The sequence below is a fragment of the Channa argus genome, chromosome 1, assembly GCF_033026475.1.
Source record: "Channa argus isolate prfri chromosome 1, Channa argus male v1.0, whole genome shotgun sequence".
Classification (NCBI taxonomy): domain Eukaryota; kingdom Metazoa; phylum Chordata; class Actinopteri; order Anabantiformes; family Channidae; genus Channa; species Channa argus.
In genome coordinates this window covers 1036959-1104994 of record NC_090197.1, presented here as the reverse complement: position 1 = coordinate 1104994, position 68036 = coordinate 1036959, and the positions used below count along the sequence as shown (strand labels likewise).

The 68036-nt window shown below is 41.3% G+C and overlaps 3 protein-coding genes and 2 pseudogenes across 5 annotated transcripts in view; all 5 read right to left on the bottom strand.

Moving 5' to 3' along the window:
• Nucleotides 1–6336, bottom strand: part of LOC137099397 (semaphorin-6D-like) — a 144368-nt gene extending 138032 nt beyond the window's left edge. For 2 of the 3 annotated variants that reach the window (XM_067476207.1, XM_067476197.1), the window contains exon 1: nt 6003–6336. The gene's annotated coding sequence lies outside the window, so the exon portion shown is untranslated. The remainder of the gene's footprint in view (nt 1–6002) is intronic. The other variant, XM_067476187.1, reaches the window with a different exon arrangement.
• A 5245-nt stretch (nt 6337–11581) lies between these two features.
• On the bottom strand, nt 11582–30497 carry LOC137102088 (uncharacterized; annotated as a pseudogene).
• A 1166-nt stretch (nt 30498–31663) lies between these two features.
• LOC137102083 (toll-like receptor 13) lies at nt 31664–42202 on the bottom strand (annotated as a pseudogene).
• LOC137128016 (toll-like receptor 3) lies at nt 42203–43050 on the bottom strand. Its single transcript, XM_067505707.1, has one exon. It carries the CDS (start codon nt 43048–43050, stop codon nt 42370–42372), a length of 681 nt encoding a protein of 226 aa, XP_067361808.1. The 3' UTR covers nt 42203–42369.
• Nucleotides 43051–43460: 410 nt separating this feature from the next.
• On the bottom strand, nt 43461–49462 carry LOC137127952 (toll-like receptor 13). The gene is made up of 4 exons (XM_067505574.1): nt 49362–49462; nt 46266–48846; nt 45365–45482; nt 43461–45221 (listed from the first exon to the last, which is right to left on the bottom strand). The coding sequence occupies exons 2-4, from the start codon at nt 48754–48756 to the stop codon at nt 44984–44986; spliced, it is 2847 nt and encodes a 948-aa protein (XP_067361675.1). The 5' UTR covers nt 48757–48846; nt 49362–49462; the 3' UTR covers nt 43461–44983.
• Between the last annotated feature and the right edge of the window lie 18574 nt (nt 49463–68036).

Below are 68036 nucleotides of genomic sequence, written 5' to 3'. Positions count from 1 at the left end.
TGTGTGTGTGTGTGTGTGTCTTTATCTTAACCTCCACGTTTAATTTCAGACATCTCTGTCAACCTGAGCTTATTTTATTCAAATAAAGTAAAATAATTACTTTAATTGTGACCCCGAGTGACTCTCATCTTCGGTCTTGTTATCAGAGACGAAGCCAGAATCTTGAAAACATCTTGGCTCTTAATCACCAGAGGAGGTCAATTTTTTTAATGCTGCTTTAGTTTTTCAGTCATAATTTTCTCCTTTCTCTCCCCACGTGATGACCTGCTGCTGCTGGTCCGACCTCTGTCTTGGATCAGCTCATCCAAACACAAGTTCTCACTTTCCTCTGCTCCATGTCGTCTCCCTCTGCTCGGACAACGAGATGAAGCTGATCTCCACGTGAACACGAGACGCTCCCAACCTGAGGGACTGTTGCTTGACTGTAAAATATGCATGTGTGAGTTCCATGTATTATGCAGCGCTTGTTTAGCATTCATGCATGATTCAGACGCTACAAACACACAGTGAGAAAAGCTGAGGGCCAAATAAATTAACACCAAGGAGGAAATCGGTGTAGAAGGAGAGAACGACAGCGTGACTGAGGATGAATAAATAAAAGCGTTCTCCAGACTAACAGTGTTAAACATCACTTCTGAACCTGAAGACCAACACAGGACCACTTTGTCTCGGAGTCCTAATTATTTTGTATCTTGACCCGAATCTAAGAGCCTTCAGTTCGCTCCTTCTGCCTCCGCAGCTTTCATCATGTTGCGTCACCTTCACATCACACTTTGCTGAAAAGTGTCAGGAAGAGTGAGGAAGAGAGGAGTAAAGGAGGAGGGGATTCGAATAGGAAAGGCCCCGTCAGGTGCGTTTGATTCATCACACTGCAGTGCCCCGCAGCCAAAGGGGCGGGTGGAAAAACAGGGAGGAGAGGGAATCAAACTCCAGATTAAAAGCCCTGAGAACTTTCCGTCGCCTCCATTCCCTCGTTTCGTATCGCTGAGCGCTACAAAAACATCACACACAGAGCGAGGGGAGTGTGGATCAGGATGCTCTGGTTTTCCCGACATGAGCTCACCACACTGTGTGTGTTCAGCCTGATGCAACGTACTGGAGTTTATCTCATCAGCAAATACTGAGTCTCCACCAGTGGTAACAGAGCTAAAGGAAGACAGAGAGAGGGGGACAGGTCTACAGCAGGGACGGGGTTCAGGAGCATTTCAGATTTGAAACGTGGGTTCACATTTGGGCCGAGCAGCTTTCACAGTAAGGAACCGACCACAGCAGATACCAGGGGATGTTGTTGGAGTCATCAGCCTCGTCCTGTCCCTGCTGCAGCTGCACAGTAAAAGCAGTGACGGTCAGGCTGATGAATTCCTGACGTTTCACTGCATGATGTCCTTTGTAAAGAGTGAAGACACAGCACAGTGCCTGTCCTTTCCACAGGAAGTTTCCTGTCTCTCCGATGTCTCTGCTTGGCTGAGAGACATCTTCAGCTTTTCACCTCCAAGACCTTCAGTACTATACAGCATCAACTTAGGATCTTCAGTGATTGTTGACAACTGACCTTTACTGACCAGAGAAGAAGGAGAAGGCGGAGGAGGAGATGGAGAAGAAGTAGTAGTAATAATACTAGTAGTAGTAGTATTGATGTATTTATTGTTCACTCAGAGCAGAGGTGAACTAAGCCTGAGGCTTCAACACTATCATCATTAACAACACACTTATCTGTTAGCTCATTACCACCAACGTGTGTGTGATGGAAAGTCAAAACAGCTACACACACACACACACACATACACACACACACACACACACACACACACACACACACACTACTTATTGTCATTATTGGTCTTATTTCCAACTATTTCACTAAAAACGTACTTATTAATTGACTATTCATTTGCACATTTTGGAATAATTTAATGGTTTCTTAATTATTTAGAGGGAATAATTATTATTTTTGGAATAACGCCGTCTTATTTTGCATGTTAAGGTTTGATCATTCACTTTTGGGCTTTTATTTTGTAAACCTGCTGATATGCTTCACTTAAAGACAGAAGGAAGTAATGTGAGGGTGATATGTACAGATTCCACAGACACAATGTGACATGAAGAGGAGGAAAATCCAGACACAAACGGTTTAACAGTGAGAAAACAGAGGCAGCACCTGCAGCGCGGAGACAATCGTCTTCTATAAACGCAGCCACTTTATCCGTCAGAGCCGCTGTCACATACAATTACAGTGTGATACCGCAGCAGGAGGCCGCTCAGGCCTGGTTCCAGCACGAATGCAGCAGCAATTTGTCCTCCGCGCCGGATTCTCAGGACCGGGCCGAGACCAAAACCACGGCTGACCGCACACTGATCCTCGCACCACCACCGGAGCGCGACTAACACACCTGTTACTGAGCCCTGCTGTGCTCACAGTCACACGGGGACCAGTATAGGAGCAGTGGGAAGCTTTTGGTTTTATCTCCTTGGGTTCATTTTGGGTCTTTTTATGGCCATTTCTAAACCTGAGGTCATAATACAGTTACTTTCGTCTCTTTGTGGTCATTTTGAAACACGCTGTGGCGCAGGAGCCTCCTGACTTTTTAGGCTTGTTAAAGCTCTGTGAGCTGACCTTAATTTAGGCCAGAAACGTCTTGAGATTCATATTTCTTGGCAAACAAAGCGGAGAACAACCACAGCCTGAGCTGCACGAAGGTGAAATGGTGACTGATGTCCTAATAGAACCGACTCTCGAAGCAGCGTCTGGATGCTTTGTACGTGGAAGAAGTGTGAAACTGACTGAGACGATTTGAATATTGGTTATTTTGAAGGAAAAAGCCAAATATTTCCTATCTGCAGTCAGTTTAAACAAAGAATTCAAGGAAGCTCTATTTCTTGTTTACTTATCGATCAACTGGTGACCGTAGGTGGACGGCAATATAAGTACTGTAACCCCCCCTCAAAAAAGGGGGGGTTCTAGTCACTGTTAACTTCCCTCCCTTCCTTTCCTCACTTCCTAAAGCTCAGCTTCCTGCTGGGAGACAAGACAAAAAGAAAACAAGAGGGAGGAAGGGGTTATGGGTATTTGCAAATGATGTTGATGAACATCCAGTTTCCTGCAGTCTCACACACACACACACACACACACAGGATTAGAACAAAAGGCGAGTCCCGAAGCACAGATTTGCACACAGAACATAATAGCTGATGACACGCTTTCACAGTGACGCGGCTAATCTTCCTGCACTGAAACAACATTATTCTCTCCGCTTCCTCCTCCTTCTCCTGCTCTCCTGCGTCCACCCACCAGGGACTGGTAGGTCATTATGCCCAAACGCACCCCGAGGTTAACGCGTACAGTGGAGCGGCAGCGAGTCAGTGGGCGGCGTGGTGGCAGATTTGTGAGGCAGGTGCTGGTGCAAACAAAGATGGTCACACCTTCACACAGTCAAACTGTACAATGGATGACTGAGTCTAGACTGGGGAGGGGGGGTAATCTGTGACCTCCAGAGTGGTAAACAGCCTGAGCAGCCACAGGTTCAGTTCCTCCTGTGTTTTCCTGGTCTTTTCTTCACATCACTGCACTCATTCCAAACTTGACCACAGCTGAATCTTTATCTTTTAACAGCGGGTTGTTATTCTGAGGCACAGGGGAGGAAATGCAGTGACCACCGGCGCGACCACTTAATGTGGCGTTTACCAAACCCTGATCCTGAGCTCCTACACCAGCAGGTCTGCAGCCTCTATTATTGTCAAAGAAATGTTTAAAACCCATCAGCCAGACACACTGCTGCACTGGATCACGCGTCTCGTCATCTCCAAACGGCTGGTCGACACATATTTAATAATTCCACTGTATCTGATCATGACTGGCAGATGCACATTTGAACCACTTTTATTAATGTTCCCCTATATTGTAGCAGAGGCAGTTTCTATGGGGACTAATTCAGAACATGAGTCACCGGCTCACAGGCTGCGTTTATCCCAGAGGTGCCACAATATGGCAACATCCCAGCTAAACCCAGTCCTGGTAAATCCTGACTACGAAGGTGTCCACGTGACGGTTTGCAGTGCTAAAAACGAGCAGTTGGTTATTAGGAAAAAAGGACTAATAATTCAGGCTTGAGTAACCCCCCAGCCAAAACACACACACACACACACACACCACATTGTTTTTTGACATTTCACAAAAATAATTGATTTACTGAAAATGACTGGGAAACATTTAATAAAACTTATTGACTAATTCCTATTAATATAAAGAAGCATGTGTTTTAGTCCCTAATATCAGCTAAACGTGAAGCTTTGCAGCCTCCTGGTGCATCCCAGGGTTTAATGAGCCTGTTTTTTTTTCATGCAGAAACTATAATTTTATGTTTTACGCTGGTGGACCCCCCCATCAGCTGGAACTCATCAGCTATGAACCCAGCTCGTAAAGGTTTATGTCAGGCTGTAAAAGCAGATAATACAGACGCTAAAATCTATGTTCCATGTGAAATGCTCGTAACCAGGAGATTAAGCAACACTAAATTCTGTCAAAATCTCATATTTCTCATAAAATCAACTCTCCTGCGAGCAGCCCGGACTCTGCTGCCAAAACGCATCAGTGTTAATAGTTCAACGTCCTGCTCGTGATCGGTGGTTACTGGCAGAACGTGGTGCCGGATTTCAGAGCCACAGCAGCAGGACGCCGTAAATTACCTGTTCAGCCTCATCCAGCCCCCCTTAATGAGAGGCCAATGAAAGCCACTTAAGAACTGTTTACTGGGAGAACTCCCCCTTTAACATCTGATCTACTGTGAGTCTGATGTGGCCTCTCCTGATCCCTGTTTGACGGGCTCCTGCATTCAGGGCCCAAATCCCACCCAACCAGTGTCACATCATAACGAAGGTGATGATGCAGGAGCCAGGATGTGTCTTTAAACTGGAAGTTAGTCTGAAATCATCTAACTGACAAAAAACTGTATCCATTCAAGTTAATCCTTCTGCACACAAACTGATCAGGAATCCAACAAATTAAAACCACTGAAATCAGACAAAAGCAGCAGCTCCTGTAAATCCGCAACTGCTCCAGACTTAAACCAGAATAACAGGACCAATGATCTGCTTCAGCACCAGCTGGCTGAACATCCTGCAGCAGCTGAGCTCAGAACCCCAGCGCGGATTCATCAGGACATCGGGATCCAGAGAATCGGGATTCAGGCTGATCCTGTTTTTATGGTGAATTGATGCATCAGCTAGAAGACCCCATTCCTGCCTCAGCATTTTACTGACAACACCCGACATGGCTTCTGATAAAGATCTGGATCTGGGTCAGTACTGGCTCCGTACTAGCAGCTCCTGCTGCTTAGACTTGGTTCAGGATCCAGAGCGGAAACAATTGATGAGGTAAAGGAAATGAGTAGCATTGATCAGATGTCACCTTGGAGCCATTAGACCAGGGACTGGGACTAATGTTTGACATTTAACAAACGGATTCATTGATTGGAATATTGAGCTGCTCTGAACTGGAACCAGAACATCCAGACTCCCACATCATCAGCCCCTCTGTTAAATGAACCCTTCAAGCACAGCTCAGGCTCAGACGCCCAAACCTCCACCAAAGAGGGGAAAACCTCGTTCCTGTAGCTCCGTGGTAAAACTCGCCATCTCTCTGAGGAACGTGAAGGTTTTTCTCTGTGCACGAGCACAGCGCGATCCCCGGTCCTGATCCCGTGGAGTCCGACAGCACAAAGCCTCGGGACGCAGGGAGGCAGGAAGGTGACTGGAGTTAATGAAGCTTCAGAGGCACAGATGCTGCAGCGCGCGCTGACCGCGGCGTGACTGACAGCCGTCAATCAAAGCTGTCAAACACACATCGCATCCCCAAAATACACCACATCCTGCTCGTGCGTGCACAAACGCACACATGTAATATAACACAAGTACCGGGGGCGCAACCGCGCGCAAACACACACACGCGCTCGCGCAGAGGGGGGGATTCCTGCAGGAAAACGCCAGAAGAAGAAGAACAAACTCACCTTTTTGTGTCCGCATGTCCACAGAGACTGAAGACAGACGGAACCCGGACTCCGCTGCGGTCTCGGTCCGGTGCAAACACAGTCCTATTAATCCACAACAGCTTGGCTTATTTCCTATAAACGGGACCAAACCGGCGGCAAAATCCTGCTCCTGCCCCGCTCCGCCTCAGGTATAAATCCACCGACAGAGATTGGACGGGGGGCAACGGGAGAAACAGCGCGTCCTGTCCGGGTCCAAACCACACAATGAGGCGTCGCTCCGCAGCTCGGCGTCTCCGGCGTCAGACCACGCCTACTATATTATCATAAAACACCCCGGAGCCAATGAGAAGAGGGGCTGCGATAAAACCCCGCCCCGCATGACTTTAAACTTAAATTAAAGGAGCTTCACAAAGAATTAACAAAGAACGAAGAAAAAGATGCAGGATTTAAACACACATACAAAGAAATTCTACTTCTTCAATTTTCAAAACGCATTTAGGATGTGACAACATGTCTGAGTTGTTCTTGTTTCCGGATTCTAAGCAGCAGTGAGTCAGGAAGATGCAGACAAGCAACAAAGCAACAAAGCTGCACAGACACAAATGTGTTACAGCCAAACTGTGGACTGTAGGTTTGGAGCTTGGAGACCTGTTTAATCATTAAATGTCTGTTTCCATGTTAGAAAATACTTATTTACTGGTTTAAACACATAAAAAAAACTTTTTACTTTCAGTTTTCAAAATATTAATAATTACTTATTTTTGTGAGACATGTTTACTCTAATATATGTGTTCATTGATTTAAAATCAAATTTAACTTGGTAATTGATTTTAATTCTTCTATGAGTGCACGGTTTTAAGTCCCCTCCTCCACTTAACACAAAACAAGTGGAGTCTGAGTGTTATGGGAGCTGCTGTCCATGGAGAAGAGGCAAAAAAGATATTTTGAAGGTGAGCATAATTAGCTTTACAAAGAAATTCTATTTTAGAATTGTCTAATTTGGCTTTTATTTCTAGTGGACTGATGGATAAAGGACAACTACCAATAGTGCTGCTTGTGTTTAGGCCATAAACTGAACATCTTTGCTCTTTCTTCTGTGGGAAAACTAATTGGAAAAACAATTTGAAGCAACTTAATATTTATGAGAAGTCAACTTAAAAACATTTGTTTATAATGTCAGTGGTTAAGTGGATGGTTAACAAAAATCATTTATTTCTAACACAAATGTTCATTCCCTCTTCACACTGCACTTGGATTCTTCTACTTAATTTAAACAGTTGTGTTAAGTTTGTTTTGTATCTATGGTTTTTAAAGGGATCAGTTTGTAAAAGGTTTAAACAAGAACAAATTAAAGAGAAAGGTCAATGAAAAGATCGATTTTATCAGGAGATATTAACAACAAAAATAAAAGATCATTAGAAATGGAAGTTAAAAATAACAATGTTATTGTTATTAGGACAACAAATCCTAGAGAATAGATTTGCTTGTTTATTAATCTTAGGGTCAAGGACACAATAATCACAGGGATCAATTCAAATCACTTCATTTCAAATCCAAAATAGATTCAGCAGCACACAGGCAGACGCTGATTTTGTTTTTACCTCTGTCTGTTTCCAAGTGTTGTCAGAAAGGTTGTAGGAATTAAGTCTGGAGGACAAAGTGGAGCATAAATTCAATTCAATCTCCTGCTGAACTGTTGGCTGTCAGGTTGCATTGTGGGTAATAGAGGCACCAGATTCTGATAAGGAAGAACGCTGGAGTCAAAGATGATCGGGGTCTTATTTTTAAAGTCTCAGTGATAAATCAATGGATTCTTCTGAGGATGCTTATTGAATACAAGTTCAAAGCTCTTTACTTAATAATCTGAAGATCATTTTTCAGAAGAACTGGATTCATTATTGTGTCAGAAAATGTTGAAAAATGCTTAAGAAATCACACAATGATTAGTTTAAATCATTGGAGAAACATAAATGTAATAAAACATAATGTTTTTAAATGACTTTTCTGATTAACAAACCAAATTTCATTGGTAACTGTGATTAATTAGTTTGGGTGCTTAGAAACTCCTCTTGTTATGGATCAATACTAAAATGTATTAAATGTACAGTACCATGAAGAGGAAGCAGCACAACTTTGTTTAAACTAACAATAAATGAGAAAAGGTTCAGTTTATTTTTCATGGATTCATCTGAGATATACTAAATATCGCAGCATTTGTTACTTCCTGTTGCTCAAACACAGTCTGTTGCTTCCATTTAACTCCAGAAAAGAAATTTCTATAAAGACAAGTGTGTACAGTGTGCAACACTGGATGTCTGCAGTAATTGCTGAGTGCGTAGCTGCAAAAAGTGCTGCTAATAAAAGGAAGCGGGTCCTCTCCAGTGTGCTCTTTATGGGAGTGGAATCATTTCCACGAGGAAACTTCAATTAAATTTCCAGCTGACAAATGGAGTTTGTTTCTCTGCAGGATAATTAGAGCCGAGCGAGGAAAGGAAAGAGAAGGAGAGGCCTCACGTGCACGGCTGGGATTAGCAGCCTGTCTTCTGTCTTGGTGTGTGTTTGTCCGTCCTCAGCCCGCCTCCTCCGCCTCCTCTGTGTTTATGAAAAACAACACATTACAGGGTATGAGGACTGCTGATGTCTGGGGAAATAAGCTTTGATTGTGCTTTTGTTCCTTTGTGCCTGATTACACTGAGATATCTGCATCATGCTTGTTCAGACCAGAACCACCAGCTGCTCTTCTTCTTCTTAAAACCAAGCAGAGCAGAAGGTTGAACTAGATGGTTTTCCAGGACCATCACCTCCCTTTTTCATTTTCCCAGTTTAGAAGCACTGCAGCAAACGTTTCTGGCCTGTTGGTGTGAGTCTTCTTCATCACTTACATGTTAAAATCAACTGTTTCAGCAATGTGAAGTTGATTAAAAGGTCGTAATGAGCAGCAAACTGTGGCACAATCAGAGGAACCTTCAGATAAAAAGTGATGCAGACATCTGAGGACCTTTAGGTCTCAGTGTTAATGATGCTACTGTTAGACAAAGATGACATCATGGGAGGTGGTGAGGACTGCAGTGATTCAGTTTGGAAAACGTGGTCCTGCTACACCCGGTGTACCCCAACACACTGTACCATGTTGTGGTGTGATGATCTGTTATAACTGAGGGAAACATGTAGCTCACGTGTTGGAGCCAACATCGAAGCAAGTTAACATATGAATGTATCTGAAAAGGTTTTAAAATAGTCACAGTCCTGGGCTAAACCCCACTGAGGTTTTTCAGTGTGGTAAAACACAGACCTGGTCCACCTGAATCATGAGGCTGTGGTTTTTTGGGTGTGAGCCCGTGTGCTGGTTCACACATTCATGGTTCCCAGAGGCCTAATCCTGCTGAATTCAATGATTCATTAACAGCCATTGCATGTCTTCATCCAGTCCAACACTTCGTTTCCGTAGGCCACGTTCAGCTTCACAGACGGACAGATGAACTCCAGATGTTGCCTTATATCAAAACCTTCAAAAGGCTCAAAAACAAACTTTACAAACTTTATTTAACAACACCTGAAGCCAAGAAGGATTTTTTTCTAAACCTCATTCCAAGTGTTTCCAGTTGTTATTGCCAGTCGTCTGTAAATTCACCGTTTGATGCTTTTAGGTGAAGAAAAAAGCAGCAGTATCATCCCAGTCCGATCTCCTTCAGAAGTAAACAGCAGATTCCAGCTCAGCTCGCACATTAAACATCAGCCGCAGTGCAGCTTCACTGAGACGCAACATAATGAAATGCATGAAATAAATAAATGTATGAGCGTTTCCATTTCACCCGCAGACTTGTGCAGCTTTAAGCCGCCGCTCAGGTTGGTATCGAAACAATAAATCAGAGACGTTCAACCCCTCAGGGCTGAAACTGTAAGGGTTCCACACACACACACGCACACACATTGAATCATGTTAAGAAACGTCATAAAAACACACACGATGGATGAGTTCTACAAAGGAACGCCTTCATCAGGTCCCGTCAGAGCCACACAGGAGTTAATGATGGAGGAAATGAATCAACTTCTGCACTGATGGAGTGGAGGAGGGGGGCATCTCATACACGGAGACATAAAGGAGAAGTATAAACCACTGGCCATATGGCACTTTATGAATGTTTTCTGTAAATCACACACATACAGGGTCAGAGAACAGCTGCTAAGCCTCAAAGTCAGTCTTCAGCGAGTAAATCTGTGAGAGGAACCGGCTCCGGTGGTTTGTCCCTGCTGGCCACTGTAGAAGTTCTGTGACTTCGAGTTTGTCCGACAAGGTGAAGACAGTGTTTACCTGTTGTCTCAGGGGCCACAGAAACATTAGCAGTTAAAAAAAACTATTTACATCCACGATGACCTGCTGCTCCCTTTTAGCAGCCCAGTGTGAAATTCACCTTTTAGGTGAAAGTAGAGGAAGTCAGAAATAATTCTGCTTTTCTGACAGAGGGAAACATGCTAACACCAACATGCAGGAACCAGGATAATGAAGGGAGACGTCACTGCTGCTGTTCTCAGGACCATTAAAGGCAACTGAATTACGTATCAGCAGCTCCTGGTTGCTGTGAACACATCAATCTGAGGACGACGTCCACAGGAAAACAGAAGGAAAGTGACGTTCATGGAGAAGATCTGGCTGGTCATGTTTAGCTTTAGCTAAAGCTGGAGGGGACCATATAACAGCTACAGCAGCTGTTAGCTATCACTTAGACAACAGCTAAACGTCTTTCATTGGTCATCTACTGATCATCTCAGTAAAAAGTTTCTCTTTTCCAACAAAGTATCTGATCTCACAGAACTGGCTCCAGCTTTATACCGTTAGCAAAAGCAGGAGGTTTTTCCTGAACCAGAGCTCAATCTCACCTCCAGGACATGGGAGAAACTCACGATTTCACGGGTCACAGTTGAATCAGGTTCAGCTGTGGAGGAAATTTGTTGTGGCTGCAGGAGAAAACGAGTTGGTGACATATAAACCACGAAGCGGAGAGTTAGCTCATGAAAATGTGTCATCTGGCTGAGGGGGTGGCATGTTTAGCTCAGAGGCACTTTAGCTCCACAGGCTGCAGGAGGACTGACTAACACCTTCAACACACACACACACACACACACACACACTGAAGTGAGCACAATGAAATGTATTAGTAATTTTAGCTGCTGTATCTTAGTATTTTTCATTTGAGCTGTTGATTGCTGCATTAATCAGCTGTCGTCCTCACAGGCCTGGGAACCAGATCGAATCAAACCTCCTGTCGCTTGCACCTTTATTCCCCTTTTCCTTCTTTCTCTTTGCTTCACACAAACTCAATGAATTTGACTTTATGAAAATCTAATGAAAATATATGAAACGAATAAACATTTCTGCCCTGAGTGTCTATGTGGGAGAGAATGAGTTTGGCAATGGAATAAGAAGCAAATCATTACTTGTTTTTGTCATAATTTACTCTTTTGTGTGTTTAAAAAAAAATATATAATTTTTCATCTCATCTCTTCAACGTGTTTTTTCCTAATGCAAATCAATTCCCATCCTTGTGTGTGTGTGAAAGAATAAGAGACAACACAAGATGCTTCAATCAAATCACATTTATAATTCAGTCCACTGTGTGTTTGCGTGCTGCTATTGTCAGTTGAGGAAAGACGGACAAAGTTGTTACAGTGCGGTTTATCTCAAAATGACAGTTTGGACTGTTACACTGTCAGGTGTGTTTTAACCTGATGTGGTTATTGGTTTAATGTTTGCTCATGGCAAACATTTCAAACTTTAATTTACAAGATAACACTCGCAAACATGTTCATGCAAACCTTTTACTTTTTTTATCAGGTGGATAAAAGAAGCCCGACAGCAGAATGTTTGAGACGAAAATCACAGCAGACTGTCAAAAAGCAATGCCAAATGCCAAAAGCAAAGTAAATGTGCGACTATTTCCTGCAACAATCAATGTTAGTTTCATTAATCAGTTTCTAAGAGTGAAAATAGAATCAGAATCATTCAGAACAATGAGTTAAAAATGAATGTGAACTGAAGGTGTGAGACAGTAGTACATTTATAAACCTTTAAAATGAAGCATAAGTCATGTTAAATTTGAACCTTTGTGCATCTTGTCAGTGTATGATGTGACTTAGCAGGAGCTGTGTAAAGGCAAAGCCATGAATCTTACTCATAAATCTTCACTGACTTATAACACATTCTAATCTGTCCCCAGTAAAATCCACCTGTACTGTCATTAACTTCACAGTGTGTTTCCCCACACATGATGTGAAACTCCTCAATGTGCTGCAAATAATACAGTATACACTGTAACAGCTCCACCTTTTCACTGTACTTGACAGGTAGCTGAGGTGGAAAGGACTGAGAGAAAGGCTAAATGTAAATACCACTATTGAACAGAATGGTCAAATAGAGTTTTAAACAAGTATTAGTCTCAGTTTGAAAGTACTGCTTTAACGAACCATCAGACATATCAGACAATCAGAATAAGAACTGATGTAACTGTAAGTTCACAGGTTCAGAGATGTTCTCAGCATCCTGCTGGTCCAGTCAGCAGGTCTGTGTCTGTGGGAGCGTCTCCTGTCTCCAGAGCTCTGTGGACGTTCTGCCAGAAGACTCCCGTGTGTTGTCCGGCCTGATGCCAGCTCAGGTAGGTGCGTCTCTTCACCAGCTTCCTCATGCGGTAGTATGGAGACAGCTGCTGGGCCGGGATGTCCTCCAGAAACAGCAGGATCAACACGTCCTTCTGCTCGTCAAACAGACGGAAGCTGCAGCAGCACACAGGACAGACCATGATGGACCATTCAGAGGATTAAAGCAGTTTGGGGGCAGGGATGTGACCACAGACAGCTCATCTTTGGTCCTACAGTTGAATTTATCCATACAACAATGATTATAAGACAGAGGACAGGATAATGAAATGTGGTGCCCCCACCTGGCCATCTGGATCTCTCTGGAGCACCACTCGCTCTGCAGGTAACGCCGGCTGATCACACAGATGGTCTTCCTGCTGCCGTAGATGGCGTCTGTAATGTTCTCCATGATGGGCTTACCTGAGGAGACAACAGTGGGTATAAGTACGGAGACAACAGTTGCAAATTTAAGACCCTGTTTAGAGACGTAGTAAAGTACTTTTCCTGTGTGAATATTTTGTTGGGTCTCAAACTGGGTTATTATGTGGCAGAAGTAGAAAGTTCCTAGTGTGTGTGTGATTGCGTGAATGGGAATCAAAATTGTAAAGCGCTTTGGATAAAAGCGCTGTATAAGTGGCCTTTTACCATTTAGAAGGTAAAGTCAGAAAACACTATGAGGTGATCGAAACCAGGAAATCAACATAGATATCAGTTGTTACATACAGTACTGTAAGAAGTCCAGGGGACACATTAGCTACTCTCCAGATTCTTTGTTAAGTTCGTCCCATTGATTCAAAGAGCAGATTCTAATTTCCCTTTAAACTAACTGACTACCCTGAAGGGTCACATGCTCAACTTAGCTAGAATAACTAAGTTTGGATGATTTTCCATAGTAGTGGAATGAACAGGTTGAGTATACAGTATTTGGGCTGTAACAGCTGATAGCTATGGGAGGTTGTAAAGGCCACTTATATAATTGTTAGCTTATGTTCTATTGTTCCAAGATCACAATCTAAATCTGTCCAACTGAATGACATGTGTTTTTATACATAAGATAAAGGAGAAGGAGTGAAATAAATAAATCATGTACTGCACAATGATAGAATTAAAAATGTTCCTTGCAGCTTATCCTGTAAGTTTAGGGCTGCCACTGTGCATCATTGGTCCGGATGTTGATTTAGCACATTTTTTATTCCTGATGCAACTCTACCTGTAGGGATGGGTGGTTTGGGGTTCAGTGTCTTGCCCAGGGACACTTTGACATGTGGTTGGGAAGAGCGGGGCAGGAACCTCCGACCCTATGGTCAGTGGGCGTCCACTCTACAAACTGAGCCACTGCCACCCGACAAATGTTAGAACTAAAAAACAAAATCCTTAAAAAGTTCATGTGATACCCTGACAAACTATCTCCCTGCAGCAGGTGGAGGTATTGTAGAGGCTACTGCAGTTTTTACACAAGCTTGACACAGACCCAGACTTGTCCAGCACAGTTCCTCTAATTTTGGACTGAGTGAGCGCTGAAAAAAAAGGAACTGAAACCCTTTATCTACGATCATAAATACTTTAAAAATGAACCGTACACTTTATCAGCTCTAAAGAACAGGGCAACAGTGAGAACACAGGAATGAACAGAAAAGAGACCACAGCTAAACCTCAATGTTAAAAACACGTCCACATGCAGATTCAAACTAGTCCCTCACATTGAAAAGGGTCCTAAATGCTTCAAAGTGCTGTTTTAACAGAAAACTTCATTCAGGATTAGACATCAGGGATGAGTGATGACCTTAAGCTTTGCAAACAATGCTTAGTAAAAGTCAAATCACCAATAACATGTTGTAAATAGATTTGGGAAAAAGTAATGTAAAGTAAATTTATCATCAGCCGAATGTTCTTCAGCTATTAGGAGTAATTCTCGCACTGCAATAGTAGTTTTTCCCCTTAATCCCGAGTCATCAGCAGCGTTTTACAGTGGGGGCTGTTCAACACAGAGCTGCTTTTATCTGTCAATACAATTCCTAGCTTGGTCTGATGGTTACCAACCTAGGACTTGGGCCCCTCCAGAAAGTCACTGGATAAATCTGGGGGATCATCAGGTTATTAATGAATAAAAAATAAATTCATTAAAATGCAGTTTTTCTTTCTGATCTTTGATGTAATTTTTTTAAAGAGCTCATGTTTAATTCACTAAAACTAAGTAGAGAAGTTCAGAGAGGAACTGTCGCTTTGGTGGAAGTGATAATAATTTGGACATGATGACAAACACACTGTTCACTGTTCCTGTGTTAGGGTTTAGAAGCATCTGTAGCAGATACCTGCAACAAATTAACTCATGATTTCAAATCAAAATATTAAAATAATGGAAAGTGGCAAAGTGGATTATGGTCCTACACGAGGCAGGGGCAGAGCTGACTGCAGTTCACCATCATTAAAGTACCTTTAGTTCAATCCGGGAACTAATAATAGAGATTATGGAGTTGACCCTGTCAATTAGGACAAATTGTGATGTAACCCTCGAAAAAGCAGCGGGCAATGGAGCTTGATGATGAGAAGGGTGGGAACTTGCCTTAAAAGCGTAATTACTAGCAACGCTCTTCCAAGTCAAACCACAAGCTACATTACAAAAAGTAGAAACTGTCACAAAAACTCGACTCTGCATCACTAACAGGAAGAAGAAGACATGAGTCAGAGGACAGTGAAAGATGAACAGAGCGCAGTTGTAAATGTTGAAAGAAACACTTTCTTAAAGGTAAAACAAACTTAACATATTGCTACTGTAGAGGAGTTTTGTCTGTGACACCATCACAGGGGAGTGAGGCATCGATAAAAATAAAGTAGTATTGATACTTTATTTTTTTAACACTTACTTTTTTCTAACTTACTTCAACTTCACAAAACAACATGGTGGTTCTATTTCTATTTTCTATTTCCTCAGACACAGTAAAGTGTCTCAGATTTAACTTTTTGTTCCAACGCCATTTTGATGAACACAGTACATAAAAGACTTGTAGGTGGAGACTTTTTGCCAATATTCGGTGCTTTGTGCCAAGACAAAAGCACTTTGAAGAAAGTGTTTTACTTTTCTTTATGTCTCACATTGTGTGAGTTTGTGGAATTTACATGATGTCAAACATAGAGTGCAGATTATTACATTTACATTTAGTCATTAAGCAGCCTCTTTCATCCAAAGTGACTTACAAGTGAGGTAAAAGGCAGCAAGACTCAAAGTCAAGGAGAAAACATCGAAGTAAAGTCCTGTCAGAAAAGTTTTCACATTTCACGAGATGCAAGTGGGAGAAAGAGCAGAAAGGAAGTTTTTTTTAAATATAGATTTAAGTGCATAGCTTCATTAATTAGAACTGATGACATGTACCTGGTTGGAAGTCTCTGTGGTGCAGACAGAGTCTCCAGCCCTGTTCTCCTTCCAGTACTGGAAGCATCTCTCTGTAAACCCAGTCCTCATCGTGAACGTTGTAGGACACAAAGGCATCGTACTGATGAGGAGCTCCCTTCTTCTTCTTCCTGCTGTCATAGACAAAGGCCAGGAAGAGGTAGAAGCCATAGGCTAGCTGCCACCTCAGAAAGTGGTAGATGAAGGATGAGAGGAGAGTCAGAAGAACCAGACAGGTGCTGGAAATGAAACAGAGGAGACCAACATCTGTCCAACACAACTGGACGTCAAAGTCCAGCAAGCTTCTTCCTTGTTCGGTCACAGGAAAGGAACAAGTGTACTGATAGGCATTAACAACCTGAGTTTGGTTGTTGCTCTTCACCCACTGGATAAATCCAGCATTAGAACAGTCACAGGTGAACGGGTTATTGTCCAGGTCCAAGTATGTTAGTGCAGGGAGAGACTGGAAGACTGTCTCATTGATCACAGTGAGCTCATTGTCTGTCAGTTTTAAATATCTGAGTGCAGACAGGTTGGCCTGGACCAGGAAATCCAAAGACTTGAGGTTACAGTTGGAGAAATCAAGAACCTGCAGGTTTTTGATTGGCTGAAACAGTTCAGGAACCAAATCTGACAAATCAGACTGCGTGATTGTTAGATTCTTGAGGTGCATGTTAAATTTAAAGGTACCTGGATCTGGTGCAGAAATATAGATATTGTCAGCTGCAAAGTTCTCTAAATGTCTCATCGTCTCAAGTGTTTGCATGGGTATGTCAAAGGGAAAGCCAAAATGAAAGCCATTGCAGATTACAGTAAAAGCCTTTAATGACTTTAAATGATAGAAAGCTTTAAAATAGTTTGGATCAGAATGTTTGAAACTGACATCTAAATTGATATAGATTGTCAGCATTTCCAAGCTGTGTAATCCTCTGAAGTTATAATACTGTTCAGATGGAATAGATGCACTGAGAGTTTCAAGGTTGTTAAGTCCAACAAAGGCCGAACGCTTTACTCGTACCATGTTATTTGACACATCCATATATTTTAAGGACCCTAAGCCTTGAAAATCCCCCTTTTCAAAAAGAGTTAGAGAGTTTCTACTCAAATCCAAAAACTCCAACATCGGTGGACCTATTGTGAAGGCACCTCTGAATGTCCGCAGGGTGTTAGAACTCACATCTAAAATCTTCAAAAGATTAAGGTTTTCAAAGACACACCTGTCTAATTTGATGAGGCTGTTGATACTCAGATAAAGCTCTGTGAGGTGTGTTGTGTTGATGAAATCCTCACAGTGCAACTCAGAGATATAATTTTTACTCAGATCCAGAATCTCAAGGGAAGAGAGGTTTTTGATGTCATCCGGGACTTTGGTGAGGTAATTGTTCTCCAGAGTCAAGGATGTCAGTCTCCTCATTGATTGTATCGAGCCCTTAGACAATTCAGCCATCTCAGTTTCAGACAAGTCAAGCTCACTGAGCTGAGAGCAAGTGACAAGTTTTGCACTCATATTGGGAACTTTGTTCCAATACAGATCCAGCTTCCTAAGTGTTGGTATTTTACAGACTGTAGCTAACAGACCTTTGTTGATCACCTTCTCCATATAATTCAGCCTCAGATGAATCAGCGAGTCAAAACTCTGCAGGACCTTTCTGATGTTTTCAAAAGTAATTAAGGTTGTAGAAAAATACAGATTAGTAATGTTCTTCAGTAAAGTCTTGTCAGGTATGTCCCATGTCATTCCACCAACTTGGCCACATTCAGAAAGATCTATAATGTTTAGTTGAGGAAACATTGGTGTTGTGATGCTGAACCTTTTCAACTTATTTTGAGAAACATCTAACACCTTGAGGCCTGATGAGACATTAAGCAGCAGATCTTTAGTCTCAAAGGATGTAAACTGATTAGAATGAATGTCCAGTTTCTGTATTTGTGGTAGCTGTAAAATGGGCTGAATGTCAGTGATTTGTTGGAGATTGTTGCCGTCTAAGAGCACAGTTTGTAAACTGGTCAGAAACTGGAAGCCTTTGGAATGGATAAACTGAATCATGTTGCTACTGAGGACAAGCGTGGTGAGGTTGGACAGTCCCTGAAAGAGGTTGGCAGTCAGGTGTGTGAGCTGGTTTTCCTTCATCCACAGATTTGTCAATGCACCCAAATGAATGAAGGATCCATCGTCCACGTGAGAAATCTGATTAGTCTCTAGATCTAAAAATCTCAACTTTGACAAGTTGCCAAAATCTTCTCTGTTAACCTTAGTTAGCAGATTGTTCAGGAGTGTTATTGAGCTCACATCTCTGGGGATGTCATCCGGGATCGTAAGAAGCTTACGGTTTGCACAGAGTAGAACCACATCAGCCGGAGTTTTTTCAGAGTATTCAATCATACATTTCTTCAGTGAATAAGCCAATGAAGGGTTTAGTTGAAGCAGGAGAGATAGAGACAAAAGAAGAAATCTCTGTACAGAGTGTAAAGACCAACTTCCCATTGTTGGCATGATAATGTTTTATCTGGTATTCGGTGCTGGTGATGTTGCTCGAGGGGGTCAATCTGGAAAAAACAAAAACCAAGCGACTAAAACATTAAAGACAATATGCTCTGCTTAAAGAAGGAACAGTTTGACTTTTTTTTTTTAAATAAGCTTCCTCTTTTTCTTGCTGTGAGATGAAAAAAATGATGTCATTCTTTTACATGTATAATATTTAGAAAGCTATGACCAGGAGACTGTTCTTTTAGACTAGCACAAAGAAACATAAAGAAACTAACTTCTTTACGTTAGTGGTTAACCTGTCAATTGTTTTTAACTCTTAAAATAACAGAAAATAGTAAAAAATGCAGCTTTTCCTGTAGCCCATGGTAACAAGACACATTTGTATATGCTGTCACATGCAACAGAGAATTGTTTCAGATCATTAACTAAGAGATTATTTGCACAGGTCTCTTGTAAGATATAGTAACACACTTTTACATGTTTAACTTAAAACATAATTTAACTTTTGTTAATAAAGAATGTGATACTTTGTTTTAACTAAAAACTAAGATTGATAAAAAGGAAATAATTACTCACAGCTCTTCTGTAGAGTGTCAGTATCAGTGGTTCAGTTGTCAGTAGCGGAGGAGCAGTGTTGATGGTCACTCATCATGTCTTATAGATGTCATTTCACTTCCTGTTATTTAAATTAGTTTCCTGTTTGTCCGCTACAACAGGCTGTTGAGCTGCGGGTGTGTGTGTGTGTGTATGGGTGGGGGGAGTTAGAGGATAAGGAAGTAGGACAAGGCAGGTGTGTAGGCTAAAGGGCAACATAAGGTAAATGCAGAAACACCAAAAACCAGGGTGGTTCAACAGGGGATCCAGAAGTGCTGCTTAGGACTGTAACCCTGTCCATCCATCAGGTACTGAAGGCCCCGACCTCCATTTCTGCACTTTCTCTACTCAACCACGGCTGTTTTTGCTGTAGACTGAAAATATTTGAGTTTGACATCAAAAGATGAATGACAACTAGATGGTGACATAGAGCTCCAGTTTATTACCATCAGGTAGATAAGATTTAGTGTTAACCTTTGTGGAAGATCCAGCTGAAACCAAGAAAACCTGAATTTTGGATTTGGACTGCTATTAAATCGGTGGAAATCTATGGACTTTGGATCTGCTCCCCTCTCCCACATACTTGCCTTTTTACTGAGAACCAGTTTGTTAGTAACCAATGTTATAACCTGTCTCCTTCCTTGAGTCTCAGTTTCCCCAGTATCCCCACGTGATATTTGTCAGGGCAAATATCACGTGGGGATACCTTCCATCTGTCAGCCTGGTATCTCCTCTAGTCCACCTATCCCCCTCTCAAGCTAGCTGTGAGACTTCCCACTCCATTAACCATCCCTTTGGTGCCTATTATCTACAACTAAATGATGATAATGGAGATAAATTCCCTGTCACCACTGCTGCATCTTCTGTACTTGTTTCTCTTCTATTCAGCGAATGCATCATTGCATGTACTAATCTACTTGTCCTGGGAGCAGAGCGCTGTCCTTCCCTTTCTGTCTCCCTCTCTCTGTCCCTGTCTGCAGGTGTCCCCGGCTTTGGAGCTATGTGTCTTCCAGTGTGCAGCTACTGGTCCTACCAACTTACCCGATGTTTAGCTGTTTCTTTTTGTTGCTCTTTTTGTTTTCTCTATCCCCTTTCCACTCACCCCAACCGGTCAAGGCAGATGGCCGCCCACCCTGAGCCTGGTTCTGCTAGAGGTTTTTCCCGTTAAAGGGAGGTTTTCCTCTCCGCTGTTACCTAGGATTTGCTTAAGGGGGAATTGTAGGGTTCTCTCTATACGTCGTTATAGTCTTGACTTTATTCTGTAAAGTCTCTGAGAGGATTTTGTCATCAGCACCACCTACCTGCCCATAAGTTTCAACAGACAGACACCACCTTCCCTTAACTCTACTATTAACTTTTGAGTCTATCTGGAGTATCTCTATATGAAAAGAGCCTCTGTAATGTAAACAATATACTAAGAGTAATGTCCTGTGCTTTTTACTTCATTAATTTTTACTTCTAAAAATTAATAATACTCTTTTTCTACTGTGATAAAATTTATTTTAAATTTTTAACCCAGTTTCCCGTTAATCAGGTCTCTTCTTCTTGAAAATTGATTTTATAAATGTGTTAAGGTCTGTTTGAAGTCTTGACTTTTGAAGGTATGATTACGTCTACCAGGAAGTTTATGTCTACTAGGAAGTTGTTGCTTATTTACCAATAAGCAACAACATTAACAGTGGTGGTTTTAATAATGTGATGGAGGACCAGGGTCAGTGTGTTTACTGTAAACTGAGCATGTACACTGTGGAAAGATTGGGGTTGAGATGCTGAAATAAGTCCTGAGTGTATGTTCATTAGCAGATCTTTGGTGTCAATTGAGGTAAACTGGCTACATCTATAATGTTCAGCTCCTGTAGATGTGGTAGCCGTATGTTGGTTTGAATGTCAGTAATTTTTTTGGAGCTCATTGCTGGCTAGAACCACAGTTTCAAAGCTGGTCAGGAAGTGAAACGCCAAGGCATGAATGAAGTGAATTTCATTCCAGTGGAGATCAAGCACGGTGAGGTTGGACAGTCCCTCAAAGAGGTGGGCGGTGAAGTTGGTGAGATAATAATAATCCAATTGAACTGCAGATACAAACTTTTTAGCTTTGACAAGTTGCTCAAATCTCCCCTTTTATCTAAGTTTTACTGAGCTCACATGTCTGGGGATGTCATCAGGGATAGCACCAAGTTTATGGTTGGAGCAATCCAGAGAAACATTAGCCAAGGGATTCTCAGAATCATTGATGGTGCAGTTTTTCAGTGAATAAGCAAATGAAGGGTTAGGATGAAGCAGAAGAGACAGAAGTAAGAGCAGAAGTCTCAGGACCAAGTACAAACACAAACTGTCTCCTGTAGGCATGCTGACATTTAGGAATGTTTGTTGAATAAATGTGAGGTGGGGATTAAGACCTGTTGTGCAGGAATAAAAAGGTATTTACAATAGTGGAAATACAATAGTGTATATACAATAGTGGAAGGTTTCCGAAGCTCTGATATTAAATGGTTAGGAAATATTTTAGATTCAGGGTTCAGGGTTTTTAAACCAGAAGTCAAATGTAATGAACACTCACGTTTACATGGTGGATTTGGTTGATTCATCAGAGGCTCATTAACGAAACAGCAGCCATTGTTCACTTGCTAGAAATATGTCTGTTCATCAGAACATTGTGATAGTAGAAAACATCAGATCAAAGTTTACCATTAATGCTCTGAGCAATGAGGGGTCACATAATGATGGATTGTAGACAGGCAGCATCTTATGATCACTTTATCCATCTAGTTCAGTGTTTAGTTACTGTAAAGTATTGGTAGGGGGAGAGCGTAGCCAGACAACACGGGATGCTGGTGTGTAAAATGATGCTGGTGGTGAGGAAGATGAAGAGGACAAAGGCAGAGCAGAGGACGAAGTGGTGGAAGTTGCTTCCGGATGACTGGACTACTACAGCTAATTTTATCAGGGAGACAGGTAGGAGGGTACTCGGTGTGTCATCTGGAAAGAGGAAAGTGGAAAAGGAGACTTGGTGGTGGAACGAGGAAGTTCAGGAGTGTATACAGGGAAAGAGGCGAGTGCAGGCAGGTTAGAATGGGTGGAGAAAATTGTCAGGTGTGTTGTGTGATAAAAGAGTATCAGCAAGAATGAAAGGAAAGATGTTTAAGACGGTGGTGAGACCAGAGATGTTGTTCGGCTTAGAGACAGTGGCACTGAAGAAAAGACAGGAGGCAGAGCTGGAGGTAGCAGAGCTTAAGATGTTGAGGTTCTCTTTGGGAGTGACGAGGATGGACAGGATCAGGAATGAGGACATCAGAGGGACAGCTCATGTTAGATGTTTTGGAGGTAAAGTCAGAGAGGCCAGATTGAGGTGGTTTGGACATGTTCAGAGGAGAAACTGTGAATATATCGGTAGAAGGATGCTGAGGTTGAAGCTGCCAGGCAGGAGGTCTAGAGGAAGAACAAAGAGGAGATTTATGGATGTAGTGAGAGAGGACATGAAGATAGTTGGTGTGAGAGAAGAGGATGCAGAGGACAGAGTTAGATGGAGGCACATGATTCGCTGTAGCGACTCCTGAAAGGAAACAGCCCAAAGGAAAAGAAGAAGTTCACAGTGTTTAGCTAAAACAATGAGCATGTTTGAATAGCATTCATGCACAACACTGAGCATCAGACATCATAAGATCAAAACATAAAGCTGGAATACACTTCACTAACCTACAGTGGGCTGTGTGTAAAACAGTTTTCTTTGACATTACATTTATATTTGAACAACAAAAACAGATTTATGCAGGTATAATTGGTAAACTCACCAGTTGTTAAAGGACACAGCTCAAGCTCAAAAAAGTCAAGTCTTTGTTTTCACAGGAGCAGAAAGAGAACAGACCTGACAGTCAAATGTCATTTCGCATATGAGTCACTTTGCTATATAAAAACAGTGACGTGTTAGAGTGTGAGGAAGCTGACCTCAGACAGATAAACTGGCTTCATTTGTTCAGTTTGGTTGTTGTTTTACCAATGACAGATATGAGACTTTGTGTCTCTTCCATCAATACTGAGACCCAGTGTGTGTTTGACTGAGTGAACAGAAGAGACCCCCCACTAAGTGATGGCTCAGAATGACCCTTGGTGGAAGTCAGACGTAAGTGAGGGGTGTAGAATGTGTCTAGCTGTAACCCATGACTTGACTCCTCAGGTCCATTTCCTTTGAAGTCAAACAGAAAATGCAGGCCCTGTGACAGCCTAAGCCAGTCCCCCAGTGATGACCTGGGCAGGCAGTGGGGGTCTGGAGGAGGGTAAGAGAGGGCTGATTCTCACAGGTTGGATGTGGGACACATGAAAGGTCCAGGAAGGTGCAGCTGCCAAGGGAATGAGCACTTCAGGTGGAGAGGGAGATTCTGCGTGGACAGCCAATCCTTCTGACCCTGGGAGAAGCTGGGGACTGTTCATCTTTTGTTTTTAACCACACAAAGTGATTTAGTGATTCTAAATCGCACCCAAAGCTTTTTTAACTCTATGATAGTAATTTGTAAGCATTAAAGCTGAATTCTAATTGTAAGCCTCCATTATATCAGGTAATATGACATACTGTATATCATAAACACTGATTATTAGTGTGATGAAGGACCAGGGTCAGCATGGCCTCTCTGAGCAGTCTGAAGCAACATGTGATGCAGAGGTGGTACAAGTACACAAACTGAATACACAAATAAAGCCATAAGTATTGGCCTACAAAATCTCCACTATGAGTACAACTACCAAACCTTTTACACAAGTAAATGTACTAAGCACACAATCGACATTTTACCTAAAGTACAACAGTAAAAGTTCTTCACTAAGTAAACAACGTACTACAAAGACTCGTGATTAATAAAGGGTCAAAGGTCACTGCTAGCAAAGGTGGAGCTGATTTTAACTCTTTACTTGCTGGCAGCTGGTTAACCCACAATGCATTTACATTTACATTTAGTACTTTAGCAGATGCTTTTATCCAAAGCGTCTTACAAATGAGGTACAAGGCAGCAAGAATCTAACTTAAGGAGAAAACATCAAAGCAAAGTCCTATCAGATAATAATGATACATCAGAATGTCTTAGTTCACAATATTTTCATAAAAAACTAGATATTTTTATACTAAATTTATATTAATAGCAGTTATGTCTGTTGATACTATGATCTATTATGAATACATACATAAAAATGTGCTTATATATCTAAGCTTTTTCATAATAACTGCAGGGTATGAATGGCTTATTTCTGGCTTGAGCACCTGCCCACCAAACTTTGCACAACGGTGACATCACATACCCAGAGCAGACATTGGTGCTTGACGCAACAGCTACACAGTCTTAAACCCCACAAAAGGCATCTTGCCATTTGTGGGGTCCTGTACTATGAGGGGAGGACGAACCCATAAATCTTTACCAACATCAGGTCACATTCACTGTGCACAGTCAGTGCAAGGAAGACAGCTGGTCCAAAGCCATGGGAAGGATTGATAAAGTATGTGCACACTATTTAGGAGGGGTGTTTATTTTTAACCTCTCAGCACTACAGTCTACAGTCCTCACTTGTCCTAAGTCCACAATTATCCCACTTGTGAAGAAAAGTTACCCATTCAGGGTGGGCTCCATCCATTATTAGCTTGTTCATTTGTCCTGTGTTCACGGAGTGAAGTTAGTTTCTTTAAGCACTAGGCGTGGGTCATGTCAGGGACAGTGCTACTTGAGACCCTCTCTTGGATGTCATTGCCCTGGTTAATGCATCTTGTTCAGGAAGGTTTCTGTTGTCTGCTCTCACGTCCACTAGCCACTGGGCATTGTTGTTATGTGATGCCTCCTTCTCCAATATAGTTTTTCACTATTGTTCATCCTCCAGATTTGGTGGGTCTTACCCTGCCTCTGAGAGTACACTTAGAGTGTCTCAGTGGAGAACATCCAGTGTATTCTTCTGGCTTCAGCGCCTCCAGTGATGGGGATGGGGTTTAAGAGCCATGTTGATGGTTTAGATGCGGCGCAAAGTAATTCAGCAAGGTCTATAGGGGAGTCAGCTTGTCTCTCTTATGCCAGATGCTTGCAGATAACTGCTTCTCAGATATGACAGCTCCGTTCATTGTGAAGCTGTTTCATATGTTAGACTCAAGTTCGACTCCAGCCTGAAGTTTCCTCTAAGCTAAGTGTCTAGTTTTGCCTTCAATAATCAAGAGCTCTGGCTGCACAGTGCACACAGTTTAGATGCACTTTACTGTTTCTTTTTTCTTTCCAAGTCTTCCCTCATAAAAGCAAAATGAGGCTTATATTGTGGCTGTATCTCTGTTTATGTGATTACATCAACCTAACACTGTTCAGTTTTAATCATATGCCAATTAAAAGTCGGTTTTACCTGGGAATTACTGTGACCTGCAGGTGGTTTTTTCTCTTCATCAGGCTAGAATATTAGTTGGGTGAGACTGAGTGAAGTCAGGAAATATTTTCTGACCAACAGGGGAAAAAAAAACAAGGGACAAAGGCGAAATTCATTTGATAATGTGATTTGTTTTAGTGCTGTTTTCCTGTCATTATATTGATCCTAAGCATAAATGAAAAAACAGGAGACAAACTGCACCTTATGGGAATCACCAAATGATTTACTGCAGCAGTACAACAGATGAATGATATAACTGTCAGGTTACAGAAATAGGATGCAATGTATTTGGTGATGAAGACAGACAGCATTTGTGTTTTTCTCCCGTTAAAGGACAGAGGAGATTTAACTGCTGCGCCTGTGTCTCTGTTTTCAAGACACACTTTGACCAGTGTAAAGTCTCTTTTTCAGCCTCCTTATGTGCATAAGTGGAGTGCTTGAAACATCAAACCAAACCAAGTATACAGGTACACAGCATGACCAGAAACCATGGCTTTACAGACAGCAATAGTTTACTTTAATATTTAAGAAGATTTAAAAATCTAAGTCACAGACAAGTTCTGCAGTAATACGGAGCATCTCTTGACTCCTGTGACTCTTGACTAGACAGTGGGCACCAAACTCAGTTACTACCTAGTTTAAGTGCATTTGAGTTAGAAAAAATTATACATTACAGAACAAAATATAAAGAAAGACAATACTAATGTGATTACTCCTCATCCGTGGACTTACATTGGAAGTCTGAATTCCATAATCATAAGTTCCCAAGCCTACTATTAATGGACATTGCAATGGGGCTAAATCAGGTGGGTGTGGCAGAATTGGCAGCTCTATGATGTCTTTTAAGTTTGTGTTTCTTTTCAGCATCCTGCTGCTCCAGGTTTGTGTCTGTGGGAGCGTCTCCTGTCTCCAGAGCTCTGTGGACGTTCTGCCAGAAGACTCCCGTGTGTTGTCCGGCCTGAGGCCAGCTCAGGTAGGTGCGTCTCTTCACCAACTTCCTCATGCGTTAGTAGGGAGACAGCTGCTGGGCCGGGATGTCCTCCAGAAACAGCAGGATCAACACGTCCTTCTGCTCGTCAAACAGACGGAAGCTGCAGCAGCACACAGGACAGACCAGGACAGAAGAGGAAGGACCAAGGTAAACCATGAAAGACATTTAAAGGACTGCATCAACACACTGGACTTTCACATGACAGAGCGCTGTTTGTATCCTTCTTCAAACGATAGTGTCTTTAAACTATCACCATAATTAAGTACAAGTTTGAATTCAGGCTATTTTTTGTTCAATCAATTAAGGCAATTTATGACTGTATCTATATAGAAACAATGCTATATAAATATATTATTCTAAGTTGTCTAACAGAAGGACTTTAGACACTAATTCAAAAACAATTATCAAACACCCCCTGTGTTTCACCCCAACATGGTACAATCTAATTTCACCCCACTACAAAAAGCTTTGGAGCCTCCCACTTCCTGTTTGACAGGCTGGACCTAGGCCCTGTTAGTGGGTGGAGTGGAGCACACACAAACATTTGGTAACTATCACGATGACAGTTTTCAATGTTTTTTTGTAAATTATGTCTTTTACATCAATTATGTTTTACTGTAAGTGGTAATGCTAAAGTCCAGAGGCCCTATGCTAACGTAATTTAGCTACAGATTAGATGGGGGGAGTGGATTTTACTCCTCTGAGGTTGTATGGTTGTCAGCCTGAGGAGGACATTACCTTGGTAAGAAAGTAAAAGCTTATCATTCTTCTTCTTTTTCTTATAAAATGTCTAATCGTGTCAGAACCAGTGTTCACATGATGTGCATCTGGATATTCAACAACTACATAGCTCTAGGACAGAGTTATGTATGTAAAGGTTCAGATTAATCAGTACTGTTGGCACATGTGGGCTAGGGGGGCTCAGGGTTTACTTGATACAAGTGGGGTAACCTTTGCAATGTTCCTAATCTTGAGCTTGAGCTCTATTATCCACCTGTTATTATTTTGACACCAAAAACACTTGTTTACGGTGGTGTGCTAGAAGATACATGACTTAGGCTGTATTTAAACTATAATTTGATAAAAATACCAACAATTTAGAGTTCTGCAAAAAACACCTAGAGTTCTGTAAAAAAATGTTATATGCGTAGCTGAAACACTTCATCACACAGCAGCAAAAATGATAGGTGTGTTTCTTAAGCAGTTTTTGACAGGCTGTGTATAATTTTGGCACAGCAACCTAACTTTGGGGGTGGGACAGGGTTTTCCTGTGTCTTAAGAAAGACAGAATAATGAAATGTGGGGCCCCCACCTGGCCATCTGGATCTCTCTGGAGCACCACTCACTCTGCAGGTAGTGATGGCTGATCACACAGATGGTCTTCCTGCTGCCGTAGATGGCGTCTGTAATGTTCTCCATGATGGGCTTACCTGAGGAGACAGTGTATTGCGAATTGACATTTAATCTTGTGGAATTTACATGATGGCAAACACAAAGTACAGGTTAATAGTTAGAACTGGGGACATGTACCTGGTTGGAAGTCTCTGTGGTGCAGACAGAGTCTCCAGCCCTGTTCTCCTTCCAGCACGGGAAGCATCTCTCTGTAAACCCAGTCCTCATCGTGAACATTGTAGGACACAAAGGCATCGTACTGATTAGGAGCTCCCTTCTTCTTCTTCCTGCTGTCATAGACGAAGGCCAGGAAGAGGTAGAAGCCATAGGCTAGCTGCCACCTCAGAAAGTGGTAGATGAAGGATGAGAGGAGAGTCAGAAGAACCAGACAAGTGCTGGAAATGAAACAGAGGAAGCCAACATCTGTCCAACAGGACTCAATTTCAAAGTCCATCAACTTCCTTCCTTGTGCAGCCACAGGAAAGGAACAAGTGTACTGATAGGCATTAACAACCTGAGTTTGGTTGTTGCTCTTCACCCACTGGATAAATCCAGCATTAGAACAGTCACAGGTGAACGGGTTTTTGTCCAGGTCCAAGTATGTTAGTGCAGGGAGAGACTGGAAGACTGTCTCGTTGATCACAGTGAGCTCATTGTCTGTCAGTTTTAAATATCTGAGTGCAGACAGGTTGGCCTGGACCAGGAAATCCAAAGACTTGAGTTTACAGTTGGACAAATCAAGAACCTGCAGGTTTGGGATTGACATAAATAATAGGGGATGCAAATGTGACAGATCTGTATGCCTGAATGCTAGAATCTTGAGCTGGGTGTTAAACTGAAATATGTCCAAATTTGTTAGAAATATATTAACATTATCAGCTGTTAAGTTCTCTAGATGTCTCATTCTCTCAAGCATTTTCATTTTTGTCTCAAAGTAGAAGCAAGGTTGATTATTCCTGCAGCTTATTTTTAATTCTGTCAAACAATTGAAGTAATAGAAAGCTTCAAAATCATTTGGGTCAGGCCTTCTGAAACTGTTGATCATACGGAAGTAGACTGAAAGATTTTTCAAATGCTGTAGTCCCTTAAAGTCAAACAATTCATATGGAATAGATATCCTGAGAGTTTCCAGGTTGTTAAGTCCATCAAAGGCATTTTCTTCTACCCATCCAATATTATTTGAGACAATATCCAAATATTTTAGGGACCCTAAACCTTGAAAAACTCCATTTTCAAAATTAGGTACAAAGTTTTTACTAAAATCCAAGAACGTGAGTGTCTTGGGGCCTATCACTCATATCTAAAACTTTCAAATAATTACAATTTTGAAAGACACATCTATTTAGTTCAGATATGTGGTTAGTGTTCAGATAAAGCGCTAAGAGGCTTGTTGTGTTGATGAAATCCTCGCAGCTCAACTCAGATCAGATTGTCACTCAGATCCAGGATCCTAAGGAATGAGAGGCTCCTAATGTCTTCTGGTACTTCGGTGAGAAGGTTGTTCTTCGCTTTCAGGGACCTCAGTCTCTTCATTGATCGAATGGAGCCTTTAGACAGTTCAGTCATATCGGTATAAGACAAGTCGAGCTCATTGAGCTGAGAGCAAGTGTGAAGTTTCATTCTTAAAACTGAGACATTGTTGTGAGTGAGATCCAGCCTCCTAAGTGTTGGTCTTTTGCAAACTGTAGATAGAACACCTTTGTTGATGGACTCTCCCATATGATTCAGTCTCAGATGTATTAGTGAGTCCAGACTCTGCAGGACCTTTCTAATGTCTTCAAAAGGAATCACAGTGGCACCAAAATACAGATTAGTGATGTTCTTCAGTAAAGTCCTGTTAGGTATGTCCCATTTTAATCCACCAGCTTGGCCACATCTAGAAAGGTCGATAGTTTCTAGGTGAGGAAAGATCGGTGTTGTGATGCTGAACCTGTCCAACTTATTATGAGAAACATTCAACAGCTTCAGGCCTAAGGACACATTAAGCCGCAGATCTTTGGTCTCAAAGGAAGAAAATTTATTAAAAATAATGCTTAACTCCCGTAGATTTGAAAGCTGTAGAATAGACTTAATGTCAGAAATTTGTCGTAGCCAGTTGCCATCTAGCACCACAGTTTGTAAGCTGGTCAGGAAGTGAAAGGTTGAGGGATGAATGAAGTGAATGTTGTTGCTACTGAGGTCGAGTTTGGTGAGATTGGACAGTCCTTGAAAGACTTTGGCAGTCAGGTTGGTGAGTTGGTTATTGGTCATATTGAGCATTTTCAATGCACCCAGAGAGATGAAAGATTCGTCATCAATGTGAGCAATCTGATTATTCTGCAGGTACAAAAGCTCCAACTTTGACAATTTTTCAAAATCTTTCCTGTTAATCTCTTCCAGCAGATTGTTGAAGAGTTGGACTGAGTTCACATCTCTGGGGACATCATCAGGGACTGTAAGGAGTTTGCGGTTTGAACAGTCCACAAAAAGAACAGCCAGGGAATTCCCTGAGTAATCAATGGTGCAGTTTTTCAGTGAATAAGCCAATATAGGGTTTAAGTTTAGCAGGATTGACAGAAGTAAGACAAGAATTCTCTGTATAAAGAGCAAAGACAAACTTTCCATTGTTAGCATGCTGACAGTCAGGACCATCACTGGTCTTCGAGTCATCGTGAGGTAGAGATGATGTTGAAGGGTGTAGATCTGTAGACAACATAACGGAAATAAATAGTAAAAATGTCGCCCTTTAAACTTTCTCCCCTCTCAGAACAATATGGCATTTTGAAAATATGCAGTTCATTGTCCTAGAGTCTCCACAATACATAGGCAGCTCTTGAACCCTTATTCTTTTTTGATTATTAATGAAGAATCTAGCACTAAGAATGAAACAGACTAATAACACATTCTAGATAAGTTAATGTATTTAACACTCACATTTCCTCTGTCAAGCATCACGTCTCAGCCGTTAGAGCTCAGCGAGAAGACAGACGCTTAATTTCACTTCGCTAATGTTTCTAAGAATGCAGCAGATGAGCTGAGCTGATAGGTCATCACGTCTAAAAATAGTCACTTCAGTTATTTTTATTTAAATGATTTCCTTAGTCTCAAAAGAGGCTGAATCTTCAAATGTTATCTTATTACAAACTGGACATGTTACACTAGACAGAGAGCAAAATGTGATACAGACTAATAGAGACCACGACACCTGTCACTCTGTCTGCACCAAAAACTGTTTTGGAGAGAGAGTCGTCTACACAGCCCACGTGTTAGCTTGCATGTCACACACAGTATACATGTGCAGTGTTGCCAGATCTGAGCAAAACAAGCAAAGCGGTCTTTGGTAGGAAGCAAGTTGGTGCTAGTGCTAAGAGAAAAAAAAAGGCCAAACCAGGAAACATTTTCTCCCACGTTGCATTTCATACGCAAACTCTTGCATTCAATTCATGAGCCTTCTAAACGATAACTTCAATCATCTCTAAATTAATCTTACTGTCCACAATCACTGTACAAATACTAAAGCCAACACTGAAAAATCTTTACTCACATTTGTTTAGGTGTCACTGTGCTGCCCCGATTACCTTGTTCTTTTTTCGTCCAAAGACTAATAAAAATAAATTAGCCAGACACAACTCTTCACTTGGTGACATATTTCTTCATTCCATAACTGTAATATATCAAAGCCTTTAGTCCAACATTTCACTCACTCATTCTGTTGCTATGCTAATGAGCTAATCACAATTGCTAATCTCTGTGAAGTTTCTCTTAATGGAAACACATTCTGATCTGTCCAGTAAAATCCACCTGTACTGTCTGTAACTTCACGGGTTCAGGGATGTTCTCAGCATCCTGCTGGTCCAGTCAGCAGCTTTGTGTCTGTGGGAGCGTCTCCTGTCTCCAGAGCTCTGTGGACATTCTGCCAGAAGACTCCCGTGTGTTGTCCGGGCTGAGACCAGCTCAGGTAGGTGCGTCTCTTCACCAGCTTCCTCATGCGGTAGTATGGAGACAGCTGGTGGGCTGGGATGTCCTCCAGAAACAGCAGGATCAACACGTCCTTCTGCTCGTCAAACAGACGGAAGCTACAGCAACAGACAGGACAGATCAGGACAGACCATGATGGACCATTCAGAAGATTAAAGCAGGTTGGGGGGAAGTGATATGACCACAGACAGCTCATCTTTTGTCCTACATTCATACAACAATAATTATAAGACAGAGGACAGGATAATGAAATGTGGTGCCCCCACCTGGCCATCTGGATCTCTCTGGAGCACCACTCACTCTGCAGGTAACGCCGGCTGATCACACAGATGGTCTTCCTGCTGCCGTAGATGGCGTCTGTAATGTTCTCCATGATGGGCTTACCTGAGGAGAGGACGTAGGTAGAAACCACGTCAAAAGTCAAGACCGTGTTCACAGGATTTTTGTTGTAGAAAAAATTAGCTGGAGACAATATTTACAACCAACTTATCGAATTAATTCTAGTTAAAAGAAATTGAAAATGAAATGCATTTCGAGAAGGATGTGTTGTTTACCATTTAAATAATATGACATAAACATAAAAGATTCATTCATTCATTCATTCATTCATCTGGTACCTGGCCATAGTCAGTCTGAAACAGAGTGTTCAGACGGTTACAAAATTATCAAAACATCACAAATAAAATTATTTTCACTTACATAGGGATTTTCTATTTTACAGTTCTTTTTATTAATCCATTCACACACACACACACACACACACACACACACATCTTTCACCAGGCAAGGTACTCGCCCCTCTGTGGGGAGCAACTTGGGGTTCAGGGTCTACGTCAAAGACATTTCATCATATCACAATCAAATCAGTAAAATCAAATCTGCACGATCACACAATACAGTCTGTAACATGCAGCGTAACTCTTGCTTGTCATTTGCAAATTAGTGACTACTTTATATTTTTCATTTTGATATTTCATTACTGAGTGTCTGTAGAGTTCCTTATTGTGTCTTGTTTAATGATTGTAGGTAAGTGCAGAGCAGGTATTTCATTGCTTTTTGTATTGTAATACTTGGTAGATTCCATTGTATTCAAAGGTTTTTTGACATTTTCTGTGAATTTCATAGTTGGCCTTGAGGCTTATTGTGGAAATATCTATTTGATGGAGCTGAAAACTAAATCACCAACTTCTGGTCCTTTCGTGTTAAAGACAATGTAGATTGTAACATTGCAGACTGTGCTTTTTTTGTCTTTTTTGTCTTATGCTTGTACCAGACTTGACTTATGATACATTGTTCACAACTTTAATCTTTTTTGGGTTGTCCTACAAAGGTGGCTCTTACTCATATAAGAGTATTGTAGATTAACACTAGTTTATTCAACCTTCTCGTGACATGTACCTGGTTGGAAGTCTCTGTGGTGCAGACAGAGTCTCCAGCCCTGTTCTCCTTCGAGCACTGGAAGCATCTCTCTGTAAACCCAGTCCTCATCATGAACGTTGTAGGAGAGGAAGGCGTCGTACTGATAAAGAGCTCCCCTTTTCTTCTTCTTCTCCTTCTTCTTCTTGCTGTCATAGAGAAAGGCCTGGAAGAGGTAAAATGTGTAGACTAGTGGCCACCTCAGAAAGTGGTAGATGAAGGATGAGAGGAGAGTCAGAAGAACCAGACAGGTGCTGGAAATAAAGCAGAGGAAGCCAACATCTGTCCAACAGGACTTGACGTCAAAGTCCATCAACTTCCTTCCTTGTTGGGTCACAGGAAAGAAACAAGTGTACTGATAGGCATTAACAACCTGAGTTTGGTTGTTGCTCTTCACCCACTGGATAAATCCAGCATTAGAACAGTCACAGATGAACGGGTTATTGTCCAGGTCCAAGTATGTTAGTACAGGGAGAGACCGGAATACTGTGTCATCAATCACAGTGAGCTCATTGTCAGTCAGTTTTAAATATCTGAGTGCAGACAGGTTGGCCTGGGCCAGGAAATCCAAGGACTTGAGTTTACAGGTAGAGAAATCCAGAACCTGCAGGTTTGGGATTGGTTGAAACAGTTCAGCAACCAAATCTGACATGTCAGTATTCCTGATTGTCAGATTCTTGAGCTTATTGTTAAAGTGAAAAGTACTTGGATAGGATGCAGAGAAATAGATATTCTCAGCTGTGAATTCCTCTAAGTGCCTCATACTCTTGAGATTTGGGATCAATTTACTGAACTCAAACTCAGAGTAACCACTAGTGCAAATTACTCTGAAAACTTTTAATGACTTTAAAACATAGGAAGCTTCAAAATAATATGGATTTAAATTTCTCAAATTGTCATCACTACTGAAGTAGATGTTAAGACTTTTTAACTGCTGTAATTGTTTGATGTTATAGTACAACAAGGATAGAACAGATATAGTGAGAGATTCCAGGTTGATAAGTCCATTAAAGACCTTACGTGTTAATCTCACATTATTATTTGATACGTCCAAATGTTTTAAAGACCATAAACCTTGGAAATCCCCCTGTTCAAAATTTAGTACAACATTGTGGCTTAAATTTAAGAACATGAGCATCTTGGGTCCGAGTTTGAAGGCATCTCCAATTGTGTCCAGCAGGTTATTACTAATATCCAAAACCTTCAGATCAGCAAAGTTTTCAAACACACAATTGTTCAGCTTAGGAATGCGATTGGTGTTGAGATAAAGCTCTGTGAGGCTTGTTGTGTTGATGAAATCCTCACAGCCCAAATCAGAGATGTGATTGTCACTCAAATACAGGATCTCAAGGGTTGAGAGGCTCCTAATGTCTTCTGGTACTTTGGTGAGGAAATTAATGTTCAGTTTGAGGGACCTCAGTCTCTTCAGGGATCGTATAGATAGTTCAGTCATGCCATTATTGGATAAGTCAAGGTCACTGAGCTGAGAGCAATTAACAAGTTCTGCACTTAAACTGGTGACACTGTTGTAAGACAGATCCAGCTTCCTAAGTGTTGGCATTTTACAGACTGTAGCTAAGAGACCTTTGGAGATCACCTCCTCCATATTATCAAGTCTTAGATGCATCAGTGAGTCCAGACTCTGCAGGACATTTCTGATGTCTTCAAAAGTAATGGAAGTGTTACTAATAATCAGTTCCGTAATGTTCTTCAGTAAAGTCTTAGAGGGTATGCGCCATGTCATTCCACCAATTGGGGCACATGCTGAAAGATCTAGAGTTTGTAACTGAGGAAAGATCGGTGTTGTGATGCTGAAACTTTCCAACTTATTTTGAGAAACATTCAACAGCTTCAGGCCTGAGGACACATTAAGCCGCAGATCTTTAGTCTCAAAGGAGGAAAATAAATTATAACTGATGCTCAGCTCCTGTAGGTGTGGTAGTTGTAGGATGGGCTCAATATCAGAGATTTGTCGGAGCCAGTTGTCGAATAGCACCACAGTTTGTAAGCTGGTCAGGAAGTTAAAGGTTGAGGGCTGAATTAACTGAATGTTGTTGCTACTGAGGTCAAGTTTGGTGAGATTGGACAGTCCTTGAAAGACTTTGGCAGTCAGGTTGGTGAGTTGGTTATTGGTCATATTGAGCATTTTCAACGCACCCAGAGAGATGAAAGATTCGTCATCAATGTGAGCAATCTGATTATTCTGCAGGTACAAAAGCTCCAACTTTGACAATTTTTCAAAATCTTTCCTGTTAATCTCTTCCAGCAGATTGTTGAAGAGTTGGACTGAGTTCACATCTCTGGGGACATCATCAGGGACTGTAAGGAGTTTGCGGTTTGAACAGTCCACAAAAAGAACAGCCAGGGAATTCCCTGAGTAATCAATGGTGCAGTTTTTCAGTGAATAAGCCAATATAGGGTTTAAGTTTAGCAGGATTGACAGAAGTAAGACAAGAATTCTCTGTATAAAGAGCAAAGACAAACTTTCCATTGTTAGCATGCTGACAGTCAGGACCATCACTGGTCTTCGAGTCATCGTGAGGTAGAGATGATGTTGAAGGGTGTAGATCTGTAGACAACATCACGGAAATAAATAGTAAAAATGTCGCTCTTTAAACTTTCTCCCCTCTCAGAACAATATGGCATTTTGAAAATATGCAGTTCACTGTCCTACAGTCTCCACAATACATAGGCAGCTCTTGAACTCTTATTCTTTTTTGATTATTACTATTGATTATTGATTAATTCTACTTTAAATTTAAACAACCCTAATGAGGAACAATGAAACAGAATAAGACAACATCCCAGATAAGTAAATGTATTCAACACTTACATTTCGTCTGTCGAACATCACCTCTGTCGAAGCTCAGCAGTGAAGACAGAAGCTTTGTTTCACTTCTCATATATTTGCAAGACAGTAGCAGATGAGCTGAGCTGATAGGTCATCACGTTTAATAATAGTCACTGATCACCCAAGTGAGAAGCCTCCTCACATGTGAAAATCCTCTAGATTTCCATGTATGATCAGCGAGCACAGGAGCCACAACATGACAGAAACCCTAAGTTGTCGGAAACAGTGTTTTGTTTACAGCACATCTTGATGCAGTGCATCTAATAAAAAAAGGTTCAATTATTTGGCCACAGCAGCAGTTGAGCAACAGAAACGTCATCAAGACCCCCACTAAACCGGTGGGTCATCACTATGTCCTGTTGTTGCTCATATTAGGGATTCGTAATCAAGGTCAAGCTGCTTTCCCAGTGCTCCTTGACATGATCTGAACTGCAAACAATATAAAACTCCAGATGATGTCATCTGGAAGAGTTTTGTTAGCTAGAAGCAGAGAAATACTTTTAAACTTGCCTTTGGCTTCCCTGTATTATTTACACCCTAAACTAAACCTTTAGAAAGCAAGTTGAAAATTGGTGAAGTTGCGAGCTAATACGGACATTGCACTAGAGAGCGCAAAGGATAAAGTCCGGAAAATGTCGGCAGCATTTCGCTAGGATATTTACATTCACACATACGCCCCCTCCTAAAAAAAGTCTGGATAATGTCAGAATTCCAGTGCACGTCTGAATAAAAGAACAGCAGCATTCTGAGAAAGTTGTTTAAAATGTATTCAAAATTCCAGAGTACAGCAGAAAAAAGATACATTTTTAAAGTATAAATGTTAAAATATCATGTGAAAACTCAAAAACTATCCGAGTTATGTGAATACAAATTGGACATGTTACATAAGTCCTCAGAATCTACTGAGGGTAAAGTACAATCCATCAGAAATACTATAACTGGACTTCAAGACGCCCACGAGCCAAGAAATAAAAAACAGAAACAATTGCATTAAACTGTGATGCACTAGTACTCAGGAAATAATATTGGATGTTGTCTACATATTCTTCTCTTAAGAAGACCCTCAGAGAATGCGGAGAAGCTCATTTCTGTGTACTCTTATCTAGTTTATCTTAGCAGAAGCATGTTCTTATCTGTCCCCAGTGTTCCACCCATACTGTCTGTAACTTCACAGGTTCAGAGATGTTCTCACTATCCTGCTGGTCCAGTCAGCAGGTCTGTGTCTGTGGGAGCGTCTCCTGTCTCTAGAGCTCTGTGGACGTTGTGCCAGAAGACTCCTGTGTGTTGTCCGGCCTGAGGCCAGCTCAGGTAGGTGCGTCTCTTCACCAGCTTCCTCATGCGTTAGTAGGGAGACAGCTGCTGGGCCGGGATGTCCTCCAGAAACAGCAGGATCAACACGTCCTTCTGCTCGTCAAACAGACGGAAGCTGCAGCAGCACACAGGACAGACCAGGACAGAAGAGGAAGGACCAAGGTAAACCATGAAAGACATTTAAAGGACTGCATCAACACACTGGACTTTCACATGACAGAGCGCTGTTTGTATCCTTCTTCAAACGATAGTGTCTTTAAACTATCACCATAATTAAGTACAAGTTTGAATTCAGGCTATTTTTTGTTCAATCAATTAAGGCAATTTATGACTGTATCTATATAGAAACAATGCTATATAAATATATTATTCTAAGTTGTCTAACAGAAGGACTTTAGACACTAATTCAAAAACAATTATCAAACACCCCCTGTGTTTCACCCCAACATGGTACAATCTAATTTCACCCCACTACAAAAAGCTTTGGAGCCTCCCACTTCCTGTTTGACAGGCTGGACCTAGGCCCTGTTAGTGGGTGGAGTGGAGCACACACAAACATTTGGTAACTATCACGATGACAGTTTTCAATGTTTTTTTGTAAATTATGTCTTTTACATCAATTATGTTTTACTGTAAGTGGTAATGCTAAAGTCCAGAGGCCCTATGCTAACGTAATTTAGCTACAAATAAGATTGATGCAGTGGAGTCGTACACACAACTAGACACCAGCTCTATTGTGAAGGCTGGATGGAACAGCTAACAGAACTGGAGGTACTAGTGTGTCATGGCAAATCTGCTCCCTAGTCTGTGCAGGCCATGGGCCAGCTTCCTGTATGCTGTGTATACGTAGTCAGAGTCGACAGCGTACTTTTCTTCTCATGTTCACCTCACTCATCATCGTATTAGGGTTGTAATTTGTATAAGTTGTAAATACAAGATACTAAAATATACAAAGCATAAAGTTTAACTGCGTATGTTTCCTGCTGCTGGTAGAAAACGATGCTATAGGTCTTATCATAGAATGTTATTTGAAGGCTTTTTTTAATTTCTTATTTTGTTTGACTGTTTGACATTCATGTTTTATGCTTCGTGTATTTATTTTTTTGTGCGGGACTTGACATCAGCCTGTTACTCCCTTGCATACACATTGAAATTTGCCTATTATCCTGTCTTACTTTTAAGGAAGTGAAATGTGGTGCCCCCACCTGGCCATCTGGATCTCTCTGGAGCACCACTCACTCTGCAGGTAGCGCCGGCTGATCACACAGATGGTCTTCCTGCTGCCGTAGATGGCGTCGGTAATGTTCTCCATTATGGGCTTACCTGAGGAGACAACAGTGTAAGTAGAAACCCCCTCAAAATTAAAACCAGCTAGATCAGCTAGAGACAATATTTACAACCACTATGGCATTAATTCTGAATTCATTAGGAACCTAGTCACAGTAAGTCTCATACAAAATTGCTAAAGCACCACAAACAAAATAGTCTGCACATTTAAGAGCAAACTTGGGGTGTTTGTACACAACATACAAACATTCTCATTTCAAGTAAATTTATTGACATCAGTTTAGATGAGCATTAAAAGGCGACTTTTCCACGGACCACAAGGTTCGATCCCCGGCCTTGGCTATATGTCGAAGTGTCTCTGAGCAAGACACTGAACCCCTAACAGCCCATTCCCATTCCCAGCTGTGCAGTGCCGGTCCAAGCCCGGTAGAAATTGGGGAGGTTGCGTCAGGAAGGGCATCAGGCGTAAAAACTGTGCGCAATCAACATGCGGACAATGATCCGCTGTGGCGACACTGAACTCACGGGATAAGCAGAAAGGACATGCATGCATTTGAAAAACTCATGACATCACCTGGAGGAGTTTATCATTATTAGGACTTCAGATGATGTCATCTGGAGGAGCTCTGGAAAAGCAGGTTGACCTTGATTAACAAAACATCAACAAGATAACATAATCTGAACTGAAGGTTCCTCCAAGTGATGTCATCTGAAGGTGTTTTCAGCTAGAAGTGGGGAGAAATTTTAATATAGGGAACTTTAATGGCATTTATTTACATGTTCTACTCGAACTAGGACCAAAACAATTAAGTTGATTTTCAGGCTCAGCTCTCTGTGAGAACCAGGAAATGTTTTCATCTGATTCCCCTTTTTCAGCCTGTTATCATATTGCAATCATCTGCTCATTCGGGTAACTTCCCCTATGCTCTGTTTAGTCTGCCTCTTTTCACTTCTCCTCTTTGCAAGATTGCTTGTCCATTCATGCTCAACCCTCCAGCTCGTCTTATCTGTCTCAGAAGCCCACGTGGCGTTTGACCTGTTTCTGTCCTGACCTTTGCCTCTGCCAGACTCTGCCTAGTTCTGTTCTATCATCATTATATTATGGATTTCTGGATTGGAGTAAGGAGTTTTTCGATTGTGGATCTTGGAAATGTTCTGACTTATTAGAACACTGCTGGCCTGGCCCTGGACTTACTTCATGCTAGCTGTAACTTTTGTACTCTGGACCTCATTCACTTCTGAGCTGTGGCTTGCTTTAGTCACCGTGCATTTTGAAGTCTTGGTGTTTCTCGTCAGCCCCTCCACTCACCTGATCGGCTCCGCCTCCTTCGTCCCCCACCTGCAAATCCCCACGATTCCCTCAACTCATCTCCTCCTGCCTGAGCGTTACTTTTAATTAACTATCCACCTGTTCATACTGCCGCTGGGTGCAGTTGTACCTACTTCTGTCTGAGATGCTTGATTTCAATAAACGATCTCAACCAATCCTATAGCGCTGAGCATTTTCTACGTCCAAATACTTTACAGTACCATAACAGATAAGTTGACTGGTGTCACCTAATAATAACCTAATTACTTTTCTGTCTGACTGCCTAACAAAATTCTTGCGGCCCTGTAGACACTCTGCTAGGGGGTGCATGCCTTCCACCCTGACTGAGTGGAGCAGAGCAACATTGTGCATTTCGAGGCAACTGCTCAAACCTTTCAACAACAACATTTCAAGTAAAGTCACTAACGGTCAAATACAAAATCAAGAAATACAGAGACCACTCTCATTAAATACCAACCTGACAGACAGCAGTTAAGTTTTGTGCTCAAAGACTCAAATATGTGATTGCTGCAGCTTGATTAGAGCACAGAACTTACAAACTTGCTTCACCATCATGTGGTGCTACTTCTTCTCTTGTTTGAATACTGCAGATAAGCCCCTTTTTTTTGACTTTGACCCAACTTGATGTTCCCAATTTTTTCTTTTTTGCTGTGTCAAAGTCAGCAATCATCCCCTCCAACAAATAGCTTAACCAAGCTAACATTACTTCAACAATAACATTACACCCTAAGGTTTAAACATGGTGCCATGTATTTAAACTAGAAAGTCTTTTAGATTTCAACAATTGATTCAATTTTGATTCAATAACATCAGTCTACAATTATGTCTATTGCCCTTTTGCCATCATCCAGTGCTTTGTGCCAAGAAATAAGTATGTTGTAAGACAGCGTTTTATTTTTTATTCTGTGTCATTGTGTGTGACTTTGTGCAACTTGCATGCATCAAACTAACTAGTTGGTGACATGTACCTGGTTGGAAGTCTCTGTGGTGCAGACAGAGTCTCCAGCCCTGTTCTCCTTCCAGCACGGGAATCATCTCTCTGTAAACCCAGTCCTCATCGTGAACATTGTAGGACACAAAGGCATCGTACCTCCCTTCTTCTTCTTCCTGCTGTCATAGACGAAGGCCAGGAAGAGGTAGAAGCCATAGGCTAGCTGCCACCTCAGAAAGTGGTAGATGAAGGATGAGAGGAGAGTCAGAAGAACCAAACAGGTGCTGGAAGTGAAGCAGAGGAAGCCAACATCTGTCCAACAGGGCTGGACATCAAAGTCCATCAACTTCTTTCCACGTTCAGTCACAGGAAAGGAACAAGTGTACTGATAGGCATTAAAAACCTGAGTTTGGTTGTTGCTCTTCACCCACTGGATAAATCCAGCATTAGAACAGTCACAGGTGAACGGGTTATTGTCCAGGTCCAGGTGTTTTAGTGCAGGGAGAGACTGGAAGACTGTCTTATCAATCACACTGATCTCATTGTCTGTCAGGTTCAAAACTCTGAGTGCAGACAGGTTGGCCTGGGCCAGGAAATCCAAAGACTTGAGTTTAGAGTTTGAGAGTTCAAGCACCTGCAGGTTTGGGACTGACAGAAACAATATGGGATCCAAATGTGGCAAATCAGTGTGTCTAATCACCAGACTCTTGAGCTGGGTTTTAAACTTAAAGGTGTCTGGATCCAGTGCAGAAATATAGATATTCTCAGCTGTGAATTCCTCTAATTGTTTCATACTTAGAAGCATTTCCATCAACACACTCCAAACTGAGTCGCCAAACTGTTTGCCACTGTAGATAACTTTCAAAAATTTTAATGCCATTAAATGATAAAAAGCTTCAAAATTATATGGATTAATATCTTTGAATCTGTAATTACTACTGATGTAGATAGTAAGATTTTTTACCTGCTGTAATTCTTTAAAGTTATAGTACAGCTCAGATGGAACAGATATCCTGAGAGTTTCCAGGTTGTCCAGTCCTTCAAAGGCCATATGTATTAATCTTACTATGCTATTTGACACATTTAAATATTTTAGGGACCTTAAACCTTGAAAATCTCCCTTTTCAAAAACGGGGACAGAGTTCATGCTTAAATCCAGGAACGTGAGCATCTGTGGGCCTATTTTGAAGGCATCTCCAAATGTTGTCAGGTCGTTCTTACTCATATCTAAAACCTTTAGCTCATTAAGGTTTTTTAATATACACCTGTCCAGTTTAGCAATGTCGTTGATGCTTAGATAAAACTCTGTGAGATGTGTTGAGTGGATGAAATCCTCACAGCCCAACTCAGAGATAAGATTGTCACTCAGGTCCAGGATTTCAAGGGACAAGAGGCTCCCAATGTCTGGTGCAGCCTAAGCCTAATTCCATATTAACTCTTACATATGGTAAAAATTCGAACCAGAAACAGCTAACACTCTAAGGCTTGATGACATGTTCATCAGCAGATCTTTGCTCTCAAAGGAGACAAACTGATTTTCTACAATGCTCAGCTCCTGTAGGTGCGGCAGCTGTAGAATGGGCTGAATGTCAGTGATTTGTTGGAGCTTGTTTTCATCTAATATCACAGTTTGTAAGCTGGTCAAAAACCGAAAGGCTGAGGACTGAATAAACCATATGTTGTTGCCAGTGAGGTCAAGCCTGGTCAGGTTGGACAGTCCTTGAAAGAGGTTTGCAGTCAGGTTGGTGAGTTTGTTAAAGGCCATATCGAGCAGTGTCAAGGTGCCCAAGTGGATGAAAGATTCATCATTGACATGAGAAATCAGGTTTGAATGCAGATCTAAGATTCTTAAGTTTGACAAGTTGCCAAAATCTTCTCTGTTAATTTTATTGAGCAGATTGTTTGAGAGTGTTCTTGAGCTGACACCTCTGGGGATGTCGTCGGGGACTGTAACAAGATCACGGTTAGAACAGTCCACAAAAACATCAGCCAGGGGATTCTCAGAGTAATCCATGGTGCAGTTTTTTAGTGAATAAGCCATTAAAGGGTTAAAATGAAGCAGGAGAACAGTAAGTAAGACATGACGTCTCTCTACAAGGTGCAGTGACTCATTTCCCATTTTTGGCAGTCAGATCTTTAGTACAGTTTGGCTGACAGGTTTATATTCCACATTTGTAACTAACATGTACCGTAATTGCACAAATGCAATTTTGTTGCGCTTGTTTTAATGGTAATGAAGTTCTTGAAGCTTGAGCTTTTGTGAGGTGGATATTTGTTGTTGGCAATGTTGGTTGTTGGACATAAATCTGTAGGGACATGAGATTAAAATGTTACCCCACATTACTTGACCCTTTAAAGTCATATTTTGTGCTGCTTCACTTTCTTACTGAGAGATCAGAAAATTATTAGCACTTTGTTGCCTATACAATAATGAAGAAGCTAAAACCAGAAGATTTGCTTTGGTTATTTTAGCATTAAGAAATCCAACCTGTGCAACAAGAGGGAAAAAATCCACACTAAGCTCTCTAGTTAACATATTAATCAGTACACTGTTTATTGTAAGAGCTGCAAGTAATACTTAGACAAAAATAGGTGCAGGTGAGTGAGCGAGGTATTTACACTATTTACTTCACTCCATTCTACCATATTCATGCTTCTTGGGTAAATTCCTGAAACAATGTAAACTACATTGAAAAAAAGAATAAGGTACCTATATATGTATTGTAACTTGAGTTTTGCTTGCAAGACAAATAGGTTCTTAAAAGTTTTTTGAGTTATTAAAAGTTTTTGTTGTTGAAGAATTGAAAGTTGTTTTTAACATATGAAACAAACCATATTTCTAGTACTCACAGTTAATATGTAGAGCATTAAGTCCCAGCAGCAAAGCTTTTCAGTGAAGGAAGGGCGTTGGTTTCAGATCTCTATTTCTAAGATAGTACATGTCGAGCTGATGTCACTTCACTTCTGCTTTAAAAATGTAAATTATTTCCTGTTTGTTTCACGAAACACTGATGCCTCAATCTAGTGGTCCAGGACAGCTCAAGAGAGCATCCAGCACCTTTTGGAAATTAAACCCTCCCAGTCCATGAGGTACTAAGGACCCTGACCTCCCTGACAGGTTTTTGTCTCCTGACAGCTAAGCCACCCTGTGGGATTCCATATTTAGGGGTAGGTCAGCATAGAGAGCCAAACCCTCTGGGTAGGAGCAGTTGTGCATCTATTAGCTATCTGCCTATACCACTGATATATACCATTTGTGAGCATTTAGAAAGCATGACTTTAGCTCATAGCAGTATTTTTTACAATGTAGTTGTTACTTTTAAGTAAAAAGCAAGTCAGTAAAAGGTCGGACTACCTTTTCTAAAACTAAAACTTTTCTTAAACTTCTTGGACATTTTCTGATTTTCTACAAAAGAACATACCCAAGAACAGAGCCCTTGGATATTCCATATTTTATACATCAGAAATGTGGTTATTGTATCACTTTAGCAAATAAACTGTGTTTTTTCCTATTAGCTGAACTTTTAAACACCAGCATGGTTTTCCAGTCGGAAGCTTTCTCCGATCTCTGCAGACCACTTTCTAAACTCTGTTACAGCGTCTGTAATCGAATTTGGTCATGGAGCTGACCAAGAGCAGCGTAACCAAGTTCCTTCTTGTCTCTGTACTCTAGGAAGAGTCCTAGTGGCCTTAATGTCTTTCGTTTCAGTTGAAGTCACTGGGCTCCTAGGAACATGTAGAAGTTCTATGCAATTCCAAAATGGGGCTTGACTGCTGTTGGTGGCTACGACAAAAGGTGAGTTGATCGAGGAGAGATGTTTCCTGATAAGCAGTTATATTATGGCGAGAGAAGCTTGACAAAAGCAATCAAATTCAGAAAAAAACAGAGATTAAAATCCACAATAGTCCAAAATCCACAATCAGCAATGCCAAATATTGTTCGGGCCACAGTCAGACGATGGTAGTAGCAGGGCAGGCAGATAGAACAAAGCAGGGCAGAGATGTGATATCCTAATCCAAATCAGTGTTACTCCAAACCAACTCACATGCTTTCAGCATCCTGCTGGTCCAGTCAGCAGGTCTGTGTCTGTGGGAGCGTCTCCTGTCTCTAGAGCTCTGTGGACGTTCTGCCAGAAGACTCCTGTGTGTTGTCCGGCCTGAGACCAGCTCAGGTAGGTGCGTCTCTTTACCAGCTTCCTCATGCGGTAGTATGGAGACAGCTGCTGGGTCGGGATGTCCTCCAGAAACAGCAGGATCAACACGTCCTTCTGCTTGTCAAACAGACGGAAGCTGCAGCGACACATAGAACAGACCATGAAGGACCAGGATAGACCATTATACCCTTCCCAGGACTGAATCACAACAATAAACTTAAGGAGCCAGCTCATAGTTTCCACCTCCACAAGTTTACTACAGTATAAGGTGGACCCCACCTGGCCATCTGGATCTCTCTGGAGCACCACTCGCTCTGCAGGTAGCGCCGGCTGATCACACAGATGGTCTTCCTGCTGCCGTAGATGGCATCTGTAATGTTCTCCATGATGGGCTTACCTGAGGAGAGGACGATAGACATCTGCAAATGTAAGACCTGGTTTACAGATTTGTTTAGAAAGAATCAGCTGGAATTAGTATTTTCAACCAACTAATGGAATTAATTCTACATTTATTAAAAATGGACAGTGACTAAATAAGTGACTAATAACTAAAACTAATAACTAAAAGCTCACAGACTAAAATCTTTTGAAATCAAGAACCCATTGATTCAAACAATTACAGTGAGCTTTCCTTAAACATTATTGCTCACATAGGATCAACAAATCATTATTTTCAAGGTAACAGTCATTTACTCCACTGTAATTTTCAGCAAGTGAAAAATAAAGAGGAAAGATGAGGGCCAAGATTCGAACCCTGAGGTACTTCATATTTCAGAAAACGCACTTCTTTCAAATAAGTGGGAAATTTTAGCCAGGCAAGGGGATATCGAGAGACACCAGAGACATGCTTATTGTTTGTTTGCACTGGAATGACACAAAAAACTGAGAAGAAAAGTCAAATCTCATACAATTCCACACAGAACCCACAAAATGCACTAGACACAATATTGGCACGGACCGCAGAGGAGACACCAAGCAAAACTTTTTAGCGCAATGATCCTACGATGGTGGAAGAGCTACCAAACTCAGCTGCTTTAAAGCTATCGAGGAAAATTCCAGTTGGAAGTAATAATTAGCAATAGATCTGGACAGCTGCAGTGTCACTTTGAGTAAAGTTTGTGGAATTTGCATGATGGCAAACATAGAGTGCAGGTTATTAGTTTGAACTGGTGACATGTACCTGGTTGGAAGTCTCTGTGGTGCAGACAGAGTCTCCAGCCCTGTTCTCCTTCCAGCACTGGAAGCATCTCTCTGTAAACCCAGTCCTCATCGTGAACGTTGTAGGAGACGAAGGCATCGTACTGATGAGGAGCTCCCTTCTTCTTCTTCCTGCTATCATAGATGAAGGCCAGGAAGAGGTAGAAGCCATAGGCTAGCTGCCACCTCAGAAAGTGGTAGATGAAGGATGAGAGGAGAGTCAGAAGAACCAGACAGGTGCTGGAAATGAAACAGAGAAGTCCAACATCTGTCCAACAGGACTGGACGTCAAAGTCCATCAACTTCCTTCCTTGTGCAGCCATGGGAAAGAAACAAGTGTACTGATAGGCATTAACAACCTGAGTTTGGTTGTTGCTCTTCACCCACTGGATAAATCCAGCATTAGAACAGTCACAGGTGAACGGGTTATTGTCCAGGTCCAAGTATGTTAGTGCAGGGAGAGACTGGAAGACTGTCTCATTGATCACAGTGAGCTCATTGTCTGTCAGTTTTAAATATCTGAGTGCAGACAGCTTAGGCTGGGCCAGGAAATCCAAAGACTTGAGTTTACAGTTGGACAAATCAAGAACCTGCAGGTTTGGGACTGGTTGAAACAATTTGGGATTCAAATGGGATAAATCAGTCTTTCTGATTGTCAAATTCTTGAGCTCATTATTAAAGTAAAAAGTATCTGGACCAGGTGCAGAAACATAAATATTCTCAGCTGTGAATTCCTCTAAGTGTCTCATACTCTGGAGGGTTTGGATCAATATGGGTAAGTAAAAATCAAAGGGATTACCAGTGCAGATTACTGTGAAAACCTTTAATGACCTCAAAACATAGGAAGCATCAAAATAATATGGATTAAAATGTCTGAAATTGATATCAACACTGAAGTAGATGTTAAGACTTTTTAACTGCTGTAATTGTTTGATGTTATAGTACAACAAGGATAAAACAGATATACTGAGAGATTCCAGGTTGATAAGTCCATTAAAGACCTTACGTGTTAATCTCACAATGTTATTTGATACGTCCAAATGTTTTAGGGACTTTAAACCTTGAAAATCCCCCTGTTCAAAAAGAAGTACAACATTGTCGCTCAAATTTAAGAACATGAGCATCTTGGGTCCGAGTTTGAAGGCATCTCCAATTGTCTGCAGCAGGTTATCGCTAATATCCAAAACCTTCAGATCAGTGAAATTTTCAAATACACAACTGTTCAGCTTAATAATGCGATTGGTGTTGAGATAAAGCTCTGTGAGGCTTGTTGTGTTGATGAAATCCTCACAGCCCAAATCAGAGATGAGATTGTCACTCAAATTAAGGATCTCAAGGGTCGAAAGGCTCCTAATGTCTTCTGGTACTTTGCGGAGGAGGTTAATGTTCAGTTTGAGGGACCTCAGTCTCTTCAGGGATCGTAACAAGTCTTTAGGCAGTTCACTCGTATGAGTAATAGATAAGTCAAGGTCACTGAGCTGAGAGCAATTTTCAAGTTCACTAAAACTGTTGACACTGTTGTAAGACAGATCCAGCTTCCTAAGTGTTGGTATTTTACAGACGGTAGCTAACAGACCTTTGTTGATCACATCCTCCATATGATTCAGTCCCAGATAAATCAGTGAGTCCAGATTCTGCAGGACTTTTCTGATCTCTTCAAAAGTAATCAGAGTGTTACTAATAATCAGTTCTGTTAAGTTCGTAGGTAAAGTCTTGTCAGGTATGTCCCATTTCAGTCCACCAGCTTGGCCGCAGGCTGAAAGGTTTACCATCTCTAGATGAGGAAAGACCAATGGTGTGATGCTGAAAGTTTTAATTTCATTTTGAGAAACATTTAATATCTTAAGGCCCGAGGACACATTAAACAACAGATCTTTGGTCTCAAAGGTCGAAAATTGATTATAACTAATGCTCAGCACCTGCAGGTGTGGTAGTTGTAGAATAGGCTGAATATCAGTGATTTGTTGGAGCCGGTTGTTTTCTAAGAACAGAGTTTGTAAGCTAGTCAGGAACTGGAAGGCTGAGGTATGAATGAAGTGAATGTAGTTAAAACCGAGGTCAAGCTCAGTGAGCATGGACAGTCCTTGAAAGAGGTTGGCAGTCAGGTTTGTGAGTTCATTACGGTACATATTCAGTGTCGTCAGTGCAGCCAAATGAATGAAAGATTCATCATCCACATGACTAATTGAATTAAACTCCAGATCTAAAAATCTCAGCTTTGACAACTTTCCAAAATCTTCTTTTTTAATCTCTTTAATCTGATTGGAATTGAATTTTACTGAGGTCACATCTCTGGGGATGTCATCAGGGACGGTAACAAGGTAACAGGTTGAACAGTCCACAAAAACATCAGCCAGGGGATTGTCAACGTAATTGATGGTGCAGTCTTTCAGTGAATAAGCCAATAAAGGATTAGGATGAAGCAGGAGCGACTGAAGTATGACAAAAAGTGTCTGCAAAGACAAACTTGCCATTGCTGGCCTGATCTTAGGACAATCGCTAGTTTGGTTGTTGAGTTTTTATGATGCGGAGATTTGGTGGTGATAATGTTGAAGGATGTAAATCTGCAGAGGACAAGAGACTGATATTGTTATACAACATTCCCTTTTGTCTAAAAGGAACTTTCTTGATGAGAGACCTGTATAGTAACTAAGAAGCGATAAACAGCAACATAAATGTCTAGGGCCACAACTAATAGTGGCTTAAGTTCTTAGTTATTCTGCATATTATTATATTTTGATTATTAAAAAAACAGTAAACCACAATTGTTATCTTGGTGGCTTTCCAATCACCAATCACCAATGATGAACCCCAAGTGCATTTAGATATTTTGTTGCATACAAAAAGCTGCAGATCACTGAACACGGGAATATTTAGATTGTTCACGTTTACATGGGATTGTTTTCTGTGATTCTTGTGCAAATTAGTATAATAATCTAAAACATATTAGAAACAGGAAGAATTATTGTATATTAGGATAGTAGCAATATTTAGGCTTTAAGACCATTAAGACGTTAAAGAAAAAAAGATTAATGTTTTTATAAAGGTTTTAATATCAAAATTAATTTCTTAGACTCACAGTTCATCGGCAGAGGACTTTGTCTCGGTCGTCAGAGCTCAGCACTAAACAACACTTTTAAAGTCTCTAACACTTCGAAGACAGTGACTGTGCTACTTGTTTCACTTCCTATGTCTTTACACCAATCAGCTTCAGGTTTAAACACTGATTATGATCAGGGGCAGCTGCACAGTGACGTCACAAAAAATGTGCAAAAAAAGGTCTGTTATATTCTCCACTACAAGTAGCACTTCAAATCGTTTACTTACATCAAAGTACCAAACAGATTATCTACATTTTACTTAAAGTAAACAATAAAAGTACTAAGAAAGTACTAAGAAATAAGAAAACAATGTATTTAAATAATACTGATTATGGTAATTATAGTGAAACATGTACAGCAGCTAATAACAAAATAGGGGTCAAAGGTCACTATTAGTAAAGTTGGTTAACACATAATGATACATCTGAGTTTGTTAGTTCATAGTATTTTTATATTAAAACCACCAAGTGCCGATAAATGAGCTTTAAACTGTTTTAATATGAAGTGAAGTTTAATGTGAGGTTATAGACAGATGATTGATGATTATGTCAATTCCAAAGGAAGATCACACCATCAAAGCAGTCATGTTATATAGATTACAGAATATAAAAGAAAGTACAACAGGGGCGTTGGTTTGATCCCTGTGCCCGGCTGTATGTCGAAGTGTCCCTGGGCAAGACACTGAACCCCTAACAGCCCATTCCCCTCCCCAGCTGTGCAGTGCCGGTCCAAATCGTAAAAACTGTGCCAAATCAACATGCGGACAATGATCCACTTTGGCGACCATGAACTCACGGGATAAACCGAGAGGACAAAAAAAATAAGTTAAAACGTACAAGTAAAAGGTAAAATATAAAACTAAGAATGTTTTGTCTCAGTCACCACTATGCAGTGCTGTACTGTGTACATTTGTGTTATTTAGGCCTACAGTGCATAGACATAAAGTAACTCATATCTATTCCAATTCTGAAGTGCAGTCTTTTCATTTTCATCTGTAGGCTCAGTGGACACAGGGCCACAGATGCAGGTTTAGGCCGCTGCACCTTCGTCCCTCACAGCTACTTATTCCTTCTTCAATGCTAAGCAAACCGAGCTACACAACTCTTGAGGATTTAACTACGTCAACTTGGGAATTACTCGCAGTCTATTTTCCCTTCATTTGGCAGAGACCTATTTTGTCTCAGCAAGCTGTTATCAACAGTCTAGCAGTTATCAAGTCGTTGTGAGATGGCAAAAAATTTAAGATGTCAAAGTAACAGAGTAAGTACTGATCCCGTTCCACTGCTCATTACAAAGACACACACTGGCATTTTGAATTTAAAACCCCTGCAAACATTTCTATTAAGAAACAATTGCAGTCAAATTGGAGATGTCTTCATGACCGCTGGACACCCCACTGTAGAACTGAGACCTGAGACCTGAACTGAGACTGAGACCTGCTCGGCTGTTTCATTTCTCCCCGTTCAGCCTACCGTATACAGTCATACAGGACAATACACGGCACATATAGACAGGATGTGGCTACCAAACATTTTGTGAACAGTATAACAAGTTTCTCAAAAAGGAAGGAGACACAGACACACAATGAAGTGCTGCAGCTGACGTGGGCCCACGATGTCAACCTCACCTTGTGTGTAACTTTAAAGCATTGTTACATAAATGTCATGTGCTCAGTATGAGGTTAGTTACACACACACACACACCAATAAGCTACACATTCTGCAACTATCAGAATCAGCAAATATCATGTGACAGCCCCTCTCTCTTTCGTGTCACTTTAAATCTGCTGACTCCTTTCTTTCTCAGTCTCTTCAGGCCTCTCCTCTATAACCTGGTGGAAACTGAATGGGAATAATTGACTTATTGTTTGCTCTTTAAGACGTCATAAAACTGAGATGAATGCATACGTCCTAATGATTAATAACATCCACTTGCATGTTTTTAGTGGCTCTTTGTGCTTTTCGATACGTTACAAGTCTTCAGATTGTTGTAGCCAGAGCTAAAAGTGCTCTAAATTGCAGTCTAACATGTGCCAGTTCCATAAGAACTGTAATGGATTTTTTTTTTTTTTTACATTTATCAAAGAAACAAATGTTTCTACGGTGAAAAAAAAAACACTTAAATATCCAAATATAACTAATATTTTGGACTGTAATTTTTGTTTTTTGTGAACTGTTAGATAATTTACACCTTTGAGACTTAAATGAAAATATGTGGGAAGATCAGAAGTGGAAACTTTGAGGAACTGAGAACAACTCATAGATTCCTCTAACTAGGAGTTGAAAGTTCAGCTTTTGTAAAGTATTCATTGTGTTTTTAAAGAACACTCCTTATTTGACAAGTAGTGGATTCTTTAGGTGTTTTTCACATGACTCTCACTTCTCCACTAACTTTGACTAGTTATGGAGACTTGGCCAATGACAGAGGACAAATTAATCCATGCAGCAGTGTGATACACTTATAAAAATGGCAATGTAGCTGCTTATGACTGTGAGAACTACTTATATATCCATGTTTGAAACAGTGGAACTCTGAGGTCAAAAGTTAAATTGTGGCAATAACAGCACTTTCATGTCTTTTTAATAATTAGAAACTGTTCAGTAGAACAGATCATTCAGAGGATGTGATTTTCTCCTGTGCTTTGCAGAGTTGAAGTGTTCAAACAGCTCTGTTTGACCTGAGTTTGCCTCTTGCAGCCCACGGCTCCGCTGTAATAAATCTAACATTAAATCTAATTTTACAGACTCATTTGTCTTCCTGTAAATGCACCATGAGGCCTTTGCTGAATCATCTAATATCCTGTGATTTAGTAGGAGAAGTTGAGATCCATTAGCAGCCACTATGTGTGGGACAGGCTGCTGAGCAGGGGGAGGAAAACTCAAACAGATCTGAACCTTTGGCCTCTGCCTGTCAGACCAAGTCTGACCTGTGCACCGCCCGGCAGGATAAAACACCACGGACCCTCCCGAGGTTAAGGCTGGTTCTCCCTCAGCGAGGCAATCAAGGTGCTGTTAACATTTCTGCACTCAAAAACTTGGGCGGTCTTTGCTAAGGGGACAGACAGTTCCCAGAAGTCTCTGTGAACGAAATAATGGAGGGGTTTAGGGAGTGAAAGCAGCAGAGAACAGTGAGAGGTCAGTGCAGAAGTATTTATCATTAACCCCCTAATCTTCTATTTTCTCAAGAAATATCCTTTACCCAGTGTGAGATGCCAGCATGAAAAGAATAATTTTAAAACATTTTCTGCCTGTTATTCTCTCAACAGACCATCAAGGCCATTTAGATTCCAAACAGCTTGATACCGTATGACAAACAAGTCTCAGTATTGTTCCAGTGTTATGTACTAATGTACAAACAGTCATGGCCAAAAATATCGGCAGCCTTTACAGTTCTGTCAGAAAATTGTTCCAATTGCAAATGGTCTGGTTTTCACGTGCTTATTGTGTTTGTTTGCACTGGAATGACACAAAAAAACAGAGAAGAAAAGTGAAATGACCAATTTAATACTTGGTAGCACCCCCTTTGCAAAAAGTAACTGAAATCCCTCAACTCCTGTAACCATGGACGAGTCTCTTCCACCTCTGTGCTGGAACGATGGACCACCCCTCTTTTGCAAACTGTTCCAGGTCATGCAGATTTGATGTAGGTCTTCTCCCAGCTGCTGTTCTCAGATCTCTCCACAGGTCTTCTATGGGATTCAGATCTGGACTCATCGCTGGTCATTTCAGAACTCTCCAGGGCTTTGTTTGGAACCATCTCTGAGTGCCTTCTGATGTGTGTTTCAGGTCATTGTCTTGCTGGAAGACCCATGACCTCTGGTGGGGACACAGCTTTCTGACACCGGTCTCTACGCTGGCCCCAAAATTCTTTGGTAATCATCAGATTTTATGATACCGTTCACACAGTCATGGCATCCAGTGCCAGAAGCAGCAAAGCAACAAGACATCTTTGACCCTCCACCATGTTTGACTTTAGGGACTGTGTTCTTTTCTTTGAAGGCCTTGCTTTTTTATGCCTTTGTGTCAGCAGTGGTGTCCTCCTGGGTCTCCTACCATAGCATAACCACCAATTCAACAATCCTTCGTTGCAGTTTTTCATTAATGTTGCTCTTCTATCAATTGTCTATTGTCTGTGTTTTTCCACAATTTTTTCTCTCAAATCCACAGACTCCTCTTTCCACCTCTTTCTTTCCTGCATCCACAGTTGAGTCAACTTTCCTCCATTTTAACTGGTTGCAAGCATGATTACTGTATTGCCCACGCCTCTTACACAGTGTGTGTGTGTGTGTGTGTGTGTGTGTGTGTGTGTGTGTGTGTGTGTGTGTGTGTGTAAGTAATGTAAGAGCTCCAGAGCCTAAATATATTGAGCACTGTAAAGACATTGTTCCAGCATTGTTTCAATGTCATTGACCGACCTTCCAATATATATTTCTTTATTGATTCTTACAAGAAACATAAAAATATATAAATATAAAAACATACAGTGGGCCCCTTCGTTTCTCCTGTCGCTTATCTAAAGATCAACAGAAAAACGTAGGTCAAAGGGATGCTAACTTCCTAACTTAGTGGGCCCTCTGTGTTTGTTGACTTTCAGTTACATTTACTTTCAATCATAACTCAGAGGCACTGAAATTAAACATAAATGGAAGCGATGCCATATAGTATAAAGTGGTTAAGTTTAAAAACCATGGTTTAAAATTAAAATGTTCCCAGTACAGTACAGTGTACAGTGACCAGAGTCTGAGGCCACTGTGTGAAGCTATAGTCAAATGAAGCCCCGTGAGGTCTTGTTAGGGACATTTGGAGCTTAATCTGAAATATTCAGACAAAGATGAAAACAGATCGGGGACAAATAGCTGCACAGTCCACACGACCATTTGACAGCAGTAATAGCTGGCTAATATTGGGCTAATCCTCATGACTCCAACTCGTACTTTAGGGCGTCTCGTACTGACAGCTTGTCAACAGCCCATCAGAGCCATATGGAACCCTGCTGCTGCTGCCAGGTTCACGATGGGGTTAGAGGGCCAGTTAAAGGACTTAACAGGCTTTAAGATGTTGCTAAGCTGCCTGGAGTCAAAGACTTAACAGGAGCTTGTTTTCTGAACATTTACCCCTCCTTTAATTAGCATAAAGCCCTTTTCTGCCCTCTCTCACCTTCTAATCTCTCTGTTCCTTTTCTTTTCAGTTTATCTTTTCATCTCCTCAGGAGTTCCTCCCACTGCTGTTGTTGTCTGAAAGCGTCTGTAACCTGTGTGAATCCATCTCTTTCTGTCATTTCACTCTGAATCAGAGGCTTTATTGGGACAAGTAGCAGCAGCATTAATGTACCCAGGCACTCAAGGATTTTAAAGTACAAATAAGACATTTTTCCTCTAAATAGGAAACCGCAGAGGAGTAATAACAGGGGTGGTAGCATTTGCCACCAACAGAAAGTCAAACTGGATTAACAGGAAATTGAGAAACACTGCAGGATCAAAGACAGGATAACAAATCATAAGCTCAAAGACGTTTTCTTTCTGTGGACAAATGACGCGTGCACAACCAAACCAATTATGTTAACAAGCCTCCCAATAAAACCCCGCACCATGTCGGTGTGCCCCTCAGGAGGCAAAGGAACAGATGGAAAAGAAGTCAAACAGCTCAGGAGAAAGAAGGAACTGTGAAATAAGAACAGAAACAAATGGAAAAACCAGGATGAAAGACTGTGAAACGGAGAAAATCATGTGAGAAAGATTATGAAGTCTGGGTTTAATGGGGTCAAGAAACTGAAATATAAGAAAGTGTGATGAAACAGGAGAGACAGAGACTGAAATGAAGAAATGTAAAATTGGGGGGGGGGGGGGGTTCAGAAGAAATGTGTGAACATGAAAGCAGAGAGTGGAAATGAAAGAGAGACGTAAATGTAGATAAATGAGAACCGAAGACAGAGAACATGTTTGAAGGGCAGCGAGGATGATGAAGTGATAGAGACATGGATCAATAGATCGATGAACAAGTCAGGGGATCGATGAATGGATAAATGAAAGAACGCATGAAGGAACACGCCGGCAGACACAAAGATGGATGGATGAACGAGGAGATAAATCACCGAAATGAGTTTGAGAATCATTTTTTAAAAGAAGAGTTTTTAAAATGTCACAGTGTCAAATCTCCGCCGTCCATCTTCATCCCTGAATTACATTCTGGACATTCATCCATCTGCACTTCTTTCTGTGCAGCTCTGATGATTAGTCTGATTCTTCAGGACAAGTCATTTCACACTTTAAACCTGAAGTCTCTGGTGAAGGATTTGACCTTTCTGCATCCGTCAATATTTACTGAACCCTCCTGAATAAAGACGAAAAAGACAGCTAATGTGAAAATAAACAGAGCACAATCAGACCCTGTCCTTAATGCTACAGCATGTGCAGTCACTTCACAGCAGGTATCGTTTTACCACATATTGTGATGACTGTCCTGTAAAATTTGACTCTACAGACTGTTGGAAGTATTCAAGGGGCTGATGTCTGGTGATACAGCGAGTATTTAAATAAAGTTATACCAGCTGCCATTTTTGTGCTAATAAGTAGATTTAAAAAATTCTTTCTGTGGATAATGTGAGAGGACAGGGAGAAACTACGTATATATGGCTTTTGGAGGATTTAATGATCGTCAGATCATGAAAACATCTCATGCTCTTTCACAATAAGCCAACATCAACAAAATTACGTGTGATTTTTCGTCTGACTCTTTAGAAACAAAATGATGCCTCATTTAGAGACAACCTGAATGCAGAATGAGGCCGAGAGCTGCAACTTGTCACCACTTCATCCTCATGTCTGTGATTCTGTGTATGAACCTGAGCTTCACTGTGTGAGACCTGTCACAGGGTGAAAGTCTCTTAATGAGCTGCAACACTTTTTACACAACTTCATCAGTGGGAAGATTTAAAGCAGATCTGTCCTCATACTAATGTGGAAGAAGGTCAGCACGAATGATGATGTTAGAGCAAACTGGTAAATAGGATTGTACCTTTGGTCTTATTAATAAAAGAGACGTAGTCTGCTCTCTGCAGCTGGAAACGTTGACAGACGTTTACCTGATACACTTTGTTCTGTTAAATCCCCTCAGTTCTTGTCTGACATTTAACCTCAGAATGAGGGTAACTAACAAGACAACATTTGCTACTTGGATCAATGAAAATTCAGCCAGAAACTGAACTGAGCCGCGAACAAAGTGCAGCAGAGTTACAATCTGATTTTTCTGACAACAGAAACTGAGGCTTAGTGGACTTTTAGTCTCTTTGTTCTTGATATGTAGTGATTGTCTTTTCATGTCGGCACAAGACACATTCTTTAGAAACTGAATGTGAGTGTGGGCCAACCAAAGGAGACAAACTGAGAGTCAGATGTGTGCTGATGTCATCAGCTAACCCACCTCAGGGTGGTCCAGCTCATACCAGAGCTGTCATCATTGAGGGAAATGTGCAGGACATCCAGGCCCTCAGAGACACCAAACACTTCAGGTCCTTTGGGAATGTGTAACAGTGAAGTAGAGTGTCCACTATCACAGTCCTCCAACTCTGGGTTTGTGCTACAGCTGAAAACATGCCAAACTTCCTCAGCCTCCTCAGAAAATACAGCCACTGTTGGGCCTTCTTGACCAGCTGCGTGACGTGAGGTGTCCAAGTGAGGTCTTCACTGATGTGGACACCCAGGTATTTAAAGTTGCTCACCCTCTCCACTTCAAGCTCCCCGATGAACAGTGGCTGATGCCTTCTCCTCTCCTTTCTCATGTCCACTATCATTACCTTTGTCTTGTCCGTGTTGAGGGCGAAGTTGTTGTCTCCACACCATGACACCAGACTGGCCACCTCCCTCCTGTAGGCTGCCTCATCACCTCCAGCAATGCGTCCTATCACTGCGCTGTCGTCCGCGAACTTCAGGATGACGTTGTCCTTGTGGGAGGTGTCATAGGTGAACAGGGTGTAGAGGATGGGGCTGAGCACACAACCCTGTGGAGGCCAATGTTTGTGATGAGTCTGGCTGAAGTCCTGTTACCAATCCTGACAGACTGAGGCCTTCCAGTCAGGAAGTCTAGGAGCCAGTCACAGAGGGTGGGAGGCAGACCAAGTGTGGACAGTTTGTGGGTGAGTTTGTGGGGAATGATGTGTTGAATCCTTAGGTATCCTTAAGGTATGAGTCCTTCTTTTCCAGATGAGAGGTAGTGGATGGCAGCAGCGATGGCATGTGAGGTGGACCTGTTGGGCCGGTAGGAATACTGCAGGGGGTCGATAGTGTCTGGTATGCTGCTCTGAATGTGGTCCAGCACCACTCTCTCGAAACACTTCAGAATGATTGGAGTGAGTGCCACTGGCCTGTAGTCATTCAGGCAGGTGGGTGGGCTCTTTTTAGGCAGGGGGACGATGGTCATGGTCCATGACACCCAAATTTGAGCTCTGGTGCATCCTGTTTGCACTGGGTACAGAAAAATTTCTTCAGCATTGATGGTCATAATGAACACAGTGGCCTCCATTATCTGTATATGGAAGAAGTTTGAAACCGCAGGGCTCTTCCTGAAACTGGTCAGCCGGCCAAAATGAGCAATCGAAAGGAAAGGGATCCATTTAGGAATAAGGCTGTAACATAACAAAATGTGGAAAAAGTTAAGTGCTGGGAAAACTTTCCGGATGCACTGTACTGTTGCCTGATTTAAACATGGGTGTGACTGATGGCAAAAGAGAGAAAAGGACCAAAAGAACAATGAGGGAGGGGCAGCCCGACAGTGTAGGCGTGGCCGGGTAATAGTGTGAATGTACAGGTGAACCCCTGATACTGGTTTGTGCTATTACTGAACAAGGTGCTTTCAAAAAATGTTTAGTTTATGTCCTGAACAAACTGAAAGTCTTAAAGTTGATAAAGTCAGGATTTCTCCATATCAGACGCTGATGAAACAACACTCAGCATTAATGTCACCAACAAACCTGATGAAGTGAGGGCTGTGACAGCAAAGACAGCACCCTGTTATCTCTTTTTCAAATCTTTAATTTGAAGGTAGCAGGATGATCATCCACTTCCATGTCAAATTGAGCAGGTGACACTTTGCTGAGCCTGTGGCCAACTCCTCACAGAAAGGCCACAGCTGAATGGTGGATTCGAACTGGAGCAGTGCAAACCGCTCCACCACTGTGCTGCCCTACTTATTTTACAGCTGTTCTTTAAAAGCCTAATACAGTTGTTTGATGACTGTGGGAAATGTGGCACATGGTAATCAGTGGTGTGTCAGTGTGCCAACCTCCAACCCCCCAATTCTGGGTCCTCTAACAGTCGGATCAACAGCGACCTTTTGGGCTTGAAAAACTTTTGTAAAATCATTCATCAAACTGTCAAACAGACCTTTTTTTCGTTAAAGTTGACATTTTGGAATTGCTTTGGTGGCACTGTGTAGCAGAAGGTTGTGATTAGTAACTTTTAGCTCGCGTCATCGAGGCCAGTTTGTTTCTGCTGGTCGCGTTCATACACCATGGTCCTTGTAAGAGAAGCATTTCTGCTTTTCAAGCTTTGCATTTCTAGATCCTTTTTACCTGATTCAATAATAAAAACGAAGACCAAAGCTACTGATGCAGAATTAAATTCATCAGTTAAACAAATGACTTTTTTTCCCCCTTTGTCTGCAGTTTCCTTTTACTGGACGACAAGAAACGCGGAGGGCAGAGGGGAGGTGACCGAGCTCACGGTGATCCCTCTTAATTACACTCAGACAGAGGGTGGACAGTAACACACAAACAACATTAATTAGAGCGGAGCTGAGAGGTGCAAACAGAACCCGAGCATCACAGCCTCCTTTTCATTTTCATGTTGATGCTAATACACAGTCCTTCCTGCTTGTTCCCATTACAGGATATTACACAGACACACTGACAAACACAAATGAGTTCACATCCAACACCTCTGGTTAAGCTGCAGGCAATTTGTCCAGATTTTGAAGGGACTTCAGTCGAGTTGATTAATTTTTTGGTTCCACACGTCCACAAGTCTGTGTTTAACAAGGAGGATGGATGTCACAAATTACTGAATATTAACCAGGAAGATGCAGCCTCCCTCCACAGAGCCACACAGCGAAACTCATTTTATTTATTTACAGTCTTCAAATAAAAGTTAATGAAATAGATTCTGCTCCATCGGCTGTGAGCAGGATTTGATTAAAGGAAGAAGTTTCTACTCAAATCTTCCTTGGCTGTTCGTTAATCTAAAACGATAAATACTCAAAGTTGTGAACAATACACATTTTCATTACCCAACTTCCTTTGAAGATTTCCTACATTACTCAGAATTCCGTTCAGTTCCCCAGGTTGGAGACTTTGTTTTGTCCGAGTAACTACTAAGCCAGTTCTTGTGAAATCCTTACAGACTCAATAAATGTATGTTAATATGGCCGATTTCTACTGTGATCACTTATGAACACGTTTTGTACCAACAGTAACTGTGCTGTAATGTTGATGAGCATTTGATATAACCTGTTGTGCCTCAGGGCTCCATTTTAGGGCCTCTCCCATTTCTTTTTTATTAAATGACCTTATTAAAAAAGTTGATTGTATTTAAAGATTGAATATTGTGAAAAGTGTCTGGGACAGGTTGGACCTTTACTACTTGAATTGAACCCTGGTTTTAGTAAGAAGTCCCTACTTTATAGAACAGGGTTCCCAGTACGTCGATCACGATCTACCGGTCGATCGTAAAGGTAGTGTGGGGAGTTCGCATGGAATTAACAAAACGTCAGACGATCATCCGTCCTCACTATGAAATTTGTCACTTGATTGACGTACAGGGCAGCCAGTCTGACATCTGATTTTTTTTCTGACACATGGCTCACAGCGCATGCATACAACGGCACCAAGTGCTGCAAAACCTCTAGCAAGCTACCGAGATAACCTCCGGACTATGCATCCCTGCATAGTCCAGTTTCTTTCAGAAACTGTTACAAATTCATCTGCTACAGTATGTAATAATCCAGTGGCAATAAGGTTTGATAAATTTCACTTACAGCCTCATGCTAATCACACCTGTAGGAAATTTTGTCAAAATCCTACAAACATCCACTTGGATTCAAGAATAAGATGTTTAGATTTTGGTTTTCAAAGGTCAAAGTCACAGTGACCAGATATGTCACATTAGCGGAAACACTTGTAGTGAATTTCATTAAATCTGATACAAACGTCCATTTGGATTTACGGACATGGACAACAATAATGCATGTAAACCTCCAACTTGATTGGTAAGTGGAGTTACAATTTAGGAATTCTGGTGCAACATTTCTAGTTTAAGGCATCATACCAGTTTTTAAAAATGTTTTATGATCTGTAACTTTCAATACAAACAACAGCCTCTAATCAACTTTTTTGTCCCCCATCACTTACACTAAAAACCTGTTAGGATCATTCACTGTAAGATATTTCACTGGTCAGAATGATCAGGGATGATTACAACAAGAATAAGCATCTAGCGGTCAGAGCTCTGGCCTTTAATAATGTGGTGGAGACTGTAGGTGTGTGTTTAATAAAATGACTTAAAGTGATGGGCAGTTCATTTCATCATAAGCTCACAACCCCTGAAATACTGCATGCCTGTTCACAGTGTTCTATGTGCTGACTTTACAAATACCCATCTGAGTGAGTAACCTTCACTTCCTGTCCACAGCAGCTGGGAATCAAACCCTCCCCTCAGTCACAGTGGGCTGTATGGATTCAGATCTGCTGGATTTCCTCCAACATGCTGCATGTTACATTGAGCCATCACTGCCGCTGCTGCTGCTTCAATCTAATGTGGAGGCCAAGACGAGACGGGAGACAGGCGGCACTTTATGTGGAGCAGCAGTGCATGCTGGGAGGTCACTTAACGCGTGGTGTCATCCTGCATTCACTTTGTGATTCATCTGCTCTATATTATTTAATCCCAGCTCAGTGGAGCTGCAGGAATGAGCCATGTGATGCTCACTCACACTGCAGACTTTATCTCAACACAATTCAGCAACTTTAAAAGGCCTTTAGGCGTGTGGCTGCAGAGCTGCTGCAGAAGCTCAGGACTTAACACCTTCAGGTGATTCCCATGAAGCCTCTCCTGTAAAAATGTCTCCTAGATGTGATTAGCATCAATAGTTTATATCTAAAGCAGAACCTGCATCAGACTCCAAGTGAACTGCTGTTTGTTCAGACACGAGGAACCAAGAGTCTTGAAAGGAAGGTGTGGCCTCTAGAGAGCCTTGATCTGAACTTCGTTGAGTCAGTATGGCATCACGTGAAGACACAGAGACAGATAAAATCCACACGAAGAGCTGAGCACCTGAACCCCTGTCCAGGTGACCTGAGCAGAACTGGTGCAGATTTAAAGAAACAGCAAATATTGTTGAAACATCCTCACTTTCACTTTTGTCTAAAATGCAGCTACGTAAGGTGCTCAGCTCGTCAGTTAATGCTCTGCTACACATTTCCCTGTGTTTCTTTTCTGGAACAGGTGAAACACTCGACTTCATGCAAAAAACAATCTTCCATCTCTGAGCTCGTGAGTGAATCACATCGGCCGCTTTGCCTGATTTCATTCTTGTTTTGTGTTTTATTTATAGTTTTCAATTATTTGACTTTGCGTCTTTGGTTTTAAGCAGATAAAAATGATGATGACAAAGCTCTTTTTTTTCATTTGTTCATTTTTCAATCTGCCTACTTTACATTTAAATAGACGAGAATGAGAAAATATGCAGCATTGTGCCAGGACCCTGAAGCCAATTATTTCTGCAGATAACAAACCACATATTGTGGTGTTTTTATTAAGAACTTTACCTCGAAAAACACAGAAACCTGCAGGAAGTGCAGATTCTAATCTTCCAGTCCAACTGCATGATGTGGATGGAGAAAAATAGGTGTGAATGAAATCTAATGGTGTTATTTGTTAGAACAGGTTAGAGCTCAGGAGGTAAACAAAGAAGTAAATCAGTGAAAAGAGCTCCGACTGCATCAGTTACGCCGCTGATTTACGCCTTCAGTGTTCATGGTTTTCTCTGATGATTTTCTTTCACTCAGTGTTTGTGGTCGTGTATTACAGAGTCTGAATTATATATAAAGTCAAATTATTTCCCCACAACTACAGACCTCCACACGTCTTCACACTGTTTATTAAATGATGTATTTGCGAAGAGTAATGGAAGGATTCACACCCCTCACCTTTCTGCACATTGTACAACATAAACAAATTAAAAAAAATGTTTCCCCTGTTATTGAGGTTGAAAAAAGTAAATGTTTTGCATTTTGAAATGAGACACTCTGTTTACATGAACCTGTTCTTAATTTACATGTATTTTTTCTTTTCTTTTGGTAAAGCAACCTTCCACTTCGTACTGCTTCTTTGGAAACACACGGGTGTTAGAAAATATACACTTGAGTAACACATTATTGTAGTTTGGTGACACGATTCTCAAAAACACCAATGATTTTTAATGAAGGGTTAAATTTAAATTTCGGAGGCAGACAGGGTTGATTTTGTGTTCTGTTTAAACGCTTGATGAAACTAAACTAACATAAAACTAAACTTACTACTAATTACTACCAATGTAATGCTCTATTGAGGAAGAATCCGATCTTGATTTCCAAGTCTTGCCAGTCTGTAAATTGGCTAAGGTGCCGTCATCGCTGTCTGACCTGCTGCCAATGGCTCTTGATTGCACCAAAATTCATGGTGGGAGTGTTTGATTTGAGAAATGTGTGTGCTGTTTTTATGGAACTGTAGTTGTTGCAAAGACAACACAGAGAAAGACACCAGAGGCCAAACTTTGACAAACTTGTGGGAAGTGGCAGTAACTGAAGGGCTGGACGTGGATGCATGAGCTCAGAGCAGCTCATTTAAAAAATGTGAACTAGCATGTGGATGTCAGATGTATGAGAAGTCAGACTTTGAAACGATAAATTATGTATGAACACACACACACTAACATGCTACCATATGCCCTGAAGATGGAGGAAACACACACTGAGACAAATCTTCCACATGGGAACCAGATGTTTGATAAGAAGTGTTTCTGATGTTTGCAGCCTCAGCACATTGTGTGTGTGTGTGTGTGTGTCCGTGTGTCAAAATGTGTAAAGATGCAAAAAGCAGAAAAAGACTTTTTCTGTAGATGATAGAAACACAGTTACTTCTCCATATACCAACATGTAGAGTTTATCTAAATAAGAAAATGACCCACAGTCCAGTTACTTTAAATTCTAAATGTTAAAAGTTTTCCGTCATACTTGCTCGATCTCCAAATCTTTTACTCCATCTCATGGTCTTGTGAGTCAGCTGGCTACAGGGCTTTTTCCCATCATGCCCCATTTCTCTGAACAACCTCCCTGCTGATTTCAGAAAGTCAAACTCTGTGGAGCCATTAAATCCAATCTTAAAACATATTTATATGCCTCAGTTTTTAGTAAGTTCCAAATAATTGCAGGGTTTCACTTGGTTACCAGTTCCTGGATGTTGGGTCTCCATGATTGTATCAAACCCAGGCTGCATCGTACAGTCCATGTAGATCTGCTGTTCCTCCTCAGGAAATCACAGCCTCTCTTCATCCAACCTTTGTGCTGATTCTTTCGCTCTGTCATTTTTCCAGGTCTTCATGGTAGAGAGGTTTCCTGTGGTCCAGGTCCTGTCTGCTGGCAGCAGCATTTTTATGTAAAATGCCTTGAGATGATCGTGTTGTGATTTGGTGCTTCATTTTTCTTTTTGTTTTTCTTGCGATTCTAACTTAGTCCTGAGCTTCACGGGTGAACAAAGCTGACTGAGGCACATTGTCAGCAAGACACAGGACTTTCTCATAGGAGACAAGGGTTTGACTCTTGCAAGACATTGTGCTCTTTAATGATGGATGTTCCACAATGTGACACACATGGCTACTGTAGTAAGGGAGGTCTGTGACATTTGTAGTGTGTTGTTTTTATGTAAGTTTTTGTGCCTAACTAGCCCATGTTGCCTCTTAATGTAACCCTAACGTAGTCCTCGTGTGTTTATAAAATCTTCTTGTGCGTCAAATGGTGATGGTCCCGCTGACGCTGTCAGATGAGAAACCGTTGCAAGACTCAATAGTTTTCATAGAATTTTCATTTGTTGCAGTATAACAAATATGTAATTGATTCACAAGTGAAGCATCAAGGCAAAAAGTTGATGAGATATTTTAGATTCTCACTAAAACCTTTAAAGTGAAAACAAACTTGTCAGTAAAGCTTTGACTTTATCAGCTGTCACGTCTCGTTCTCCTCATTTTTCTTCTGTGCCCTGGTTTCATTTTCACTTTGCTGCCTTTTCAAAAGGCTAAAGAGCACTTGAAAGTTAGCTGAGCAGATTGAAAATGGAGCTGCTCATCCACAGCCCCCGCTGCCTTTTTACCCTCCATCACATACAACAGACAGATGATAAAGAGATATTATTAAGGACGGGAAAGATTGAAAAGCGGTGTCAGGGCTTGGGAGGACAGAAAGAGGGAAAAAATACAGAGCAATGTCAGCTTTGTCGGTGAAGGACGATTAAGAATATTCCATAAAAACTGCAGTATTACCACATCTATCACGCAGTATCTCTTGTGTGTAATATTTCTCTTTTTGTCAAGCGAGGGCTGAGGTTACTGCCACTGAAGCGTGTGTTGTAATAACTTTCATTACTCATCGTTATTCCACGGTCGATCCACTCGCACATTATCTGATGAGTCTCAGAGCAGAACTTCATTTATAAAATATCGTTCCGTACAACAGTTAAGTTGTTTTAGTGTCACATTGTTAAAGGTCACGATAATGGATGTTTTAACACACAACAGACAAAAGCCATTAAAACATCATTAAAACCTAAACGTGTCAGGTTGATTTAAATGTTTAAAACAAGAGACATTAAAGTGGTCATAGTTTTAATCTTTAAATGACAAAGCGGTGACAGGTAGTTTGTGTATTTTGGGCGGATGCAGGTTGTGGCTCTTTTGGGTTTGTGTTACAATAAAGGAAGCTGCAGTATTTAGGATTAGTATGAGCCTTAGCAAAATTAGCATTTTAAGAATATTTATTATTTTATGTTATGAAGATTTTTGGACTTGCACCCATTCATTTATTTTATCAGCTTTTTTCTGTAGTTTCTTGGAGAAAAGATGAGCCGAGGCGACGAAGACTCTGAGGAAGACGAGTGAAAGTCACCACGGTTAAACGAGATGATTAACGAACATGGGGTGATGTCGAGGCCGGCCATGTTAACGATGGGGTGATGAGGACGGAGGAGTGATCGATCGCTTAATCTTTTATCAGGGTGAAGGATCAGTGCCAAACTCCTGTTTTAATTAGACCTCTTTATTGCTTTACCTTCATTTCATTCTCCTTCTGTCTCTGTGAGCCTTGTCTCTGTCTCTTCATCTTCTAGTCTCTGCCCTTTCAATTTGGGTTTTTTAAGTCTGTTTTGCTTGGACGTGCACTGATACGTGTTCCAGGAAAAGAAAAGACAAATGACAAAGCGTAAAATGCTAAAAGAGTTCAGTTCACCTCATGTGTGAACTCTGACATGGTCGTGATCCTTCCAGACGAATGAATTTGACATTATGGAGGAGACAGAGATAAAGAGCCTCTGTTAATTCAGCCAATATCCCCTGATCCAATGCACAGGAGGTAAAGAGCGAGGGATTATTCTTATTATTCAGTTTTGAATTCTTATTGAATCACAAATAAGTTGATTCACTGTGTTGGGGCGGCAGTGGCTCATTGGCTGCCTACCAACCATAAGGTCCGAGGTTTGCACCCCACTCTTCCTGAACATATGCCAAAAAGTCGCTGGGAAAGACACCCATCTCCAGCCGTGCAGTGCCAGTCCCAAGCCAAGTAGAAATTGGGGAGGTTTGCGTCGGGAAGACGTGTGGTATAAAAACTGTGCCAAATCAACATGCGGACTAATGATCCCCTCTGGCGACCCTGAACTGACAGGATAAGCTGAAAGGGAAAAAAAGGTTGATTCACTGTTTCATGAGATTGTTAAATCAAAAGACACAACATCAGAAACGTTTGCTCTGCCCAGCATGTCAGATCAAAATCATCAAAACACAGAACGTGAGACCATCAATAGGAAAACTAATGTTCTGTCCATCCAATTAATGCTAAGCTGCACTGAAGCTGTTCCAACACTTCACACTAGTTTTATCCTTTAATTTGTCACTTCTCTGTATCATTACACTTTTCACGTAAACACGGAAATAATCCGAGTAACAGAGAAAGGGTTCTTAGATATTTTAAATATTTCTTTAAATATTTTTCTTTCTCTTTATCTTCAAAACTACCTTCAGTCGTCACGCAGTTGAAAATTAATAAATTTCCCTTTTTTGATTTGAGAAAAAGTCATGATTTCAAAAGAAGTTAAACCAAAGAACACTGTGAAAAGAGACGGGGTGAATCCACTCTGTATGTGTACAACTGCATGACTTCTTCTTCTGGCCTCTCTGACTTTATCTCCAAAACATCTATCATGAGCTGTCCCTCTGATGTCCTCATTCCTGATCCTGTCCAACCTCGTCAATTCCAAAGAGAACCTCAACATCTTAAGCTCTGCTACCTCCAGCTCTGCCTCCTGTCTTTTCTTCAGTGCCACTGTCTCTAAGCCTGACAACATCTCTGGTCTCACCACCATCTTCTTCCTTTTGTGATAATAATAATTGTTCAGAGAAATTACTGTCAGCAGCTGCTTAGCTTAGCTTAGCATAAACTTTAGCTTCTCTGCTGTGAAACATATTCAGGACGTTTTGTTCTCTCCAACGCTGAGATTGGGGTGAACTGTTTTTGCTGTTTATGACGTCATTTTTGAGATATTATGTTTTTTGTGTTTTTCTCAACTTATTTATTCTTCTCGAAATGATGACAGATTTTTCTAACTCTCATCATTCTATTGTGTCCTGTGCTGTCAGTTTGTAATCAGATTACTGTAATCTCATTACAGGTTTTTATCTTTTCCCCTCTCAGCTTAGGAGGGACGGACGTCTGCGCACTGTAATTGGTTTGTTGCCTCGTCAGGTCGCTGCTTGACACTTGGTGTAATGGACAGAGACATTCAATTTACACCAAACCCCAACTGAATGTCAATTATGTGCAGGCCCCCCCCCCCGGGTGTATAAAGAGATGAATAAAGACATTGAGGGTGAAAAACAGAGGAAAAAATGTGGTATGCAAATCAACAATAGAAGTAGAGAAAGTAAAAGTAGAAACAAACAAATGAAGGTTTGTTACAGCTGAATGTTTTGGAGGGAACATCACTACACCCAGATCCTGTTGACATAATGAGGACAAATGTCACAACCCAGACAGGCTGATAGTAAACACATCAGTAAACTATATGAAATGTAAACTACCATTGTTCTTTAAGCCTAATCTCCGTGCGCTTCTTGACTAAACCACAAACAGGACTCTGGAGTTGAATTCCGGTCCGTGGTGGGACAGTGGTGCAACTCCCTCCCCAAACACCTGCTTACAACTGACTTTCCACTGATGAAAATGGTGCAGCATTTGATCACAAATGATAAAGAAAACATCATCTTTAGGAGATTAGTTTGATAGATACAGTGGGGACTGAGGAAGAGGAGCGAGATGAAGAGACAAAACAAGAGAAAGGAAATCATAATCAGAGCATTTATTCA

What these genes read in the sequence shown, in the direction of transcription:
- LOC137128016 (XM_067505707.1), bottom strand. Translation starts at nt 43,050, where the DNA reads ATGGGAAATGAGTCACTGCACCTTGTAGAGAGACGTCATGTCTTACTT.
- LOC137127952 (XM_067505574.1), bottom strand. Translation starts at nt 48,756, where the DNA reads ATGGCAAGTTTGTCTTTGCAGACACTTTTTGTCATACTTCAGTCGCTC. An exon ending in CCACAGAGACTTCCAACCAG is followed by an intron (nt 45,483 to 46,265) that starts GTACATGTCACC and finishes TCCTCTCCTCAG; the next exon opens with GTAAGCCCATCATGGAGAAC. An exon ending in AGAGAGATCCAGATGGCCAG is followed by an intron (nt 45,222 to 45,364) that starts GTGGGGTCCACC and finishes GTGTCGCTGCAG; the next exon opens with CTTCCGTCTGTTTGACAAGC.